Below are 72,089 nucleotides of genomic sequence, written 5' to 3' on the forward strand. Positions count from 1 at the left end.
AAGTCACCAGCTCTTGGCAAAGGTCAAAAGATGAGGATCTCAAACTCAATTCTTCTTCAAGAAACAGTGCCCTGGACCTTTGCATTAACCCTGAGAAAGTTTCAGTTGGTCTTGGAGAAGATGCATCTCTACAAACCCTTCAGTTCCTCCCGTAGAAATTCCTTCCGCTCACTCCCACAGGATTTGCTCTTCAAGCTTTGTTTAGAGAGAACCTTCCCTTTGGAATGCTTGCCAAGTGGCTGGAAGCTCTTTGCTTGAATGGTGTGGCCTGCGCCAGGGAAAGGCCCTGTATTCAGGTTGCTCTAGTTTACCTCTACTGGGATCCAGATACAATCTCATCTGCTTGTCTCATTGTTTCATGAGAACATTTAAACCATTTCCCCACGGTGGCTCCTGCGGATCTTGTGAGTTGCTCAGAAAAGCTGTTGGCGGTTGTGTGGCTTTTCTTGATGTGTCCTTGTTAAACAGCCTGGCTCACCTTGTTCTTGAGGTTAGAACACGAGGAAATGCTGTGCTTGTCTTAGCAGGGTCTCGGGATGCCTTTTCCCTGCAGGCTGGTGCCTGTAACAAAGAAAATAGGCTTTTTCCCTGGAGAAATGGAGATCACAAACAGAGGGAGCATGAACGTTTAGGCCATATTCCCCTCCCCAAGTATGAAAATTTCATGTTGCAGTTCCGATGAAGGGTATGTGAGACATATATTATGAGCTAACTAACATTGTATTGGCCAGGCCCCCATTTTGGCTATTGCTATGGTAACCGTCAGAGTGAGGCTATAGCCTGAGGCCACCTTGCTTCAGCTGCATTGCTTATCTTTTGCTTTCTGCTTTCTGTTTGCTTCCCCATTCCACCTTTGCATACTTTGACCAATGGGGATGGGAAGTAGGCTGTAAACACTCTTTTCTTTCACATCTTTGAGGAGATAATCAGAGGTGCATTATACACAGTTCCTTGAAGAGTTCCCAGCTCTGGTTGTCAGATAAAATAGAGGATTCCCAGTTAAACTTGAGTGTCAAATAAACAACAGATACTTCTTTTTAAAAGTAGAAGTATGTCCCAAACATTGCATGAAACATACTTTTACCAAAAAAAAAAAAAAAAAAAAGCTGTTGTTTCTCTGACATTTAGTTTCATCTAAGGGCTCCTATTTTTATTTTCTGAATCTGGCAACAATATTTCCAGTGGAACTGAGACTTCCGTTGTCTGTAGGGGTGCTCAGGGCAGCACCACACCCTTGGATCAGAGTTACTTCTTTCCTTACTTCATTCCTTCCCAATCTCCCCCTACCCCAACCCTGACCGTCCATCCTCAGAGAAATTACCCATATGCAAGCTTTTGTCTCAGGCTCTATTTTTTGAGAAAGTCAAGGGAAAAAATATCAAGCTCTGTGGATGACAGCTCCTTGGGTTGTAAATATATAGACTCTAGTCCACTGAGAAAAACTGGGTTTATAATTATTTGGTATTTTCTAAGTAATCCACACGTCATTTATAGTTCTTGACTTTTGAAATCTGGATAAGATTGGGGCACCTGGGTGGCTCAGTGGGTTAAGCCTCTGCCTTCAGCTCAGGTCATGATTTCAGGGTCCTGGGATCAAGCCCCACATTGGGCTCTCTGCTTGGCAGGGAGCCTGCTTCCCCCACCCCCCACCCTGCCTGCCCTATGATGTCTGTCTGTCAAATAAATAGATAAAATCTTAAAAAAAAAATTGAAATCTGGATAAGATTGATTAGAACTGCCAATGCTCTGTGAAAGTCCAAAGCTGCTCTCTCACCTTTCTGAGATGCTTATACTCTGTTGTAAACTCTTGATACTGTGAACTAGTTTCACTTGTGGATCATCTCACCAACCGGCCCACCCTGGATTTTCCTGCCTACTGATCATCCAGATGTACAAATCAGCTCTTCCCTCAGTCCCCAACCAAGGATCAAAAGCCAACCCCAAGCAGGGACTAGCCAATGTAACAAACAAAATTATACAAAGAAAAGATAAAAGCGGTAAACTTGATTGCACATTTGGGTGTCAAATTGAACATCATAAAACCTTTTTCTAAAAAGGTTCTTTGCCATCACTGGGAATTGTTTCCTGGGTTTCTTTGTCAGTATAGGGCTTCACGCTGGTCTCCAAGTGCACCTCTCCACCCTCCCTTCCCAGTTCTCCCAAGCCCTTAGCACAATGCTAGGCAAAGGGTGAATGCTTGGTGGGTATCTGTTGACTCTATAGATGAATATCGTGCTTTTTACACACACAATTTAACCCGAAACGTGCATGATGTTTCTTCTTTCCAAACACATACTTAATTATGTATATGGGGAGGGAGAATGGTTAGCAATAATGAAAGCTTCCAAAAGAAAAAAAAATAGAATTAAGAATCACCTTAGGTTGCAAAGGTAGTGAAAAACATAGGAGAAATCTACCCATGTATCAACAGAATATTTCTCATAGCATGTAACATTTACTAAGTCTATTATCTCATTCAAAAATACACATTAGAGTAAATTCTGTGGATTTAGGTTAAATGGACTTTTAGTAGAAAAATAGCTATTGAAGAAAACAGCAGTGATCACATCTAAGTACTGATAACTGGAAAAAGAAAGTATCAAGAGATATATTTTATGGTGGTTGGCCATTTATGAGATTCTGTCATTTAAGAGCCATATGTGAAGTCCAACTACTTGGTTCATAAGACTATTTTTTTAAGGATAAAATTCTCTAGAAGTATATATATATATATTTTAAAAGGTTTTATTTATTTATTTGACAGACAGAAATCACAAGTAGGCAGAGAGGCAGGCAGAGAGAGAGGGGGAAGCAGGCTCCCTGCTGACCAGAGAGCCTGATGTGGGGCTCGATCCCAGGACCCTGAGATCATGACCTGAGCTGAAGGCAGAGGCTTTAACACACTGAGCCACCCAGACCCTCCTAAAAGTATATTTTTAAATCCCTTCTAGTTTTTCCCTGGCCCTGGTATTTTTAAATATTATTTTATTTAACTTCTTCTCTTTTCTTGGGTGAATTCCTTTGTGCCTGGCTCTAAATTGACAGATAAATATTTTTTCCCAGCTTTATTTAGGTATAATTGACAAATAGCAATTCTACATTTTTAAGGTATACAAACACCTTGGTATATGAGTTTGATATATGTGTACATTTTAAGATGATTATCACAATTACATTAACTAACACCTCCATCAGCTCACATTGTTACCACTGGGGGAGCATGGTAAGAATAATTAATATCTACTCTCAGCAAATTCCAAGAATACATACAGTATTATTAACTATAGTCACCTTGATATACTTTCAAATAAATAGATAAAATCTTTAAAAAGATCTCCAGAATTTACCATGAGGCTTATATAAAACATCTTACTGAATAATTTTTTTCCCAATTTATTTATTTTCAGAAAAACAGTATTCATTATTTTTTCACCACACCCAGTGCTCCATGCAAGCTGTGCCCTCTATAATACCCACCACCTGGTACCCCAACCTCCCACCCCCCCGCCACTTCAAACTGAATAATTTTTAATAGTAAATCTATTTAAATGATTAGACAAACTGTGGGTAAAAGTATTAGAAACCACAGGCAATCTGACATAAGCGTAAATTACCTCTAAAATCATGCCAACAGAAACTTGTTTATTGCATCATGATAAATAATAAAATTAACAATAATATTTTAGAATAATATTAAATGTTTCTATGTATGTCAGATCTTGTGCTAAATGATTTACCTGTCTCTGTCTCAATACCCTTGTGCAGAAGGTACTGGCATGACTTACATTTTATACAGAAGGTAAGTATTTGATCTATGTCCTACAATTAATAAGTGAAAAACCAACAACAACAACAAAACAGAAGTCAGATCAAGGTATAGTTGAACTCTGTCCAAATGCCACATTATTTGGGAAATAGGGTCTAAACTAAATGTGTGGGGCAAATGGGAATGGTCAGGGTTAGGTCTCTTGGGAGTAGAATGAGGAATTGTTATAGTTAGTTAGAAGTCTATATAAAATTTATTTCAGTTGTCCTTTTTTCTCCTCACTACATATCGATGAAGTTCTTTTTTATAAAATTTGCACAAAGTGGTCATAAATCTTGCCTCATCATAAGTCATGTTCTGTCACTGCTATGCAAACATGAAGGAAAAACCTGAATCTTTTAACACAATTGATGTCCTGACTCCTGGTTTGAAGTTTAATTTCCTATTTCTGTTCGCCTCTTTGGAATATCTGTGGTTAGTTTGGGGACTAAGCTGATGAACTACGGTTGCTGCTTTGATAATGATTCAATCTCTGTTTAGTTACATCAAAAAAAAAAAAAAAAAAATCCCCGCTCCAAAACAAATCCTGCAGAACAAAGGCAAGTTAGGAGAAACACTATACGTTAGAAAAAGTCTTTGCATGTTATTGCCGAGATAAAGATAAAATAACTCTTTGGCATTGTTCTAATATAGGAGTCGTTTTCTTTAGGGTCTTTGAACTCCAGCTTCTTAAGTATCTTTAATGTTTGTAGGCAGAGATAATGCTTGTAGGTAAGAGACACATGGTAGCAGCATTCTATTTCTGACTTCTCTTATTTATTTATTTATTTTAAAGCCCAAGAGAAAAACCCGAATCTCTGTGTTAGAAGGATTCTGTTACCTCTTCATGCACTGTGGAGATAGCCACCTTCATATCCAATATATAAGGAAATATTTTGCATTCTGCTGCCATCTCTCTGGGAGTGATTATTCTCTTAAGCAAATGACACCTCCTATCAGCTCATTTCATGAACATTAGACTTTCATTTGCATGAATTCAGTTTTTCATATTTTTAAAAAGGTTTTATTGATTTATTTGACAGAGAGAGAGCGAGCACAAGCAGGGGGAGCAGCAGAGGGAGATGGAGAAGCAGGCTCCCCACTGAGCAGGGATTTTTTCCCCCCCCCACCAAACCCCCCTGCCATGTGGGACTTGATCCCAGAACCATGGATCATGACCTGAGTAGAAGACAGACGTTAATCGCCTGAGACACCCAGACGCCCCAATTTTTCATATCTTGGAAGAGAAACCTTACTGTGGATGGTATACATAGTTAATTAAAAATCTATGGTTTTATTTCATTTAGTAAAATCAGCGACCCCTTACAAGTGTATTGTGGGAGGAGCCACTCACAGGGCGACTGTTGACTCTGTCTGGCACTGAAGTCGGTATGTGTGGCACGGTCTTTGTTCATGGCATTTTGCAAGAGATTGGGCCCAACGACTGCAACCAAGAATCAGTTATACCACCAGAAACTGAAAAGATTTCCAGCTGCTGTGAATGGAGTTGGGAGTGACACAAATCTTGTTTAGAGAGCTTACTGTGTGGTGCTGGAGAATTAATCTTTGACTGTAAACCTTCTTCTCTTTCCTTAATCAGATAAACTGTCTGGCCTGAAACACAGGTCTTTTCTTTTCACAGACGGCTCTGTTTTCTCCCCAAAGGAGATTTTGTCCAACATAAGGACATAATTCTGTCCAAGAGGAAAGCATCTTAGACTTATATAATTTTCTTCTTCTTCTCACAATGGTGGGAGATAGATTGTTTTAGGAAAATCTGAGATGAGAAAATAATTTGCATCTTCCTCCTTTGGTCAATTATAACTAATTTAGTTTTTTAAAAAGGTATTTGTCTCACTAGTTTTTCAATAGGAAATACAAAAATAACCTAAAATGAAAACAAAACATCCCTTCACCATATCCTTTATAGATAAGTAAGGTTTCATTGTAATGGTACAGGTATAACTCTTACTATACAATATGATAATATATTTTTTATTTTAGGTGGATGTTTTTTACTTGGCATTTAAAAATTTTTGACTTTCTCACATCACTCTATGTGGCTGAATATTTTTCATTTAAAAAGATATTTTAATATAATGACATAATTTTTACTTTTTTCAGCCAATTGTTCACCAAGTGTTTGACCATTACATCACTTTTTTTCTCCTCTCTTCATTATCTCCCTTCCTTTCTTTCCTCTTTAGTGTTTTTAAACTGCTTTGGGTGCTAGACATATAAATAAGTATTTTTTTTCTTATCACATCAGAAGACAGTTTTATGACCCTCCTGTGTCTTTTCTAATTGCTTTCTTAACAAATGATGCAATTTATTTTATTTCCTTTCAAATAATTTTTGTCTATGAAATATCTGTTTATAATAATATTTATAAAAAGGGAGATATATAAGGAAGAGAATTAGGTACCCACTGATGTTACAGATAGCTTCTGACGTGAACTTCAATGATCCTCACCTGGTGGTCCTATTTTGTGAATTCCCTCCTCCTGAGTAACTCTCCTCTAACTATAAGAATGTGGTAGCATTGAGGGGATATAACTTTTATGATTAAGTAACAGAAGATTGGGACCTCTGTCTTGCTAGCAGACACTCTCCATTACTGGTTTTAAAGAAGTAAGCTGCCATATTGGAGAGGCCCACACAGCAAGGAACTGGGTGGCCTCTGGCAGCAACCAGCAAGGAACCCTCAGTCCAGCACCCCTCAAAGAAATGAGTCCTGACAACAACCATGGAAGCAAGCTTGATTCTTCCCCAGTCAAGAGGCCAAAGGAGACCTTGGAGTGCTGGGTGGTAATATAATTACCACCTGTAAGAGCCTGAAGCAGAGATTCCAACTAGGCTCATAGATTCCTCACTGGGTTCCTGACTCAGCAATGTAAGGACAATGAATTGCTTAAAGCTGCTAAATTTGGAGGTGATTTGTGACTCAGCAATAGATAAACTGATACAATTGATAACAATTCATTGCTTTGAAGTCTTTATTTTAAAGAAAGAAATATATTTCCATATTAAAATTAGGATAATGTGGGGAGCCTGAGTGGCTCACTGGGTTAAGCCTCTGCCTTCGGCTCAGGTCACGATCTCAGGGTCCTGGGATCGAGCCCTGCCTCGGGCTCTCTGCTCAGTGGTGAGCCTGCTTCCCCCCATCTCTCTCTCTGCCTGCCTCTCTGCCTACTTGTGATCTCTGTCAAATAAATAGATAAAATCTTAAAAAAAAATAAAATTAGGGTAATGTAAACATAGTTTTTGCCCCTGATTTTTTTTCATACATTTCCATGATATTAAATAAACCAACAAGGGGTGTCTGGGTGGCTCAGTTGGTTAAGCTTCTGTCTTTGGCTCGGGTCATAATCCCAGGGTCCTGGGATTGAGCCCTGCATCAGGCTCTCTGCTCAGTGGGAGCCTGTTTCTCCCTCTGTCACTTTCGCTGCTTGTGCATACTCTCTCTGTCACCTACGTAAATAAAATCTTTAAAATAAATAAATAAATAAGCCAACAGAACTAGATTTTTAAAGGTGATATATATTCTATGTTATATATAATTAATGAAATTATCCATCATTAGATTTTCAGTTTATTATTGATTTTATGATGCTAAATAATTCTGTGGAAAAAAAAATCCTCTACATAAATATATTGCTTATCCATTACCTTTTTTTAGCTTATGAATCTAAAAGTGAATTACTTGGATAAAAAACATTTTAAATGCTCATGACTGATATTATCAAATCCCATCATTCTGGGAAGAGTGCCTTGATTTTTTATTCCTACCAGAAATGCGTGAGAGAATCATCCCCTTGTTCTAGACCAGCCAACACTGGGATTATAATTATTTTTTTTACTTACCAATTTGACAGTTAAATTTTGCTTGTGTTAATTTCGAAAAATAATTGATCACATCTTCACAGTTTAATTAGCCATTTGGGTCTTTTATTTTTAGTAAAATTCTGGCTAATATTTTGGTGATATTTTACACTGTGGTATTTATCTCTTTCTTTCCTGATTTTAAGAGTTTTTCCATATGAATGATATCAGTTTATTAGGTAGTATGCAAATAGCTTTTTCTCAATAATGTATCTTACTTTTAAAAATCATTGCATTTTAAAATAGCATTTGTTTCAACTTTGATTTTTTTGAAGATTTTATTTACTTATTTGACACAGAGAGAGAGAGATCACAAGTAGGCAGAGAGAGAAGGGGAAGCAGGCTCCCTGCTGAGCAGAGAGCCTGATGCAGGGCTCCATCCCAGGACCCCGAGACCATGACCTGAGCCGAAGGCAAAGGCTCAACCCACTGAGCCACCCAGGTGCCCCTTGCCCTTGATTTTTAAAACAAAAGTTACCAGATATATTCACATTTCTAGAAGCATTTCTCTCTCTCTCTCTCACCCACACACATTCACTGTTGACATTCCACCTAATAAAAATAACAGTCAAACAATCTGTATTAAAACCTGTGTCCTATGTAGAACATATTTTATTTATTTAAGCCCTGTAATACATATTTCCCATTTGATCTTCATGGCAACGCTGTCTAGGTAGGTATAGAAGGTCTTATCATCCCAAGTTTAGTAATGGTTTAAATATAAGTTCAGAAAAGTTACTTAAAGCTACAGAGTTTAATTATGGGTAGAGTTGGACACAAACTGTTTTCTGACTTTACATCCAGTACTTTTCTCTTCATGGTTGTTCTCTGTACTGTGTATCCAGTATTATTCTAGCTATTGATAGCTGTAGACAAAGGAGGAGAGGGGAATTAATGCTTATAATGTGTTAAATGGTTTATGTACATTAACTGGTTTAATCCTTACAACAATACTGTAAGTAATAATTACCTTATTTTTATAAAAGAGGAATAGAAGTCTCAAAGATTTGCTCACCCAAAGTTAACTAATTAATAGAGGATTATTCAGCTCCTTTGCAGGTTGTATTTAAAGACTATGATCTGCTCTTTTGTAATTTGGAGATGGTTTAGTGCAGGGAGCAAGTGAAATTTATTACAGAGCTGTTTTCTCATAATATTTTTCTTTTCCCATCATCTTTGCCATTTCCTTTTTAGGACTTTTATGCATAAATAAGGCTTCATTAGGACTGAATCTTTTACCTAGTTAACATCCAGTCTTTGGTAAGGCTTATGTGAGGCGTTGCCACCACCAGAAAGCTTGTCTTGAACTTTTTTTGTCCTCACTCAGACCATAGGTATATCTCCATCATGGTAATCACCTCATTGTATTTATATTTTCCTATTTGGATATCTGCCTAACCACTTAAAAATAAGAATTTCTGTAGGTCTTGGATGATGCAAATGATTCACGTAGAATTCTTCTTGCTTACCATTGTACCTGGCTCATACTGGGCTCTCCAGTAATGTCAAATGAATAAGAAAAAAGAATGGAAAAAAAAAGAATGGAATGGCAGGGATGCCCCGGACCACAGGAGGAGGCAGCTGACTTGTCAGTGCCTCTGTAGAGCACAGGAATCATAGGTGCTTAGAATACACAAGTCTCAACATCTGCTTGTTTGGGAGTCCCATCTGAAAAGGTCAGAAAAAACTTTTTGTTTTAGCCTCCCTTCCACAGTCAGTATCTCTTTGAAGTTTTGAAAATAAAGTTAAGAAGAGTAAGATAAAACAGCAATTTAAATATGACATTTTAGATTTAATGACCCTTCTGGGGATTCCATAACATTCTAAAAGAAAAAAAAAGTGGGAAATCTGCCCTACAAATGATACACATCTTAAATTTTCCTGTTTTTCTTGGATAAATTTGAAGTAGTCATATACTCCGTGCATGAGCATGGATATATGCATACACACATATGATATTTACCATATAGCTTACTTATGGGGTGTAGCAGCTCAAATACTGAATATAAATGGTAATTTTATCATTTTTCTTCAGTTTCTGCAAGTAGAAATTGGGGGCAGTCATAATTATCATCATGTTCTACAGAAGAGAATTTAAAGAAATTTTTCTTAAAAAATACTAAAAATAAAAATATGAGGTACGAATTCAAAATCCAAGAACAACTAACAACTATGAAATTCATTCACTTCTTGGCCTGTGATCCGTTTTTAAATTAATACAGAGGAGATGAAATGAGCATAGCACAGAGAAATCTTCTCTTTAGTGGGCTTGCTGATGAAAATGGCTTATCTTCGAACTTCAAAATACTCTCCTGAAAAGATGTAAACAATTAAATTAAATCAATAATTAAAGCTGAATAATGACATATTAAAAAAGTTAGGTATGGGGCAGTTAGTACTTGGCTTCGTGTGGGCAATGCAAAGGAGCTGTACTATGTATTTGCATTTGCCCTATTTGAAATTGTATAATTTGGAAGGAGGGAAACATTTCTTGACAAATCAGCTGGGTCACTGCCAATTTTGATCAAAGAGAAGCTTCTGGCAGAATACTCTAAATCCCAAAGATCCTTGGGATTTTTAAACCAGTTATAAATTCTCTGCTGAAGAATTTCGCAAATACATGGAACACGCTGATACTATTAATTAATGAGCAAAGCTTGAAAAAAAAAAGAAAAGATTTCAAAAGAATACACTCCTGAATATAAATATTGATGATTCCACTTTAAGGTCAAAGAATATATATAATAAATATTAATGGATGCCTCTTTTTTTCCAAAGAGATAAAATATCACTCTCAGAAGAGTTAGATTTTTAAGTAATTCTAATTATGGTATTCTTTAATTCTCAACGGAGTCCTATACCCTAAAAAATCTGAAACATCTGTTTGACTAGTAATTCCAACTGTAACAGTGCTGTACCCACTGGCCACACGCATGCTCTAGCGCCATCTAGCTAGATTCCAAGGTAATTCATTACAACTCAGTTTTGCTTCTAGTCTGCAATTATTTCAACTTTTTTTTTCATCTTTTAATTATACTGTATTATTTCGATGTTTTTTGTTTTCTCTTCTTTTAAACATATCCCTCGGGGATCTTTTATCTTATCCTGATTTAAATAGTCTAATGTGGTAAATGGAGTCCCACTCCTAGGAAGGGGGATTTGTTAGTGATAAATTCCTGGCACATCACAGAAACATTTGTTTCTATCATAAACATGAGGCTCTGATGAGGTTTTCATTTTTGGAAGATTGTTCCATGAAGTTACTAAAATTCCAAAGTTAGGTGCTTCTACTCATGCTTGAATTATTTTTTACAGTCAAGACCAGGTTAAGGTAAGATTCTGGCTTCAGTAATACACCTTTCTCCAACAGGTCAACCTTGGCAGGCCTTAAGTGCCAGGCTGAGGAAGCAGGGAGAAAATGCAGTGAGACACTGTGGGTGAAGATGGGAGTGATCCACGGGAGAAGCAGAGGACAGCTTTAAACAGGAGAGTCCTAAACAAAACCCAGAAGCTTGAAAAGGAGGGAGTAGAAAGAGGAGATGGGAGACACAAAATAGAGAAATCAAACCAAGGGACAGACAGGTCAGTCTGGGGTAAAGAAAGTATAAGAATAAAGGAAGTCCAACAAAGAATAAAAAAATAAAGAAAGAATAAAAGAAGAAAGCCGAGAATAGGGATTTGTTTTCACCTTCGCAGTTAACATTCTTATGTGATACTACCTATTTGAAAACCAGGGTCCACAAACTGGAACCAAACCAACATTGTTGATAGCTAACTAACCACTAATATTCACAGTCTTGATCTTCATTTGATAGACAGAAATTTACATGAGTTAATAATACATTTTGAAATAAACAGCTCGTCTTCTTATCCCTTCCATCTTCAGAGTCCATTTACGTCTACAAAAGAAAACATTTTAAGACATTGAGAATGACTTTAGTAAGTACTTTATGTATTACTAACTTTTTCTTATAGTCAGAGATGCTGAGATGTTCACAGTTGCCCAAAATATGTTGTTGACAGATATTCAGAGCTTCCTCCTTGAGCATAAATTAATAGTACTGTATAAAATCATATTTCAAATAGCTTTTCTTACAGTTGACAATGAGTCAGCTCATCATAATAGACACATATGCAAAGGTGTTTGACAGTTCCTTAATGGAAAAGAATATAAGCAGAGCAGAATCTTTACAAGTATACTGAAAAAGGAAACTATGTTAGAAACAATATTTAACCTACATCTTTAGTGCCTTTTAGAGTTACATAATAATGTTTATTAAAACTGAAGTATAATTAACATAGAGTATTCTATTAGTTTCAGGTGTAAAATACAATGATTCAATAATTCCATACATTTCTCAGTGCTCATCAAGATAAGTGTAATTTTTTTTTAAAGATTTTATTTATTTCTTTGACAGAGACATATCAGAAGTAGGCAGAGAGGAAGGCAGAGAGAGGAGGAAGCAGGCTCCCGCAGGACCCTGAGATCATGACCTAAGCTGAAGGCAGAGGCTTTAACTCACTGAGCCACCCAGGCGCCCCAAGATAAGTGTACTTTTAATCCCCTTACTCTCTTTCACCCATCATTCCCTCCACCCCGCAAACACTAATTTGTTCTCTGTATTTAAAAGTCTGTCTTTTGTTTATTTGTAATACTAATGGTTCTGTAAAAATTACTTAACCATTTCTCATTTAATGAATGTGTCCCATGATTCTGCAAATTTTCTCTTTGATGTTTCTCAGTGTTACTTTGTATCTCTATGATTCACAATCTCCCATTTGGTTTGCCTAACTCTCCAGCTTCTGTGCAGGAAGCACTCTATTATGAATGCCGTGTATACTACAAGGAGACTGGTTACTAATCCTTGCTTGATTATGAACTGATAATTAAGGTATGAGCTGGTTTGGGGTTAAGACTTACCTCCCCATAAACATTTTTCAGAAAGAGATCTATATCTATCTATCTATCTATCTATCTAATCATTTGTATTTTAAACAATAGTTGTTTTTTTTTTTTTCCAGTCTGCAAGAGACCCAGAAGTGGGTCAGTTTCTGCAGTAGGTAATGCAATGGCTCACAGATGTCATCAAGGACTCAAATTCTTTCTTCCTTTTTTCAAATTCTTTCTTCCTTTTTTCAAATTCTTTCTTCCTTTTTTTCTTTGATATCTTCAAAGTCACCTTCATCTTTTTTTTTTTTTCACCTTCATCTTTAAGCTGATTTTCGTCATGGTCATAGATTGCGGCTGCAGATTCAAATCAACAATGGTCAGAGGAAGATGTACTCAAGACTTTTAGATCCATTTTTTTTTTTTTTTTAAAGAGGTGAAGAAAGGGCACCTGGGTGGCTCAGTGGGTTAAGCCGCTACCTTCGGCTCAGGTCATGATCTCAGGGTCCTGGGATCAAGTCCCGCATCGGGCTCTCTGCTCAGCAGGGAGCCTGCTTCCTCCTCTCTCTCTCTGCCTGCCTCTCTGCCTACTTGTGATCTGTCAAATAAATAAATAAAATCTTTAAAAAAAAAAAAGAGCTGAAGAAAGCTTTCTCAGCAGCCATCCAAGAGACTTGTTCTAATGTTTTGGTAAGGATTGAGTTACATGTTTATTCCTAATCATGGAAAGGGGTGATTACAATGGTGGGTTAACAGTGGCTCTCAGTTCTGGCTGCATTTAAAAATTGGAAAAACTACTGATACTTGAATCCCACCCTCAGAGATCCTGGGACATTGAGTGTTTTAATGGAAAGATACATTGAAAGGGATTCTTCAAGGAAAGAAACCTTCAAGAGTTAAAGAAATAAAAAAGATACAACAGGAGGTAGAATATGTATTTTTATTTTTATTTTTTCAAAGATTCTATTTATTTATTTATTTGACAGAGAGAGACATAGTGAGAGAGGAAGCTGCAGAGGCAGAGGGAGAAGCAGGCTTCCCGCTGAGCAGGGAGCCTGATGCGGGGCTGATCCCAGGGTTCTGGGATCACAACCTGAGCCAAAGGCAGACACTTAATGACTGAGCAACCCAGGTGCCCCAGAGAACATGTATTTTTAGATGAAACTTCCCCAGCCACCACAGGGATCTACTGTTAAGGCAGGAAAAAGTTCAGTCTCAAGAAATGTTAGCATCATCCTTTACAGAGGTTTGTCAATAAGGCTTGTGCTGTGTGGCTGGAGAACTGCATGAATATATTATGCCCCCTTCAGCTCTTTGGCCTGGGACTGACTGTGTCCTAGACATCTGACCACATCTATGAAGACACAGAATGCCCTGTGTGTTTTCGTGCATGCTGAATGGGTGACTGTAGGCTGACAACCTGCTCTCCCTGCTTCTAGGTCCTTCACTCTGGCACCTGACTGCATCTCTTTGAAGTGCTTGTGGGACAGTGAGGCCTTTGTGGAGGGCAACTCTCTATCTAGAATGATGAATTTTGGCTTATTTATGACAACTGAAAGAAAAAAAAATTAAAATGTAAAATCTGTTGTATTTGGTGTAGTCCTGCTTTATTTAGATTCTTTTCTTAGGACGCCTTACTATATACTGTTTGATGGCTATCCAAAACACGGAAAATTTTCTAGTTTTTTAGTCCAAAGACTCATAATAAGGTAATAGAGAATATTTCAGTGTTTTCTTATTGTAAAAATACTAGCTCAGGAATGGTTTTGTGGGACTCTTTCCTGAATGCCGGATCGAGATCCCTAGCTGTCTAATGCATATATCTAATGCATGTATCATTTACTGAAGTTTTAGAGTAGTGAGCCCTGACTTTTAAAAAATGAGGAGTTCCGGGGCACCTGGGTGGCTCAGTGGGTTCGCACCTCTGCCTTAGGCTCAGGTCGTGATCCCAGGGTTCTGGGATCTAGCCCCGCATCAGGCTCTTTGCTCAGCAGGGAGCCTGCTTCCTCCTCTCTCTCTGCCTGCCTCTCTGCCTACTTGTGATCTCCAACTGTCAAATAAATAAATAAAATCTTTGAAAAAATAAATAAAAAATGAGGAGTTCTGAGATGTTTCAGTTGGAGTCCTAAGGACAGATAGCCTCCCCAGAAAAGCAGAAACATAAGGCCAGATGGCAGTTTTATTTCTAACCCAGAGCTTCCTAATAACCAATTTTTTTTAAATTTCTGGAAAGACAACCCTTATGATTTTCTCATTTTCCTCATGGGTTCAAGTAACACTATGAAAAGTACTTCATTTTAATTCCTCTCCCATCACAGCTATGAACAGGCATCGCATGACACATTTTATAGGCATTATGTCACTTATTGTTCATAATGACCCAACCAAGTTAGGCATTTTGTCCTTGTTGCAGATGAGGGAATTAGAAAGTAACATGTTCAAGGTCACACAGCCAGGAGTGGTAGATCCGGGATTTGAATCCAAGATCTAACTTGAAAACTAGTGCTGAGATGGGTTTAACTTGGAAGCTACCCTTTCATCATGTGATATGAGCACTAAACAAATGGATAGATGATAGAAAGGTAGACAGACGGACGGATGGATGGATAGATAAATGTGTAAATTGTTGGTTTGCTACAATATTGGATTACCTAATATTGGATTTGTCACTTACTGAATATTTTTAAAAACTTAACTTTAAAAATATATATTGAGCTGGGACACCTAGATGGTTTAGTTGATTAAGTGTCCAACTCTTGATTTCAGTTCAGGTCATGATCTTGAGGTCCTGAGATTGAGCTCTGCGTCTAGCTCTGTGCTCAGTGGGGTGTCTGCTTGAGAATTCTCTCTATCAGTCTCCCTCTGTCCCTCCCTCATCACACACTTTCTCTCTCTCTCTTAAATAAATAAATAAATAGATAAATCTTTTAAAAACATGTCTATATATAGGGCTTACGAAGGGATATAATTATTGCCAGCTAATAATAATAGCCGCTACAATAATGACAGTCATTAGAATTAATTGTATACTTATTATGAGTAAGGTGTTCTGCTAGGCATCTTATATAATAATAATGATGGTGATAAAAAGAACAATAGTACTATCGTTACTACTACCAAGTAAGAACAAATAGTAATTAAAATTTATTTTAATCTGAAATGTCCCAGCTTCTTTTCCAAATACTTCACATGGATATCTCAACCCTTCTGACAACCATATAAGGTGGGTTCCATTATTCTTTTCATTTTTCAGATGAGGGAATGGAGGTGTGTAGATGTGAAGTACTTTTCTCAGGATCATCTAGTTCGTGAGAAGCAAAGGTAAAGTTTGAACCTACGTCATTTGATTCTAAAGTCATGTATTATACTACATGATGTGATGAGGTCATTTAAATAAAATAATATATATGATGTAGTCATTGAAATACAATAGTGTTTCTTTAAACTCAGCTATGGTCTCGGGCACGTGTGTGGCTCACAGATTCTGCTTGAGATTCTCTCTCTCCCTTTCCCTCTGCCTAACCTTGCCTCAAATAAATAATTCAGTTTAAAAAAAAACCCAGCTATGATCTCTTTCACTGAATTACATTTAAGAATAGTCATTCTTGTGGTGATAAGACTCTAGGTCAACATTCAATAACAAATATGTATAGTGTTAAAGAGATGAATTGCCTAACTAGGATTCTCTTAAAAGTCTCCAGAACACATTGTTTTCAATATTATGCCCTATGGACAGGCTCACATAAAGTAGTTCTATAAATACTGCTTCTCGGATTTCAGCAGATCTATTTTCAGTTTTAATGAAATTTTGAATTTTTGACAATAAACTTATTAGAGCAGACCATAGAACCAGTCTTTCCTCAGAATCGATTAAAATCTAGGACAATACATTTTATTTTTATGCAAGACTGCCATTCTTAAATTTTAAAATGTGAGTATTTCAGTAAGTGAGTTTTAGACTTTATGGACTTACTGATTTGTCTGTAGAGTTTGTAAATGGATGTACCATGTTTTTCTCACAGTTCACTGCCACTGCTGAAAATGCAGTCGGGGCACCTGGGTGGCTCAGTGGGTTAAGCCTCTCCCTTCAGCTCAGGTCATGGTGTCAGGGTCCTGGGATCGAGCCCCGCATCGGGCTCTCTGCTCAGCAGGGAGCCTGCTTGTCCCTTTCTCTGCTGCCTCTCTGCCTACTTGTGATCTCTTTCTCTGTCAAATAAATAAATAAAATCTTAAAAAAAGAAAGAGAGAAAGAAAGAAAATGCAGTCGGTTTTTATACCTACCAACCTCCCACAGATGAGCAGAAGGGTACTCAGGTGGTTCTCTTTGATGGCAAAGATGATTCTACTTCATTCAACATGGAATTTAGCCTGCTGTGTTCATTGTGTTAGGGTCTGTGGTGATGCAAAGATGGGGCTGAGCGCCTGTTCTTGAGTGGCTCAAGCCAGTGGTAAGGTGGAGCCTTCATAAAGGACTCTTACTTAGGCTGGTGGTTATGCAAACTGTTAACAGTCAAGCAAACCCAAGTGCTTTAACAATATGTGATTGAGAGAGTTTACTTCTGACTGAGGAGGGGTTCTGGGAGGTGTTCTATTTGTTGTTGTTGTTGTTTTTAAAGATTTTATTTATTTGTTTGACAGAGAGAGACACAACGCGAGAAGGAACACAAGCAGGGGGAGCAGGGGTAGGGGCGAGAAGCAGACTCCTTGCTAAGCAGGGAGCCTGATGGGGGACTCGATCCCAGGACCCTGAGATCATTACCTGAGCCAAAGGTAGATGCTTAATGACGGAGCCACCCAGGCCCCCCTCTGGGAGGTGTTTTAAGAAATGGAATTTGAACTGGATTTAAAGGTTATTATGCAAGACCTTAAGGTTGGTGTATGGGAGGGAAGATCATTAGCAGGAGTACAAGCTTTGGAGCCATACATACGGGCCAAGCTAAGAGTAGTAGACCAGACTCTTTTCTCTGTTGACATTGGGTATGTTGCCTCACCTTTTCCCACCTTGGTTTTCTCACCTGCTAAAAGAGGACTAATTATTTGCTTCATAGAGGTTTTCACCCCCTCTCTGGGATGGGGGATGGAGAGAGAGAGCGAATGAGGCATGCACATGCATGTGACTGGGGGGAAGGGCAGAAGGAGAGGGAGAGAGAGAGAATCCTAAGTAGACTCTGTGACCCGTTGATCTCACAACCCGGCGATTATGACCTGAGGCCAGACCGAGTCAGATGCTTAACTGACCACACTACCCAGGCGCCCCTGCTTCATAGAACTTTGTAAGGATTATATGAGAACCTCAAAAATGTGCCTAACGTAGTACCTGAAACGTTATAGGTACTTGGTAAAGTGCATGAACATACACAGACATGTACACACAAACACTCAAGAAATAATGTGCCCACGTGCATACAGGTTGTCACATTTTCAGTATTTTATTGGAGAATTGCTAATTGATAGTCAGAATTAGGGGAGTTTTGTTTCATTTTTAGCTATTTCTTCTCACCCCTTAAGTGATTCTGACATGGTTTGGCAGTCCTCCTTTGGTACTCCTAAGAGGGATCCTAGATTTTCCTGGAAATTAAAGTTGCCCGGGAAAGGAGGGAGTTCTGAGGTGAAGATATGGAAAGGTATACCTCAGGCACAGTGCTTTTTACAAATTTGGAAGTCTATTTCCTATGTAATAAAAAGCAGAAAGCAAAATCTATTTATTTTAAGAATGAGTTACTCTTTCATGTGGGAGACAAATACTGTTATTACTGAGAGAACGGAGCAACCATTGACCTGTGAATGACGGTGGTTACCTAAGAGCATGCAGAGCGGGCAGCGAGTCCACTGGAACGCAGCCCAAGGTGGAGAAGGGAGGCCATAAATGAGAACACTTTCTTCTCTGAGTTCTCATCTACAGAGTGAAGGAGCCTCGCCTTTTACGTTAGATGAGGACATCACAGAGGATGTCTGCCCAGAGATGAAGAGGTTTTGTTCTCTGAGTGGACCGACTGAGAGGCTGGCTGGAGGGGGGGCCCCCACCTCGTCTATTTGAATGACTAGAAATGTGGCACGGTGCCCAGAAATGAGGTCAGAGTCTTTGGATGTGGAGGAGAGGTTTTTCAAGATGTTTTTTTTTTTTTTTTTTTTCCGGTGTGATAGGCTGACTCATGGGAAACAAATCAATTCCACAGGAATTTGTCCCTGAACCTAGGTTTTTTTAGTTGAGGAATCAATTCAAAGAAAAAATTGCTTATTTATTTTGTCTTAACGAACAGTTTACCCTGAGTAATATTGGGTGACCTGTAGGTTAATCATATTCCATTCAAGTATCTCTCTTAAAAACACTACTATTATTCTGTATAATTTTTTTTTAAAGATTTTATTTATTTGACAGAGAGAGAGAGAACATAAGCAGGGGGAGTGACAGGCAGAGAAAGAGGGAGAAGCAGGCTCCCTGCTGAGCAAGGAGTTGGATACTGGCCTCAATCCCAGGACCCTGAGCCCAAAGCAGATGCTTAACCAACTGAGCCACTGAGGTACTCCTATTCTGTATAAATTTCTAAAAAATAAATATACATGAGGACTTCTTCCAAAGAATGCTTTTTGACAAGATGGAAGTTGGGAATAATTATATTAAACATAACCTATCCTAAGAATTGTACTTTTAAGAATTCCTCTTTAGGGGCACCTGGGTGGCTCAGTGGGTTAAGTCTCTGCCTTCAGTTCAGGTCATGATCTCAGGGTCCTGGGATTGAGCCCCACATCGGGCTCCCTGCTCAGTGGGGAGCCTGCATCCCCCTCTTTCTGACTGCCTCTCTGCCTACTTGTGATCTCTCTCTGTGTCAAATAAATAAAATCTTTTAAAAAAGCATTCCTCTTTAAACATAATTATATTAATAATTTTATTCAAATAAATATTATTGTCATTTAGTTAATGCTAGTTATAGTCAATATTATTAATTCACTCCTATTTAATCATAACCACATTAATGAGCCCTCTCATTAAAGAGTGAGTGGGTATTTTAAGTGGCATACACTTCACAGTGTTTACTTGTAGGATGTGTTCAGAAACCAACCATAATATTTAATGGAGAAATTTTTAAATATGCAATTTGTAAATTGGGAATTGTCTGTATTGTTTTTAAAAGTAATTAAACTGAATGTGAGGTATTTTTCAGTAGTTGACATTGTGGGATTTTAAATTTGTTATTATTGAGAGCTTCACATGAATGGTTTAGTGGAAAATAAGATTTTAAAATGTTAACATTAAAAAAGAGGGACTAGAATAATCTTGGTGGAAATTCTTACCAACAGTTTGCTTTTAGATGTGAATCTTGATTTTAGGATGTATTCTTTTAGATAATATAGAATCTAAAAGATGTTCTCAAAAAGCTTTTAAAATGTATTTAAAATGAAAATAAGGAAGCTGTTATAAAATACTCTGATTCCAGGGTCAGTGAAGACATTTTTATTGGTTATAGAATAAGAGTTTGTTTTCTTAATGACACTCTGAATGGTTATATGTTGTGGTTTTTTAGGTGGATCTGCTGTTAAAATGTTTACCAACTTCTCCAAAAAATAAAAGGTATTGTTTCATTTCTTCTAGTTCAAACATGGAAATTTTAGAGAAATCAGATAAGTAACTGCCTATTTCTTGTGAGATACACCAAGAATTGTATTAATTTAAAAATGATATATAAAGTAGAGCAATTCCTGGGACATGAATGAATATGCCAAACATATATTTCTTTTTAGAATGAATGAAATACTGCTTCCATATAGATCTAAGTGGGAGAAGAAGTTTGAACTACTTTAGAATGCTATACAGAAGGTATGTTGAATGATTCTACTTAGACAAATATTCTACAATTTTCTGTGAACATTTTTTTAAAGCTGTCATGAACTATCAAGTATATATTCTATAATTACAATCTGGAATATAGTCTATAGAACATAATAACTTAGTTTATTTGATAATGACCATAAGAAACAATTTTTATTACAGAGACCATTTCAAAATGGCATTTGATCCAACTTCTATATGCCTTACGATGTTTTGAGGGCCATATTTAAATACTTCTATTTATATACTTTATAAATAAACCAGAAAAATTTAAAAAGTCATTAATTCAAAGCATATTTGAGGACTTTGGGGTACACATTGTGAAGAAAAGAGATTTTAAAAAAATGCCTGCTTTTGTGAAAATTACTTTTAAATTGGAGGAAATGGATAATAAACAACATAATAGATATATAAATCATGTAGTTTGGTGCTAAAAATCTATGAAAGCCGGGAAAACGAGGCAGAGTACAGGGGAATGGGTGTAAGCTATTTCAGGAAAACAAAACTTCTTTTTCTTATGTTGGTTGCTTGTTTGATAAAATAAATAATATATAGCAGCTCAAAATCTAGTGGTAAAAATGGTGCTGGTGTGTAAGGCAAAACATGATATATAATGCAAAAGAGAAATAATCTTTAAGTTCTTCCCTATGATTCTATGATTTCAATCTAATTATGAATATTAAATCATACCTATACCACATACTTTTTATATTCCAGGCCCTGTAATTGAACACAGTGAGCGGTTATAACCTCCTTCCAAAACTGGATATCAGATTAGTCCTTATGCTTGCAGTGCACATTTTTGAGGTAAATATGTAATAAATTTCATATATACATAAAGACTTAGATACAGATATTCATTGCATCAATGTTTTCAAAAATAGAAAACTGGAAACAGGCCAAATGCCCATCAATGGAGGAATGGATAGATAAATTATGGCCATATCGGAAATTACGGGATAGTTGAAACATTGAACTAAGATTACGTATGTTGTCACGGAACACTCTTTAAGATAGGTTGTTAAGTTTTGAAGAAAATAAATCTCAAGGCAATGTGTCTAGTAAGATGATAATAGTAAACAAATTCAAACAAGATAAACAATGTATTTTGGATGTATGGTAGATCACTTTATTTCCCAACTCTTCCCTTTGTCTCTGTAATAGAATCGGACATTAACAGCATTTCTATATGAAATGTTGACATTGTCACATAATGAATTGCTGTAGTTATTTGTGTCTGTATATCCTTTGCCCACCGTCTTCCTGGACATAGAATGTATCTTGATTAATGGAATGCTAGAGGGCAGGATGTGAGCAGAAGCTTTAAATGTCCTTGTCTGGTTTTGCCTGATCTCTTGTCTACTGTCTGCCGCGAGAACTTAAATTGATCTAGAGCCTGAAGCAGAGTTGCCCTCGCTGTCCAATAATCCCTTGGCCAATAAAAATAAATGTTCTAAGTCACTGATTTTTGAAGCTGATCATTATGCAGTGTTATTGCTACAACAGCGGATCAATACAATATGTGTGTGTGTGAGTCCTTAGAAAAGATCAGGAACAATAACCACAAGACATTAATCTTTATCTCTAAGAATTTGGATTGGTTGTAAAGAGAAAGTTAATATTACTTTTTATACTGTTGAATTTATTTTAATTTTTTAATTCAAGTTTTGAGTAATTGATATACTTTTTATGTTTCACACATCAAAACAATATTATAAATAGACACTAAGAAGATTAGCTCCCACTGTTTTCTCTATTCACCCCATTTCTGCCACCCATACCTAGTAAGTTTGTCTCTTGTTAATCTATTCAAGTTCTTAATGACAATAAGGCAAAAAAAAGTATTTTCTTATTTTTTCCCCTTTAGTACCTATATTGTTGTTTTTTTTTTTAAAGATTTTATTTATTTATTTGACAGACAGAGATCACAAGTGGGCAGAGAGGCAGGCAGAGAGAGAGAGGAAGGGAAGCAGGCTCCCTGCTGAGCAGAGAGCCTGATGAAGGGCTCGATCCCAGGACCCTGGGATCATGACCTGAGCCGAAGGCAGAGGCTTTAACCCACTGAGCCACCGAGGCACCCCGTATGTTTTGTTCTTGATACTGATTTTTTTCTTGCATTTGTATGTAGTAGGGATCTTGTCATTTCAGTACACACATAATTTACTCCTTTTTTTTCTTTTTATAATTGCATAATATTCCACAGTGGGAGGTAACTTAGTTTACTCAACCAGTCCAATATTTGCTAGGCATGTGGATTATTGCTAGACTTTTTCTACTACAAAACAGTTTCCACAATGAATAATCTGGTACATATCATTCTATAAGTGCAGAAACTTCTGCAAATATAGTTCATCTTTTCTTTTCTAGTTCTTACGCATTAAATGTTTTCTCTTGTATAAATATATAGCTGAATACATTTAATACAATGTTAAATAGCAGTGTTAATAGAGGCCGTCATTTTCTGCTTCTTCCAGTGTTTTTCTCCTTAAGAAAGATGTTGGTGTTTGGTCTGGGCTGATCTATAGTCATGTTGTATAGACTGGGTTCTTTGCAATAGACAGTTAAAGATTGTTTCTCTGTTCACACACTTCTGACACCAAATGTGTGAGGTTTTCACTCCAGGCAATTCACCACTTCTCTGTAGACACCAACTGGGTGTTCCTACAGTTTGATTCAATTCTGACAGTAACTGCCTGGAGCTAAGACAGACCCCTCAGGTTATAGGCTCAGTCCCATGGGGCTGCCTCTAACTTCAGATGCCAGTTGTAGGTAATGGGTTCCTAGATTACTTATGCTTCTGTCCAAGTTGATTACAAAGTGGAGGTTCCCATGACTCCCTTTTCAGGTTCTATAATTTGCTATTACATGTTATAGAACTCAGGGAAATAATTATTATTACTAGTTTATTATAAAGGCTATAAAGGACACAAATGAACAAATGGAGAGGTGTACAAGTTGAGGTCCAAGGGGTTACACGTGTAAGAACTTCTGTCTCTGTGGAATTTGGGTGTGTTGGTGAGGTTTTCACCAACTTGGGAGCTCTCTGAACCCCCTTATTTAGGATTTTTATGAAGTTTCCATTGCATAGTTGTGATTGATTAAATCCATTGGCCGTTGGTGATTAAGTCAATCCTCAGCCCCTTACTCCTCCCTGGATGTTGGAGAGTGGGACCGAAACTTTCAACCCTCTAATCCCATGACTGGTTCCTCTGGTAACCAGCCCTATCTTCTAGGAATCATCTCATTTGCTTTAACTCAGGTATGACTTTGAAAAGAGCTTATTATGAATAACAGACGATGCTCCTTTAACTCTTCCCACTCAGGAAATTACAAGGACTTTAGCAGATTTTATGCCAGAAACTGGAGATCAAAAACAATCCTCTATTTCTTATTATATCATGAAATCTTATTATATCACAATACAATCAAACTAAGTAATTAATGAGAGTTTAATGAAGAGAAACCTTTTATAAAATGTTGGGCAGTATTAGGGATACCCAAAAGGGATGGTGACATTCATGGAACCAATAATAGTGAGGTGGCATGTCACTCTTTAAGACCAAAGGCAAAGTAGGAAACGGAGGTTCTGGGAACAGAGAGCTGTGGGGGAGAGCCTCCCGAAAGAAACTGCAGCCTTCAGTAAGAAGTCACGTTAACCCTGCAATCTTGCCTAACTGATAACCCAAACAGAAACCACAGTTGTGGGATGCCTCTGTGACTCAGTCAGTTGAGGTCACGATCCCAGGGTCCTGGGACCAAGTCCCGCATTGGGCTTCTTGCTTAGCGGGGAGCATCCTTTTCTCTCTGCCTCTGCCTGCCACTCTGCCTGCTTGTGCTCTCGCTCTCCAACAAATAAATAAATAAAACCTAAAAAAAAAAAAAAAAGGAAAGAAAGAAAGAAATCACAATTGTATGGTTACTGTGGACCATACAAGTCACCCTGCCAGGATAGAAAACAGGATGAAGAGGAAAAGTGGATCTAGAAGGCCCAAAGAGGGATGACCCAGTACAAATATTAAGGAAGTATCCACTGAATCCTATTTTATTGAATGCTTTAAATTTAAGAATGGAATTGAATTTGTTAAGTTAAGTTCAGTATCCATGGAGATGACCACAGGATTTCCTTTATAGAGCATCGGTAAAATAATAAGTTCTGTTAAGACAATGTGTTAGATTTATTAATATTAAGCCATCCCTTCAAGCCTAAATCTAAATTTATGCCTACGGTTTTACCTCTTTTTAAACTTCATAAAAATTGAATAACAAAATATGTGTCTGCTTCTTTTGTTTACTCTTTTTGAGATTCATCCATTTGTGTATAGATATGTGTAGATATGTTTTATTTGGTGAGTATTCTATCCATTCTATTGTTGAATATCTTTCTACTGTTGAATATTCCAGCTTAGGCTATTAAAATATTGCTGCTGAACATGCTTATAATTGTCTTTTTAATGTACATGAGTATGTATTTCTATTTACCGAGGATTAAAACTGCTGCGCTGCCAGGAGTGTTATTTTAAGCTTTACTAGACACTGCTAGACAGTTTCCGAAGTAACTGTACCAGTTTATGCTCCCAACAGCAACATACTAGTTCCCTGGTTGCTCCAAATTCTTGCTAACTTCTTAATTTTAGCCATTCTAGTGGGTTTTGAATGGTATCTCAATGTGGTTTTATTTTAATTTCCCTCCTGCCTAACGAGGACAGCTATCTTCTCATGTGTTTATTGGACATTTAAAAAAAATTTTTTTTAAAGATTTTATTTATTTATTTGACAGAGATCACAAGTAGATGGGAAGGCAGGAAGAGAGAGAGAGAGAGAGAGAGAGGAGGAGGAAGCAGGCTCCCTGCCGAGGAGAGAGCCCGATGTGGGGTTCGATCCCAAGACCCACAGGATCATGACCTGAGCCAAAGGCAGAGGCTTTAATCCATTCAGCCACCCAGGTGTCCCGTGTTTATTGGACATTTACATAGTCTCTTTTTTTAAAGTGACTATTCAAATTGTTAGCTAATTTTTCTATTGGACTTTTTTTCTAATTTATTTTTTTGAGTTCTTTATATATTCTGGATATGAGTCCTTTGTCATTTTTTAAAAATTATATTCTCTTACATCTGACTTTGCCTCTTTACATTATCGGGATTCTTTTTGGAAAATATAAAGTCTTAATTTTTATGTGGGCTGGTTAGTTCATGTTTTGCCATATGGCTACTGCCTTTTTTCATATTTATAGCTTTTGCTTTTCCAAAGCTACTGAAGATAAGAATTATTCTGTTTTCTTTTAAAACCACCCTGTTCAAAACCATAGTGACTATCTACATATAGCTACTTAAATTTAAATGTATGTTAATTAATGTTAGATTACATTAAATAAAAAATTCAGTCTCTCCACTGCTCTAATAACAGTTCAAGTGCTCAGTAGCCACAGATGGCTCAATGGCTACCCTTGTCGGATACAGCAAATATAGACTATTTCCGTTGTCACAAGCATTTCTATTGGATTGTGCCATGAAGAAAGTGGGAAGGAGAAGAATTAAGCTAGAACCATATTCCTGTAGGAACTAGAAGTTCTGGGGCACCTGGGTGGTTTAGTCAGTTAATCACCTACCTTCAGCTCATGTCATGATCTCAGGGTCCTGGGATGGAGTCCTGTATCAGGCTTCCTGCTCCGTGAGGAACCTGCTTCTCCCTCTCCATCTGCCTGCCGCTCCCTCTGCTGTGTTCTCTCTCATTCTGTCAAATAAATAAAATCTTTTAAAAGAGGAACTAGATCTCCTTATATTTGATTTTTAACAATGAGAATTAATCGTGTTATTTTTTTATAATTAAAATAAGAGAGCAGAAAAATTAATTTATTTCATAAGTTTCGTTTTGAAAAGAAGCAGGCATGATTGTAGGTATATTGTAATCTGGTGCCTAGACAAATCTCTGGACCATTTGACCTATAAGCTAACAGGAACACAAATTTGGTATTTGACTGACCATGATAGAGCCAAATCCCCAAACAGACTCCTATTGCCACACAGAGAAGTTTAAGAAACCTCCTCCAAGCATTCCCATTAGTTTGGAGGCCACACTATATGGTTCCACTTTAAAAATCTCCTTAATTTAAAAATCTTTACTCCTCTTTTTAACATATTTTCTTTTATTTTCATATTTAGCACATTAAAGAACTTTTTTGTTTTGTTTTTCTAAAACAGCTGATAACCTTTTCTTCCATTGTAAAGTTCATGGTTGTCTAGAGATTATAATATAGTTTTGAGGCAAAAGTTTACCCATGTTTTCCTTGGCTCAATTTTAAATTGATAAAATTTATAAGTAGGATTTTTAAGTAATTTGTGTGATTTTTTCACTGTGGACCCAGATAGGAATGCAATGGTTAATGACTGCCTTCTACTTGATGAACTCCTTCAGAGATTAAAGGGTAACTTGTTAGCCACTTGGAAAATAAACAGGTTGGTTAAAGCCCATGTAGTCCTGAACTATTCTGATTTCCAAAGGTACCTGTCAGACTTTGAACCAGAGAAAAGTGACAAGTTGAAAGGACTCAACAAAGATTCGCTTCCTGAAGGGTCTACTGACAATGATAAAACATTTCATTCACAGATAGCCTGGGTGTGGGTGTTTTACCCTAAAGATAACAATGCAGGGTTCATGATGGTTTTGCAGCATATTTATATTTTGGTGACTTAATTTTTCTTTTCTTTCATTCTTTTTTTTTTTTTTTTTAAGATTTCTTTATTTATTTGAGAGAGGGAGAGGGAGCGCACATGCAGGAACTTATGCATGCAGCAGGGGGAGAGGGGGGGTGGTGTGAAGGGGTGAGGGGAAGAAGTAGGGGAGGGAGAGGGAGAGAGAATCTGAGGCAGACTCAGCGCTCAGTATGGAGCTGTCCCAAGGCTTGATCTTATGACCCTGAGGTCATGACCTGAACCCAAACCAAAAGTCAGTCACTTAACCGACTGTACCACCTAGGGAACTTAATTTTTCTGAACAGAACGCAGTCTACATTTTCTCAAACAAAACAGAAGAATATTGAAATCTGACAAGTTCTCTATAGTACATACTTCCAGAGCATACTGTATGCTCTTCCAGCACTTTTCACAATTTTAATGATTTCATTATTTTGAAATTGTTAGTCTAATATCTGTGTTTCCAGCTATACCATCTGCTACAGAGGAAAGGGCTGTGTTTGTTTTGTCTAAAACCATCTCCACTTTTTTTTTTTTAAGATTTTATTTATTTATTTGTCAGAGAGAGAGAGAGAGAGCACAAGCAGGGGGGGAGCAGCAGGCAGAGGGAGAAGCAGGCTCCTTGTTAAGCAGGGAGCCCGATGCAGGACTCGATCCCAGGACTCTGGGATCATGACCTGAGCTGAAGCCAGATGCTTAACCAACTGAGCCACCCAGGCGTCCTTATCTCCACCTCTTAATACATTATTCAACCGTCTGTGAATACTAAGGCTATGGAAGCTTCGAGTTTAAAACTGCTGGTACACCTGGGTGGCTCAGGTAGTTAAGTGTCAGACTTGTGGTCAGGCTCACTCAGGTCATGATCCCAGGGTCCTGGAATCAAGCCTGCATGGAGGTTCACATGTTGGGCTCCATGGTCAGTGGGGAGTTGGTTTGAGACTCTCCTTCTGCCCCTTCCCCTTCCATGTGCACTCCTTCTCTCTCTCTCTCAAATAAATAATCTTAAAAAACACAAAACTGCAAATTAGCACTCCAATGTTTGTAGGTTTACTTGGACTCTTATTCTAAGATGGTTTTTCAAAAGCTTGTTCAGTAGAATTTCTAATAATTGGTATAATAAGTAGTACCTAGTATAAACCTACTTTCTGGGGCACCTGGGTGGCTCAGTGGGTTAAAGCCTCTGCCTTCAGCTCAGGTCATGATCCCGGGGTCCTGGAATCAAGCCCCGCATCAGGCTCTCTGCTCAGCAGGGAGTCTGCTTCCCTTCCTCTCTCTCTGCCTGCCTCTCTGCCTACTTGTGATCTCTCTCTGTGTCAAATAAATAAATAAAATTAAGAAAAGTAAACAACAAACCTACTTTCACCCATAATACTCTGCTTTCTGTTATCTTTTTCTCTTCTATTCTTTCACTGACATTACTTTGTCTCTTCTACTAGATCGATTATCTTTAGTGCCAGCATGTAGTATTTCCAGGAGGGACTCAATTTTTCCTGATGGATTGATTAACTGCTTGGTTGAATATATAAAAAATCACCAATCCGTTTTTTTTTTTTTAGCATAAATGTCCTTATTGAGTGAGCTTCTATCAAGAAAAAAAAATTCTTAAGCAAAAGTTACACTTTGATTTAAATATATTTACTCCAGTTCTCTTAGGGAGGAAATAGAAATTATGAAATATTTAATGTATTATAAAAATGTGAGCTATTTATAAATAAAATCAGCCCGAATTCAATATTTGTAAAAGTGTTATTTCCATCTAAACACTGTCCTTAAGAAAAAAAAAATTTTTTTAGATCTTATTTATTTATTTTTGCAAGACAGAGAGAGGGAGAGAGAGCGAGCACATGCATTAGTGAGGGGGTGCAGAGAGAGAAGCAGACTCCCCACAAGTGGGGAGTCTAATCTAGGACTTGATCCCAGGACCCTGGGATCAGGTCCTGAGCCCAAGGCAGATGCTTAACTGACTGATCCACCCAGGCACCTTTCGAAAGAAGCTGTTCTTAAAGATAAGCCTAAGTGCACCTTTTGGGACTGCCTCAAATGTTGAGAATTAACGCTGATGAGTGGCTTCTGTACAACCATCTTGTTATGATCTAACAAGATTAATATTCTCATGAGGATGATAACCAGACTCTGAAGGGATTTTGATAGAAGATGTTTTTAAAAATATTTTATTTATTTATTTGACAGACAGAGATTAAAAGTAGGCAGAGAGAGAGGAAAGGAAACAGGCTCCCCGCTGAGCAGAGAGCCCGATGTGGGGCTCGATCCCAGGACCCTGAGATCATGACCTGAGCTGAAGGCAGAGGCTTTAACCCACTGAGCCACCCAGGTGCCCCTGAGAGAAGATTTTTAAAATACATTTTTAGTGATGACAGTGTGTGAAATAAGTGTAAGAACATTTCTGGTGGAATACTTGAAGGAAGTTTGACCTATAGGTTCTATAGTATCTGCTAAAGTCTCATTATAGTTTGGGTATTAAATATTTGTAGACTACCTCAGAATTTATAAAGTTTACTTCCATGTTACATCTCATGTAATCTTTAAAACCAGGAGTTATTTGGAATCTACTTTGTTTTACAGAATGGGAAACTGAAATACAGAAGCATTAAGTGGTTACTCAGGACCTATTAGTCAGTCTTCGGATTTCACAGTCCAGGGTCCTAAGGAAAGGTGATAAGGGAAAATCTGTGTTCTAAAATGGCCCACTGAGTCAGCAAAGGAGTCCCAGCCACTGCCCTGGGGCTCTTCCGGGTTCTTCTCTCTGCCCTGCTTCCTGAGGCGCCCAAAGTACCAAGTATGCAAAAGTAGAAGGGTATAAATTACCCTCCTTGCTTGTGCGCTGGGCTCAGACCTTGGGAGATCATTCTCCTCTGAGCCCACCATTGTTAAATAAACCTCGGATCCTTCAGCATCTGCGAGTGCCACTTGGTTCTTCTGCCAGGATCCAATCCAGGTTCCGCAGGTTCTCTAGGACTCTGTTCTTCGCGTTTGCTTTGGTGTCCTTCCTACGTGAAGAGCATGGGTTAGGATGGTTTGGTTTCCTATATGTATCATTACAGAAACTAAGCACCAGGAAGCAGGGTCTCTATACTTTCTCAGATGATGGAATCAAATGTAGCTTGAATCAGGAGCTGATTCAAGCAGGTGAGAAAGTTCTCAAAGATATTTTAAAATACTTCTTTCAACTTAGCTTCTTTATGTAAGTGTGAATTTTTTAACCACTGAGTTATGGACTTTTTTATTGAGGTGTATCATTGCAGGAGTGAAAAGTAAACATGACTTTTATAAGAGCTGACTGGAAACTCTTCTTTTCCTTAGCCTCTCCTTTACATGCGCATGTGTCTGACATAAAATACACAAGATAACTCTTCAGCATTTTTTTCCTTTTCTCATTCCTAAGATTTTACTCTTGAAATCTTCATCTATTGAGGGCTTGCTGGCATGTTCAGAATGGCGTGTGTGGCTTTGTTTTTTTTTTTTTAAGGTTTATTTATTTATTTGACAGAGAGAGAGAGAGGTCACAAGTAGGCAGAGAGGCAGGCAGAGAGAGAGAGGGAAGCAGGCTCCCCGTTGAGCAGAGAGCCCGATGCGGGACTCGATTCCAGAACCCTGAGATTATGACCGGAGCGGAAGGCAGAGGGTTAACCCACTGAGCCACCGAGGTGCCCCAGAATGGAGTGTTTTTATTTCAAAAGATGAACTTCAAATAAAATCTCTGGTTCAGATTTTGGATTTTATTCTTGTTCCAGCAGGATTTTATCAAGCAACATACTTAATTTTTTTTTTTTTTATTAAGTACATGACTTGGGAAAAGGATTTGAAAGAGGTAGTTCATCTAGCATCATTTAAGAGCTTCCAAATGACCCTAAGGGGAAGCTTGTGGCCTTTGGATTATCAAAAGAAATAAACTTGTCTAAGAAAATCCTTACTTGTTGTTATCTACATTTAAGACATTGACAAGCATTTGATCTTGATGGTCCTAGTAAAATGTGATAGTAAACACATGAACTAATGCTTTTCTTTGTTTCCTTACTCCCTATTGTCGAAACTTAAAGCAGCATTGAGTAAGATTAGAACTTTTTTGATTCTGACCTTCTCAGTGCTATTAAAGATGAAAAAGGTCAGTATTCATTTCATATGTTGATGAATATGAAATGTATATATGCATAATATATTTATTTATTCTTAAGCAGTAGTAGAAGTGGTGAATATTTTAGAATTCTAATTAATTCTCTGGGTCTCTAGAAGAATGTATTCTAGAAGACAAATATATTACCTAGTTGTGACCTGCCTAATTTACTGTATAACTTGGAATCAAATATAAAAAGAAATGAGAAATATTTAATTTGGGTAAAATATGGAATAAAGTAATAAATAGAATCAATACTAATATTCAGGATGTGACTAAGCAGAAGCTATAGAAGTTTCTTCCTATCTTTAAGATTTATATTTATCATCTCATTGCTAATGAATTATTTTATTAATTAAGCGAATAGTACCCCACCATTTGCCAATGCTTGTTCCAGGCTCTTGATATTTTAGTTTAATAAAATAGACAAGCAAAATAGACAACAAATCTTGCCCACCAGTTACCTATATATAATGTAGAAACGTTTTATGCACATTCATGGTGGGTATAAAATGCACGTGCACACTTAATAGATTTTAATAACACAGTAAACAATGCTAATGGTGCATCTAAAAGCTAAAGAACCATTGGAAATACATCATATTAAGTCGCACGTTGGAGACCCATGTGTTCATTATGCAAAAAATACTTCACACAAACACTCAGCATGGAAGTGGTTTATGAAAACTCATTCTTTACTGTTCTTAGTGGTTGTAATAATCATGGAGTTGTAAATCCTAAAAATACAATAATTTGATATGGAGGGAGTGTGGATGGGAAAAGCTCTGTTTAGTGATGTCTAAACAGCAATATCCCATGCGTTTGTGGCAGTAATCCTCAATAACGCAGTCTGGTTTCTTTTCTTGATGAAGTAGACTTGCCAAGCCATAGAGGACCAGTGTGGCTTGTAGTGGCTACAGGCTCCTTTTGGGTCCAGCAAGATGTCCTTGTTGGGACATTTTCATCTATTGACAGGAGCCTGGAAAAAGAGGTGATTCCCTCCCCCCACGACCCTCCAAAGCTTTTCAAACCGTGGCTCAAGAATAGAGTATCTCTGGAAAAATACCAACCTTTTCTTGAGGTATGAGACATAATTTTATTAAACAAATTATATAATTTACATGGATTTGTAAAGCATTCTTGTATATTTCTATTTATTACAAATTATATATATATTTATCCATATTTATTAAATGACTTATTTATGTTATACTTTTCTTTTACATTTAGAAATATATTGAGTATAAATAAAATGTCTTAGGTGAGTTTAAGGACGATTTAAAAATCCTATTTCTACATTGATAACTAAAGAATCAATGATCTATCTGGTTGTTTTTAGGCCCATTGAGATGATTTATCAGAGACAGAGTCATTCCAGAAATCCCCTTCAAAAAGCCAGTAATTCACCTAACTTAAGCATTTTAATAAAAAAAGACCTTCTGTTCCTGTTGCTTTTGTCCCAGAATTGGGTGGTGGTGGGGAGGGCTGGAGGGAGGTTGTGAGGAGAAGCAAACTATAGAGTAAGCTTTTAAAAACAGACAAAATGATATTTTCCTTTAGAATGGGCAAGGCAAGTTTCACTGGAAGAAACACATCTCAGGTAAAGTGAGTTTTACTTTTATGCTTCATCTTCTTAAAACTGACTGCAGAGAGGCTCATTGTGTGCCCTACACTTTTTGTTCTGGGCACCTGAGCAGTGCACAATGTATCACTTATCAGTAGAACAAAAGACTCCTTCATCAGGCGAGGGCCGGGGAACATGACAGCTGTGGGCTCAGAGCCTCTGTAGGCTGTTACTTTGCTGGGAAGGAACAGGAAATAGACTATTCATGTGGACTTTCATGTCTAACCCTATTTAATTTGACTCAAGTAAGATTAGCCTCTTTCAAAACATATCCATCCATGTTAAATGGTAATCCTAGATGTTTGTTTCTTATGAGAGATTTGGGTCAGAAATTGTAGAAAATAAATTGTATTATGTAGATTTTACAGTAGAAACAATAACAGTTTTTATTTATCCGAAGAGTGCTCCTGTGTAGTTTGAACAGCTTACATTTTAGAATAATACCTGTTTATTAAAAAATCGCAGTATAAAAATAATAGGTTTTTATTTTTTTTTTCTGACTGCAAGGCCAAAGAAAATCAGGTAGGTTTTGTGCTATTGATAGTGTCAATAAATATTTTAAAAATTTTCATTTCATTTCATTGTAGTTTAATTCTAAATATTGGTATTCTTATTGAGTCTGTTCCTCTACTATTATGTAAATATATTTATTCTTGTAGCATTCTAAGATTGTACTCATATTCCCACTACACTAAAAGGAAATTCTGTTGGGAAGGTTGCTGAAGAGTAGAACCCTAAACTCTTGAGCAATTACAAAAGAAAAAACTTTCTTTACTAGCGCAAAGATTTCTTAGCCTCTATGTAGGTCACCCCATATGAGAATAATTTAATACAGAATATCTCAGGCATAAGAAGTCAGCTCTGATCATGTTTTCTTTCATTTCATTTTGTGTGTCCCTGACAGAAATATTTGAGTAATCACTAATTAGAATAGACACAATGATATTTATGCCACAATGTACTGTATGTCAAGACGGAAAACAGAATAATGTTATATTTTTGCAATAGGATTAATTGTAGAACCTTATGAATTGAGAACTCTGGAGGAAAGAAAGTCTAATATATTAAAAAATTTAATAAAGTAAAAACATTCTACTAAACAGCTAAATTTATAGCCTCTTAGTGACTTAGTCAAGATACGTCAGATAAAGGTTCTTGTTTCAATAAATAGTTAAGAATTGCTTCTATCAGTTTTTGCCAGTAGGTGCTTATATAAAGCTTGAAAATAATTTTCTTCTTTCCCCGAATTCTCTCTTAATCTCTTATAATATTTATGACACTGGTTTAGATACTAAGAATAGCTATAAATTAAAAAATGATATATTTTGGCAGTTTGTTCATAAACACTGGAATATTTGTATTAGTCACTTAAATCACTGAGTGACTAAAATTAATTTTATCACAGTATAATTACAAACTTAGCATTTTTTACATCTTTAACCTGCTATTTAGTGTTTTCTCATCTGTTTCAGGTTAGAACATTGGTCCAACATTCAATAAGGAATACCTGAAATTTGTATTTGGTTTGTTGATTTTGATTATAATTTTGTACCTGATTGTATGTGCATATTTATCTATATTTATATCATCTATATACTTATATATATCTATATATCTGTCTGTAGAGTTTATTGATCTAGATATATAGAATATATATATATCTACATATCTAAATAAAGATTATATAATCTATAGTTAGATATAAATATATCTACACACACCCTGGTCCATATACAATGGGCCTAACTAATAAAAATTATTTTATAGAACTTCAAGAAGAACAATGAACTCATCTCTTTAAAAAAATTATTTTTTTTACTTTTCATAAAATTCTTGTTACCTTGAAATAGACATGTTGAAATAGTCAAAAAGGAGTTTGAATTGAAAATTGAATTCTGAAGATTTTTTGAAAAAAAATTTTTTTTGAGGTTCAATTTCTGTATTTCTTTTTTTTTTCCCAATTTATTTATTTTCAGAAAAACAGTATTCATTATTTTTCACCACACCCAGTGCTCCATGCAAGCCGTGCCCTCTATAATACCCACCATCTGGTACCCCAACCTCCCACCCCCCCACCACTTCAAACCCCTCAGATTGTTTTTCAGAGTCCATAGTCTCTCATGGTTCACCTCCCCTTCCAATTTACCCAAAAGCACATACCCTCCCCAATGTCCATAACCCTACCCCCCTTCTCCCAACCCCCCTCCCCCCAGCAACCCACAGTTTGTTTCGTGAGATTAAGAGTCACTTATGGTTTGTCTCCCTCCCTATCCCGTCTTGTTTCATGGATTCTTCTCCTACCCACTTAAGCCCCCATGTTGCATCACCACTTCCTCATATCAGGGAGATCATATGATAGTTGTCTTTCTCCGCTTGACTTATTTCGCTAAGCATGATACGCTCTAGTTCCATCCATGTTGTTGCAAATGGCAAGATTTCATTTCTTTTGATGGCTGCATAGTATTCCATTGTGTATATATACCACCTCTTCTTTATCCATTCATCTGTTGATGGACATCTAGGTTCTTTCCATAGTTTGGCTATTGTGGACATTGCTGCTATAAACATTCGGGTGCACGTGCCCCTTTTGATCACTACGTTTGTATCTTTAGGGTAAATTCCCAGTAGTGCAATTGCTGGGTCATAGGGCAGTTCTATTTTCAACATTTTGAGGAACCTCCATGCTGTTTTCCAGAGTGGTTGCACCAGCTTGCATTCCCACCAACGGTGTAGGAGGGTTCCCCTTTCTCCGCATCCTCGCCAGCATCTGTCATTTCCTGACTTGTTGATTTTAGCCATTCTGACTGGTGTGAGGTGATATCTCATTGTGGTTTTGATTTGTATTTCCCTGATGCCGAGTGATATGGAGCACTTTTTCATGTGTCTGTTGGCCATCTGGATGTCTTCTTTGCAGAAACGTCTGTTCATGTCCTCTGCCCATTTCTTGATTGGATTATTTGTTCTTTGGGTGTTGAGTTTGTTAAGTTCTTTATAGATTTTGGACACTAGTCCTTTATCTGATATGTCGTTTGCAAATATCTTCTCCCATTCTGTCGGTTGTCTTTTGATTTTGTTAACTGTTTCCTTTGCTGTGCAAAAGCTTTTGATCTTGATGAAATCCCAATAGTTCATTTTTGCCTTTGCTTTCCTTTTGCCTTTGCTTCCCTAGGAAGATGTTGCTGCGGCTGAGGTCGAAGAGGTTGCTGCCTGTGTTCTCCTCAAGGATTTTGATGGATTCCTTTCTAACATTGAGGTCCTTCATCCATTTTGAGTCTATTTTTGTGTGTGGTGTAAGGAAATGGTCCAGTTTCATTTTTCTGCACGTGGATGTCCAATTTTCCCAACACCATTTATTAAAGAGGCTGTCTTTTTTCCATTGGACATTCTTTCCTGCTTTGTCAAAGATTAGTTGACCATAGAGTTGAGGGTCTATTTCTGGGCTCTCTATTCTGTTCCATTGATCTATGTGTCTGTTTTTGTGCCAGTACCATGCTGTCTTGATGATGACAGCTTTGTAATAGAGCTTGAAGTCCAGAATTGTGATGCCACCAACTTTGGCTTTCTTTTTCAATATCCCTTTTGCTATTTGAGGTCTTTTCTGGTTCCATATAAATTTTAAAATTATTTGTTCCATTTCTTTGAAAAAGATGGATGGTACTTTGATAGGAATTGCATTAAATGTGTAGATTGCTTTAGGTAGCATAGACATTTTCACAATATTTATTCTTCCAATCCAGGAGCATGGAACATTTTTCCATTTCTTTGTGTCTTCCTCAATTTCTTTCATGAGTACTTTATAGTTTTCTGAGTATAGATTCTTAGCCTCTTTGGTTAGGTTTATTACTAGGTATCTTATGGTTTGGGGTGCAATTGTAAATGGGATTGACTCCTTAATTTCTCTTTCTTCTGTCTTGTTGTTGGTGTAGAGAAATGCAACTGATTTCTGTGCATAAAAGCCCTTTCTGGAGAAATAAAAGAACTAAAATCTAACCAAGTTGAAAAAAAATTTTTTTAGTTGAGAACTTATTTATTTACTGCTGCTTTTGAAAGTGTTACTTGAGCATTATTATGTTATGTTCCTTCCATGTATTAGCCAGATTTTATTTTCATCACCTTCTGTTTTAAAATGAACAACTTCATCTCTCTCCCAGAACTATTGTTTTCCCCGACTTACACAGCAGGCTATAGGATTTACAGGAATAATTGTTTGGAGTGGTCTGAATTGTCTTGTTCTACTCCATTCTCAGAATGTCCGACAACGTATGCCCTGATCACGGTATAGTTAGAACCAACATGCCTTTTTTCAGTTTACTTTTTAAAATTTATTGACCAATATTTGAGACATTTTGGGGGCTTTAGTAGTGTTTCTTCTTCTCTTCACAAACATCTTTCTTCACGTTGTTACCACTCTTGTAGTTCATTTTTTATGGTGAAATGTAAATGGCTCCTGTTAAGAGTAAGAGCCCATGAGGCACCTGGGTGGCTCAGTTGGTTAAGTGTCCATATCTTGGTTTCAGCTTAGGTCACCATCTCACGGTTGTGGTATCGAGCCCCACCTCAGCTCCTGGCTCAATGGGGTATCTGCTTGATGATTTTCTCTCTCTCTGTCCCTCTGCCCCTCCCCCTGTGCATGTTCTCTCTCTCTTTCAAATAAATAAACCTTAAAAAAAATAAAAGGGTAAGAGCATGTATTGGTACCTGGTTTGTTTGAATCATTCCATCTGTCCCTATAAATATTTGCTGAAATAGTCCTCAGAGGATGTCCCTGATCATTAGACAAAATATTCCTGTTTTTTTTTTTCTTTTTAAGTTACCAGAGGCTCATTTGTTTTCAGTATCATTCTTCTAGGGAAGACAATTTTTGTGAATTGTATAGCTGTTGGATAAATGCAAATTATTAGTGTGCTAATAAAATAAGCTATGTGAAAATTAGCCTCCTTTTTGCCTTCTCTTCCTCTGCCTTTCCTGGGGTTGTTGGTCTTCTATCGGATTCTACCTCGATATTCCTTGTTTTCTTATTTTTACTGCAAGAATGTGCCTATCTCCCTTCATCTGTGTGCTCTGCAATGTGACCACATCCTGTATCTTCACCTCTCCTCAGCCGAGATCTTGGGGAACTTTCTTGTTTCGGTGTGCGTGAGGTGTATGTGTTTGCTTGAGCAAAGATACTACTGATGGAAATCATGGCCTCTGCCCCCTCCCATGACTCTGGATGCTTGAAAATCATGGTTGGCATACTTTGAACTGTGCAATTTTATGAGCTCCCATGACTTTAACTGCTATCTCTATACCAAAGATGCCAAATCTATTACTTATATGGGGATATTTATCTTCCATTTCTAATTTATATCATATGGGAAGGTACATGTGTGCTTCTGAGGTGAACCTTAGTGTCATTTGTATTCTCTTCTTCACACCCCTTACCCATTCGATGCCTTGTTCCCACTGAATGTATTTCTACTATCACTGTGATCTTGGTTCCCCTCCATTTCTTTCTTCCCTGGACAGTTTGATTCCCTCCTCTTCTAATGGGAATTTCTCTCATCTCACTTCCCAGTTACCCTAATTCTTCATGTATCTATTAGAATTTATTTTTCAATAACTGAACTTCTGTTTTTAAAAAGTTGGTAAATTGTCAGCATCTAAACAAACCAACCACCAAACCTTAACATGGCAAGTAAAGTCTGACACAAAGTGGTCCAAATCCTCTTCAATAGCCTCCCTTCTCTGCTTGCCACATCTTATTACTCCAGAAAAAATTCTGCATAGAGCCTGGCACATAGTAGACACTCCATGAATGATTGTTCATGCTTAAGAAGACAATGTTTAGGTACCAATAGAAATTTAAAAATAAACTAAAAATAAGCACGTAGAAATGTGTGAATTCTACAGTGATGCAAGTGCTGTTTTAATTCACTGGCTCTTAGACTCTAGCATCAGAATTACCTAAGAAGCTTATGAAAACCTAGATCAGTGGGGTGGATCCTCAAGTTTCTGATTCAGTAGATCTGGGATGGGGTCCAAGAGATGGTGATGCTTCTGGTCCAGGGACCATACATGAAGATCTTATGATCTGGTCAGTAACACTAACTTGTCAACTAAACTGTAAGTCATTAGTTTTGTTGTTACTGCTGTTGTTGTTCACCTATGTATTTCATTAAAGGGCCTGCTCTTGTTTATGTACCTATATCAACTTAGCTAAGCAGTGGTGCCCAGACATTTGATCCAATACCAGTCTGAAGCTCTTTTAAAGATGATGTTAACACTGAAGTCAGTAAATTTTGAGTAAAGTTGGATTACTCTCCCTAATGTGGGTGGGCCACATCTAATCAGATGAAACAGAAAGAGAAAAGGACACAGGTCTCTTGAGGAAGAAGAAATGTTGCCAGCCCTTGGCCTTTGGACTACAAATGCAACATACCCTCTTTCCAGAGTCTCCAACCTGACAACTTTACCCTGCAAATTTCAGACATGCCAGCCCCCATAATTGAATGACTCAGTTCCTTAACATAAATTTCTTTCTCCTTCCCTTTCTTTCCCATCTCCCACCATTCCCCCTCTTCCCTCTCTCCATATATATTTCCTAATGTTTCTACTTCTCTAGAGAGCTCTGACTAATACACTCACAATGTCCTTGATCTCTGGAGTCTGCCACAGGATTGGGAATCACTTGGTATCTACTCTGAGTCTTTTGCTAGGCCTTTATAAAGTGGATTGATACCTTAAAAATTATATATTTTTTTTTTTTAGTATTTAGGATAGATATAACTAAGATAAAAAGCACTATTCAAATGTAAATTATATCATATATGGGTCTTAAAGTTTCTAATCTTTGTTTAGACTGATAAATTCTACTGATTTTTTAAATGACTTAGCTGTTTAGCAAAATACTAAGGCACTTCTAATTAAATAAAATATGGAAGAAGCAGTATGCTTTTTCTCTTTATTTCCATTCAAGAGCTCACATTTTTTTTTATTAGCAGGTCAAGATCAGTTAGGAGAGACAAAATGAATGGTCATTATAATGATAAATAAAATAGGGACAGCAATTTTGAATTTAGGATTATCATTCTAGTTCTTAATTTCTTTGAAGGAATGCAGGTGTGTCTTTGTTGGTTTTATAAATACATACTGTTTCAAGGAGAAATCAAGTGCCAGAGAAACAAAATGGAAAAGTAATGAAAAAATATCCCTACCTCAAGCTTCTTGGTTCATTGTAAGAAATTTTTTTCCTTCATTTCCCTTAGTTGTAGGTACTTCAGTAGCTTAATTCCATTTTAGCAGAAAGAAGGCAACAGCAGAGGAACAGCATTTTGTGCAATTTCACACTAAGGAACATGATCATTATATATAGATTTTTCTTTTCTCTAGCTTATACCAACAGGAATGTAAGGATTATACAAAATAATTGCATAAATGCTTACTTCCTGCCAATATAAAATGTCACTGAACACAATGGTAGGGTCTTTCTCCAAATCACTGGTGACTTTTCAGTCTGACCTATGAAGGCAAATCACATAAGCTACTTAAAGTTGGAATAATGATCTTTGGAGATTAAAATGATGAAAGCCTAAGGCTGGCCTAATGCCAGATTCTGATTTCCAGCTCTGTCTTTGGAGCACAGTGTAGCAAATTTTGGAAAATTGTTCCTCTTTTTTGCAATTCACTTCAATTTAGCTACTGTCATATTTAATAGTTGGCCAATTTTTGGCAGGGTAATAAACTCTGAGAACCATGACAGTTTGGCATCATTTTCCCATTTATTAGTAAGGAGGCTATGTAGACTAGAGGGTAGGGTGCAGATTTTGGGTAGACTGAAGACTGAGTCCAAATTCCAGATTGTTCTTCTATTTAGCTCAGTGATCTAGGGCAAATTAATCAGCATCTGGGTACAAATTATGAGTAAACATGTGAGAATCCTCTCAAATATAATGATGCATATAAGAGGCCTAGTACACTACTGGTCCCTGTCATATCACTTGGGAGAGTCATGCATTTCCATGTCAACATCTCCTAGGCATCTCCAATTTAACACGCCCAGTACTGGACTCCGGATCTACAGCCCCTGCAAACTTCCCCAGCGCAGTTGGTGGCAACTCCTTCCTCCAACTTCTCAGCCTCACTATTTTCTTTCCCCGTATAATTCTTCGAGGAGAGTTTTTAGATTTCATTTCCCACTTATGGCTGCTTCGTTGCAAGCTATCATTACCTTCCCCTGGCTGACTGCAATAACTCCTACGTCATCTCTCTGTGTTCATCCTTCACCAACTAGTTTCTTTTCCATAGAGTTGCCGTAGTGATCTTTCAAAAAGGTCATGTCACACCTACTCATGAGCCTCCAATGGTTCTACATTTCCCTCAGGGTAAACCCCATGGCCCCAGAGGGCTCACATGGTTCCCCGTGTTTTGTCCGAAGGAGTATATACTGCATCAGTACTCTGTGACCTTTTATCTGCATACTCTCCCCTAACTTTTTTTTTTTTTTTTTTTTTTTTTAGAGAGAGAGAGAAAGAGAGAGAGAGAAGGGATGGAAGTTGGGCTGACGTGGGGCTCAATCTCACAGCCCTGAGATCATGACCTGAGCCAAAACCAAGCGTTGGATGCTTAACCGAGTGAACCATTCAGGTGCCCCCTCTCTTAACATGGCATTTTTGTTTTTGTTTTTGTTTGTTTTTTGTTTTTTTGCAGGCTCACTCCCTCTCTCCCTCAGCCTGTACTCATAAGTTACCTTCTCAGGAAGGCTTCCCTTGATCATGGCACTCTGAATTCCTCTGATCTTGCTATACTTCTCTATGTTATTTACCACTTTCTAATACATCTAATACATCTGATAAGGTATTATTATTATTTACCATGTTTGTTATTTATTTGTTTACCATGTTTACCAGCTCTCTGATCCTGCTAAAATATAAAGCTCCCAATGGCAGGGATTTTATCTTTTTCATGGACATATACACACAGTACCTGGAACAGTGACACATAGTAAGCTGATGCCTTATCTTTATATATATATCAATTTATGTTGGGTCACCAACAATTTAAAGATACACAGAATACTTTAATTTATATTATTTTCTTTGAATTATAACTTGTCTTCTCCAAAAGTACACTGAGTAAATTATGTAGTCGGGATTCAAATTCATGTTTTCTCATGCTCTTCCTATTTTTCTTCCTTCATTTACTGCATTTCCTTTGGAAAGGCAATGGGAAAGCATATCTGAATTTCTATCAGAGTAGTAAGATTTAATCTGTGCTTTCGGTTGGATCACATAGGGAAGTATGTAATGATACTGGGGAGAAAAGAGGCTTTACAAATATCCAGGAGGCCTGAACTGAATTAAGAAACATATTGTGTGAAAGTCTTTGGTGTAGAATCTACAGGACTTTGAAACTGGGCTACAGAGGCTAGAAACAAAGAGAATTCAAGATGCCTCTAAAAATTTGAGCCTAGGGCGCCTGGGTGGCTCAGTGGGTTAAGCCGCTGCCTTGGCTCAGGTCATGATCTCAGGGTCCTGGGATTGAGTGCCGCATCGGGCTCTCTGCTCAGCAGGAGGCCTGCTTCCCTTCCCCTCTCTCTGCCTGCCTCTCTGCCTACTGTGATCTCTCTGTCAAATAAATAAATAAAATCTTTAAAAAAATTTTTTTTGAGCCTAAATGATTAGACAATGGAACTACCAAAAATGTATTCATTTTTAAGAGGATGAGGAAGCAAGTTTAGTCAATGGGACTAAATCATTTCCTTGCTTAGAAGTTAGTTATTTGTTAGTGAGATACAAGAACCTTTCTGTTCAGTCTAGACTAATATTCCATTTTCAACTTCCTAACGCTGTAGCAGAATTTATGACTGAAGTGCTCTGTTGAAAGTACTTGGGGAAGAATAGATGATAATCTTTTTGGATAAGAAAATACTGTGTTTGATATAGAAATGGGAATTGTGGTAACTAAATACACATTCTATTTTCTGATACGTGGTGTCATTTTGGATATCACTTTATCAACTATTTTTTTATATTGATTTACATTGAGCCTTTATTGTTTGGTTTTTGTTTTACCCTTTTAAGTGATGATTCAAACTATGAGACTTGATTAATTGATATGCTATAATTTAGCTTTAAAAACTTCTTGTTATGGGACCTGAAGAAATAGTACAATGAACTCCATATTCTCACAATTTGGCATTAACGTTTGTCAACTCTTGGCCAAATTTGTTTCATGTATTCATGTATTCATCCACACTTGTCTCTCCTTAATTGGGTAATTTTGAATTATATTCCCTACCTTAAACACTTTGTCCAGAAATATCCAGCATATATTTATTAAAGATAAGATCTTTACCTTTTAAAGAATCACAATGCTTTTTGACATATTAAAAGTAATTTCTTTTTTTTAAGTGAGTAATTTCCTTTTTTAAAAAAGGTTTTCTTTATTTATTTGACACACAGAGATCACAAGTAGGCAGAGAGGCAGACAGAGATTGAGAGAGGAGGAAGCAGACTCCCTGCTAAGCAGAGAGCCCAATGCGGGGCTTGATCCCATGATCCTATGGGATCATGACCTGAGCCGAAGGCAGAGGCTTTAACCCACTGAGCCACCCAGGTGCCCCCAAAAGTGAGTAATTTCTTAATATCAGAAAATATCCAGTTTTGTCATTATCCTTATGAACATTATTTATTCAAACATGATCAAGTACCTCCATTTAAGGCTAATATTTAGCCTCTCATTCTGTGTTTTATTTTGGCAATATCTGTAAGGTGATTTTCAAAATAAAGTGTTTTGCAAATAACTAGTAGTCTCCTCAAGTAATAAAAGGTATATGAAGCTCAATAAAAAGAAGGGACTTTTATATACTTTGTTCACCAGTAGTATATCACCAGCTCTTAGAACATTACTAGTATGTAATTATTGATTGGCTGAATGAATGTTCTATCTATCATTTGTATATTTTGTCTTTTTAGCTCATAATTCTTATGTATGCTAGGTTTTTCTTTTAGGCTCTAATGTTCTTCCATTCCTTTGACTCTTTTGACTTTATTGTGTTAGTGACAATGCTGTAGCATTGATTAACTCCCCTACTAATTTCTCTTCTCATAGAAAAGTTTAAAATCTTTCCTGTATATAAATTTATCAATCTGTATAAATTATGTATATATAAATTTTCTTTCTCTAGGAAGAAAAGACACCCTTTTTTTGACAGCTATTTTCTGGGTAACCAGTAATATATGTATATGTATGTGTTTTATTTATTTACTTATCAATTTACTTATTGTAATCTTTTCCCTTACTCATTAAAATCGTTTTCCTTTATTTAATGTAATTATATTCTTCTTCAGATAAGATTAACCTCCCAGGAAGATTTGCATTATGTACAACCAGCTTTAGCAAAAGAGATTCTCAGAATTAATTGTCCACAGACTTTTTAATCAAGTATGTACCAGAATGAATTCAGTTGCTTGTAACACAATATTCAAATCAAGTGAGTTAACACAATAAGGAAATGGACTGGTTCACAAAATAAATTTGTAATTAGGAAGGCTTTCAATTGGCTTATCCTTAAGTCATCATGGACTCAGGTTTTTCCCTGAATTTCTTCCTGTGGTTTTCTACTTCATACCAATGCTGGTTCCCCTTTAAGTTGTAGGATTACCACAAGTGGCCACGTAGGAGTATTACCTTTCTGTGGCTTTTTAAGTTTTTTTTAAAGATTTATTTATTTGTTTGCGAAAGAGAGGGAGGGAGAGAGAGCTCGGGTGAGTGGGAGGACGGGTGGAGGGAGAGAACCCTCAAGCAGACTCCTGCCAAGCACGGAGTCCAACACAGGGCTCCATCCCACAATCCTGAGATCATGACCTGAGTTGAAACTGAGAGTCGGATGCTCAACTGACTGAGCCACCCAGGCACCCCTTTCTGTGGCTTTCTTAAAAGGAAGGATATTTTTCATAATTCTCTAGGAAATTCTCTTTGTGGGGAGCATGTATACGATGTATTTAGGGAAATTGACTTACAATGGTCAACACAACATCTTTAACAAAGTTTTTTAGTATTAAAGATGTATATATTCATCTTTATATATTTAATATATTTTTATAATATATAGACAAATTAAACACAAGAACTTATATATTCATATTTGATGGGATATACAAAGTCTCTGGTTGTGAAAACAGATCATTTATTAATTTATTTATTATCTTCATGCTATTTTCTAGCACTCCTACCTTTGTGGGGCAAAGGTAAAGGTCTGGATGTACCTATGGTGGGATTATATCTCAGGAGAGGAACTCTGAAATGATGAGACTCCGAGCTCACACAGAGAGGTTGGCATCACAACCCATTCTGGCCTCTGAAGAGAGGGAGAAGGAAACACTTACTCTGCAGAGTATGCAGTTCTTCTCCAGGGAGGTAGAGGAAAAGGTGTCCGGACTCCTTGCAATATAAGCAAATGGCTCCAGGGGTGATCTCTCTAGATCTCTCTGGAGCAATACACTGTTTCTAGCTTTGAGCACATTTGTTCTCAGTCACCCTTTAACCCATGACCTTTGCTCCGAAAGCTCAGATTATCTAGAAATGTGAAAATACAGAGAATCATCTCCCAACATTTATTAGCTCATCAAAACTCTCAAATAGAGATTGTAGAGCTTCATGAAAATTTCAGTCTGGTATGTTAAAAATACGACTTATTTTATTTTATGTTTTAAAGATTTTATTATTGAGAAAGAGAGAGAGAGGGAGAGCAGGGGGAGGGGCAGAGGAAGAGGGGGAAGCAGACTTCCCCTGAGCAGCGAGCTGAGCAGGAAGTGGGCCATGCTTGGGACTTCATCCCAAGATCTAGGAAACATGACCTGAGCTGAAGGCAGACACTTAAGGGACTGAGCCACACAGGTGCCCTGGTAATACTATTGATTTTAATCAGCAGTCAAAACTGAGGAATTCTGGGCTCAGAGAGTATTTTTAGATCAGCATATGACTGAAAACTGAGGGCAGCAACTACCTTAGGTCTCATGTTCTTACTAATTCTGAAGTAAACACATCTGAATTCCATCCCTCCATTGCCCACTTTACCTAAGGTACCCACCCCAGTCTGCCACCCTAGTATGGCCTCCATCTTGTACACCTTTGGATCACGAGAAGTAAGTCTGTACCATACTGCTACTCCCCATTAACAAACTTGAGAATGTAGTCAATTGTTATGGATATTTGTTTCATTTACTAGAATCTACTATAAACCTCTAGTTTGGGTTCTCACCTGCATTCTGTGAAAGGTTGTAAGACTCTTGTTGTAAGCTCTCTTATTCCTTATTACAGATGACCCTTTCCTCTGCACAGTACTATAATTGTGATGTTTACAAGCTGACGTCCTTGACTACATTATGATCTCCTTGAAAGGGTAATGTGGCTATGCATTTTATTCCCTTTTGTATCTCTGATGCTAAATCCCAAGTCTAGGGACAAATCACTCAATCAGTATCCTTAAAAATTATTTTTAATTAAACTATTTATTACTTAGAATAACATTCACCTATTTTAGGTGTACAGTTTAATGAGTCTTACTAATTATTTATAGTCATTTAACCAGCCTACAACTGAGATATTACCCAGGTCCCTCTCCCTAAAATATTTCCTTATGCCCCTTTACAGTTGTTGCCTACTTCTGAACCTTGGCTTATGTACCCATTAATTTGCTCTAGGAAAGAGCAGCTTTGTCTTTTGTAGAATTTCATGTAAACACACACACGCATACACATGGCATTCAGGATTTTGAGTTGTGTTAGACTATTTGATACTATTTGTCAGGTTCCCGGGGTGCATTTTCTCTCCTTTTGAATTTTTTCACTATTCCATGTCTTGGGTATGAACTGTTGGTATCATGGTCTTTCACACTTAGAAGTTGAAGACCTCTATAATCATTGATTAAATCAAATCTGAATTGAATTTGAAGATGTTAGAAGAAGAGCTTTGGGTAGGAAAAAACAAAGTTCTGTGTTCAAATTCATGGGTGTACAATCAACAGGTCTTGACTGACGGAATGTGAGACTTAAAAAGAATTTAAATCTGATTCTGAACTCCTTCACTTAAGTGGTATGAAGGAAAGTCACAGAATTAAATGAGTTATTACAAAGAACAAATTAAAGCAGTCTTTTAAAATAATGTGCTTTTAATAAACCTTCCTAACTTCTTGATCAAACGAGTACTATGATAAGAGTTTCGTGTTGAGAATATCTTAGAATCATAAGACAGGTTGGAAAGGGCTTTGGATCATTTCTAATTCAATTTCTGTATTTCATCAGTAAAATAGTGAATATCAGAATAAGATCTTCTGAATCTAAGATTGATCATATTATGCCATAATTGTCATTTAATCAGATTAAATCCCTCCTCATGGTTTCATTCTGTACTTGACAAATTAACAACCACCCCTTCTTCAGTAAAATTACTTTCTGCTCTCTGGTCCCTTAGAAATCTTGTTTCCTTTTTCTCCATTGAAATCATGCTTATTTCTCAAAGGCTTCCCAGACAACTGTGCATGCTCTACTCATTCTAAAGGTCCATCCTTTCCGTTCTATGAATTTCTGGTTCCAGAGAACTATGTAATAGTCTTTGTATGTATGTTTTTGTGCTTTTGCTCTTTATGCTTTATTAGCATTTTTAAAAGCTAGCATTTATCAAGAACCACGTACAAGCTTTTCACTGTTGTTTGGGGGTTTTTTTTGTTTTTGTTTTTGGTTTTTTTTTTTTTTTTTGGTTAAGTCTCTCAATCCTCAGTATTAGAGGGTAGTATTCTACTTTTGCAATTGAACACAGAGACAGAAAGAGATTAGGTTCTTGAACACTGATCACACAATTAACAAAAGGCAGCGTTTGCGTTTATCCAATAAGAAAATGCACCCAGAGTTCTCTTTGTAAACTGTGTGCTTCCCTGTACGTCGCTATGGTGAGAATTATTTATCCTTCCGTCTCTTCCATTAGGTATGAAATGACTTTAGGGTAGGGTTCTATCTCTTTTTCACTTTGCAATCTCCCTGTGTTTGCTCTGACATTCCCAGTATTATGCATGCTTAGTTTTGAGTGACCAGATGATGATTTTTGCCCTGAAAGGCAATTGTTTCACGAGTTCATGCAAAGCAAAAGCTGAGTTGACATTTACTAGCAAATGCAACGAGCAGCAGGGCAGGCCAAACCATATTGCTTATCAAGGTCCCCCAGAGCACTGGTCACTGAGGCAGGGGCTGTTCTTGCAACTTGCCCCCTGACTGCCACCACGGGCGACTTTGCCCAGCCCGTCCTGGCCGTTGTGTAGCTTGCTCTTTAATATAGATCAGTTACAAGCAGTAAACCTGTCTTACGGTGGTCATCTTTCAAATGACTTGGAGAGAGACTCAATGCAGACGTGATTCAACTTCATTGCCTCACCGACTAAAGAATTTTTCACTTTAATGGGCTGCCAAGCTCTAGAAAGAGAAAGTGCTGGTGGCATGGCCAGCAAGAGGAGGTAGAAAAGCAAACTGCGCTCCTGGAGCTTCAGGAAGATAGCTGGCTTTTAGGTTTCTGTGTTTCAAGTAACTCTCTGATATTGGCAGCTGTGATTAGGTATTTGACCCCCTTTATCGCCTGTTCATGTTAACACAGAGATTCACCGTGTTGTTTCTTGGCAAAAGAAATACTCTAAGATAGAGGAGCCTAATTGCGTATTTTGTCATGCTGATATTAACGACCCAGAGGGAGGCAGAGCACCAAGGCAAATTGAATAGAGAGAATATTTTACAAAGGTGGCAACCCATGGCGCAAGAGTGCCCCAGAAAGATGGGATTTGGGCACAGGCAGCCAGATCTCAGATGTATTTGTTACCGAATGTTCATTCTGTCTGTGGGTAACAGGTGCCTGGGGTATCATTTGAATGGGGACAGATTGCTATTTTTTTTTTTTTTATAATCTGGGGTTACCGTTATCAACAGATACAAGCGTATTAAGTGCATCTTAAAAGAACACACCAAGTAGGTAAGATAATAGTCATTTGATTCTTAATGAAGACTCTTATCTTACTTTCTATTAGTCTGACAGTGTATTCTATTGCATTAGGCCAATTTGACTTACAATATTGTGGAACACAACAGCATTTAAAATCATTCCAGGAAATTCGGTCTGCCTGACATGATTTTGTACTTAGCTGTGGAGGATACGGTGTGAGATTTAAGGCAATTGAAAACAAAGTACCCAGCAGGAGATTTCAAGGCTGTGGGTTCTATTTCGGTTGAGGATGAAATGAAAGAAATCTGTTCCTGTGAGATATCTGTGTGAGATTCCATGATAAGTATAATCTCAACACAAGAGGTGAGGAACTAGAATTAAGGAGGGGGTTAATGTTGCAGCTCTGAGTCCCTTTTGCAACTGATAGCAGAGGAATGGGACGGCTTGCCAAAGCAGTGATGCTCAAAAGGCCGATGGGCTGAATCAACAACAGCAGTAGGAGTATTGTTTGCTGTATAAACACTTTATCACATACAGATGTTGAAAGCAGTGATATTTCGCATCAGGATTTTTAAGGGACTATATATTCCTTACTTTTCTTGGCTAATCTTAAAATGAAATAATTATATGCATGGTACAGGCCTATACACAGGCATGATATAATAATAATAATCACCCCCAAGAATTATTGCAGAGAGTTAACATATGGATGTTATAACTCACTTTCTTTTATATATAAAAAAGTAAAAAAAAAGTAAAAAATAAATAAATAAATATATTTTTTTACTTTATTTTTTTTTATAAAGATTTTATTTATTTATTTATTTGGGAGAGAGACAGTGAGAGAAAGCATGAGAGGTGAGAAGGTCAGAGGGAGAAGCAGACTCTCCATGGAGCTGGGAGCCTGATGGGGCACTCGATTCCAGGACTCTGGGACCATGACCTGAGCCGAAGGCCGTTGCTTAACCAACTGAGCCACCCCCTTTTTAGACTTTCTTATATTTTTTAAAGCAACAAGCTTTTCTTAGGTTTCTAACATTATGTTTGACTAAGAAATGAACTAACAAAAAGTGAATTGGGGAAAATCGGAGGGGGAGACAACCATGAAAGACTGTGGACTCTGAGAAACAAACTGAGGGTTTTGGAGGGGAGTGGGGTGGGGGGGTTGGGTGAGCCTGGTGGTGGGTATTAAGGAGGGCACAAATTGCATGGAGCACTGGGTGTGGTGCATAAACAATGAATTTTGGAACATTGGAAAAATAAAATTAAACAATTAAAAAAGGGGAAAAAAAGAAATAAACTAATATTTGCTAAAAACAAATGAAACCAATAATTTAGTATATGATTTTTGAAGAAGACAAGATTTATGGCCACCTCCATTATATGATAGCTTCTGTAATTTCAAGATACAGGCAAGAAATTCCCCCCTTCCCCACAAAACGCCCTTTAAGGCTCATAGATAAGATTAATGTGTAACCTACTGGCTACGTATTATTATCATAAAAGATGGGGGTTACTGACAGGAAGCCTGAAAGGAGTAAAAGTAACAAGACACAACAAATGGAAATGTTTGTACACATTCTCTGTTGAGAAAATTGTGACGTTGTGTGTAGGTTTAGTTGGGGAGTAGTTAAGTGACTGATTAGTGCTGTCTTTCAGGCTCCACAGAATTAGGGCAGGTGGGATATTTGTCTTTTATTTGCTGAAGTCATAAGTGAAATGGTGTCTTGATTTTAATCCAAAACAGAGAATGCAGTTCTGGTTGACATAAGTTGTTGGAAATATTCTACAAGTGGCTGCACCATTTTATATTCCCACTGGAATGAGGGTTTTTTTCAGTTTCCCCAAATCCTTGCCAACACTTGACCTGCCATCTTTCGGTCTTTGGGTCATCTTTGGGTCACTGCCATCCGCTGTGCATATGAAGTGAGATCTTGTGGTCTTCATAAGTATCTCCCTGCTGACTAATGGTGTTGAGTATCTATTCATGTGTGCATTGGCCATTCCTATATCTTCTTTGGTGAAATATCTATTCAAATATTTTGGCCACTTTTTTATTGGGTTGTTTATCTTAACTTTTGAGTTGTAAGGGTTCTTTATATATTTTAGATAGAAGTTCTTTATAGGATATGTGATGTCAAATATGTTTTTTAGTATGTGGCTTGTCTTTTTTTTAGTTTTTTTTTCCCTAAGATTTTATTATTTATTTGAGAAAGAGAGCACAAAAGCGGGGGGGGGGCAGTGGGAAAATCAGACTCCCCACTGAGCAGGGAGCCCCAATGCAGGGCTCCATCCCAGGACCCTGATATCATGACTGGAGCTGAAGGCAGATGTTTAGCTGACGAGCCACCCAAGCGTCCCTACTTTTTTGATGGTGTAGTTCAAAGCACAAACATTTTGAATTTTAATGAAGTCCAAATTGTTACCGTTTCTTTACCTTATGTATTTGATAAATTAAAAAAATCATTACAGGGGCACCTGGGTGGCTCAGTGGGTTAAAGCCTCTGCTTTCAGCTCAGGTCATGATCTCAGGGTCCTGGGATCCAGCCCAGCATCAGGTTCTCTGCTCAGCAGGGAGCCTGCTTCCTCCTTTCTCTCTCTGCCTGCCTCTCTGCCTACTTGTGATCTCTATCTGTCAAATAAATAAATAAAATCTTAAAAAAATCATTACATAATCCAAAATGACCACAATTTACTTCTATGTTGTTTTCTAAGAGTTTAAAGTTTTACTTCTTACATTTATATCTATGATACATTTTTTTCCTCCAATTTATTTATTTTCAGAAAAACAGTATTCATTATTTTTTCACCACACCCAGTGCTCCATGCAAGCCGTGCCCTCTATAATACCCACCACCTGGTACCCCAACCTCCCACCTCCCCGCCACTTCAAACTCCCCAGATTGTTTTTCAGAGTCCATAGTCTCTCATGGTTCACCTCCCCTTCCAATTTACCCAAAAGCACATACCCTCCCCAATGTCCATAACCCTACCCCCCTTCTCCCAACCCCCCTCCCCCCAGCAACCCACAGTTTATTTCGTGAGATTAAGAGTCACTTATGGTTTGTCTCCCTCCCTATCCCATCTTGTTTCATGGATTCTTCTCCTACCCACTTAAGCCCCCATGTTGCATCACCACTTCCTCATATCAGGGAGATCATATGATAGTTGTCTTTCTCCGCTTGACTTATTTCGCTAAGCATGATACGCTCTAGTTCCATCCATGTTGTTGCAAATGGCAAGATTTCATTTCTTTTGATGGCTGCATAGTATTCCATTGTGTATATATACCACCTCTTCTTTATCCATTCATCTCTTGATGGACATCTAGGTTCTTTCCATAGTTTGGCTATTGTGGACATTGCTGCTATAAACATTCGGGTGCACGTGCCCCTTTGGATCACTATGTTTGTATCTTTAGGGTAAATTCCCAGTAGTGCAATTGCTGGGTCATAGGGCAGTTCTATTTTCAACATTTTGAGGAACCTCCATGCTGTTTTCCAGAGTGGTTGCACCAGCTTGCATTCCCACCAACAGTCTAGGATACATTTTAAGTTATTTTTTTAAAAAAGATTTTATTTATTTATTTGAGAGAGAGAGAGCGTGAGAGGGGAGAAGGTCAGAGAGAGAAGCAGACTCCCTGCAAAGCTGGGAGCCCAATGCAGGACTCAATCTTGGGATTCTGGAATCATGACCTAAGCCAAAGGCAGAGGCTTAACTAACTGAGCCACCCAGGTGCCCTCAAGTTACTTTTCATGGATGGAGTGAGGTAAGGGTTCAGATTCATCCTTCTGCATGAGGATGTCCAGTTGTCTTAGTACCATTTGTGACAAAGACTTTCTTCCTCCATTAAATTGTCTTGGCATCTTTGTTCAGTAATAAATTTTTGCTGGGCACAATTATCATTGAAGATTAACGTGCATATATTTGGTTACTGTATACTGTAGTCAATATCCTCATGGTGCTCACAAAGAAACCTAGAGGTTAATGTTAAATCTATAAGTTAATAATATACAAAAGGTTGTGCCATTGTGTTGTCTTTGCTATTATAGAGACCACAACTAAATTTAAGAACGATATTAATCATGTAATAATGTAATATCACACTGTGATAAGTATTAAAATGATGTTTATTATGAAAAACAGCAGTTTAATTGTAAAACTACCACCAATTGCACTTTTCTTATAGTACTGAAATATTAAATTTTATATTGATTTTATAATTTTGGATCTGGAAAATATTATCATGATATATTAATAACTTCAGTTATGTGGGGTATAAAAAGAAACTACATAACAAAAGCCATTTGCTGTGGTCTGAATGTTTCTGGCTTTCCAAAATTCATATGTTGAAATAAGCTTTAAGGTAGTGTTAGGAAATGGGTCTTATGGATGGTGGTTAGGTCATGCAGATGAAGCCCTTATGCATGGGATTGGTGCCCCAATAAAAGAAAACTGAGATAGCCTCCGTGTCCCCTTCGGTCACATGAGACACAGTAAGAAACCCACAACCCAGAAGAGGCGCTCCTGATGTCAGATTTCGAGGTTCCAGGACTGTAAGAGATATATTTCTATGGTGTATAAGTTACCAAGTCCACGGTATTTTGTTACAGAAGCCCACATGGGCTAAGACATCCTCTAATAGATTAGTGAAGATGAATTTATTCACCAGATTTTACTGAGCAGAGAGAAGAATTGAGTGAAACATTGAGCATCTATGATAGTCTTTTGTAAATGTTTGCACTGTGATTTTCCCTTGAAGGTTAAAGCCAAGACTTCATCTGTATGACTCTGGGCAAGTCACTTAACTCTTTTTGCCTCAGTTTTTTTTTTTTTTCCCCTCTGAATAGGGGATACTATTTTTTATCAATCTCATCATGTTATTGTAAGGATTAAATGAGTTAATATATACAGAATACTAAAAATGGCACTTCATTCACAGTAAGAGTGAACTGCTATTGCTAATTTAAATGTAAACTTTTTGAGGGCAAAGATTTTTGTTACTTTATTTCACTGATATGTTCCAATTTTCCAGAAACATGTCTGACACACAAAGTTAGGGTTTAACTATTTGTAGGATGGACAGTTGAAGATATAGAATGCCAGTTTTCAGTAGGGCAATTGTAGGAATTTGTTAGACTAATGGCTTATGCCACTGAAGTCTTTCTCATGTCCTTTCCCTGTTAAAATTTCCAAGGGTGGGTGATGGAAGGTTGGGTGAGTCTGGTGGTGAGCCTGGTGATGGGTATTAAGAAGGGCACGTATTGCATGGAGCACTGGGTGTGGTGCATAAACAATGAATTTTGGAACACTGAAAAAAAAATTAAATTAAAAAAAATTTCCAAGGGTGAACATTATGTCAGTAGTATGCCACAGTCATAGAATTCTCTTTGTAAGCCATAGATTTGGAACAATATTGCATATATTTATACAGACATCTGAACTAAACTGAGTAAGTGTAGAGCAAGACATGAATGAACTTGGGGGAGAAAAAAAGCCCTATTCACCCAGAATACCCATTTAAAGAATTTCCACAATTTTAGGGGAGAATCTTGCCAGAACTTTCAGATGGTAGTTGGTGTTGTGCAGAGGGTGTAGAAGACAAAAGAAGAGTGAGAATGGAAAGTCTCCTTGGTGTCCACAAAGCTTCCTATAAAATCACTGAGTTTCCAATAACATTAAGGATGGTTTGAGAGGAGAGTCAGTTTCTAGAAACAGATTTAAATGTGAATACCCCTGTAAAAGACCCTTTGGAAACTCTCCCTGCTTGCCACTCTGAGCTAAATATCCAGTCAAGTCTAGATTCTATCAAATGAAGATTCTTACTTTAAAAGGAAAAAGAAATTTGATCATGGCTGGGAGTAGGTAAAGTCAATTGCTGAAATGAATAGGAAAAGGACACAGTTTCAGAAAGAAAGTGAGAGTACAAAGTTTGCTCTTTCAATATGCTTCTTGACAGATGTGCCATCTCTGAGCATCTTTTCTTGAGGTAGTTAAGGAAGCGAATCTCTGACAAAGAAGGGTTCTCATGGGCCTCCCAGTGTGGAAAGCAGCTTCTCTAATTGCATTTTGGTTGCTTTGAAAAGCCGTAGTTCTTGTGGTTTGAGATTTTGTGGTTTTTTTCAGAAAATGTTTGAGGAAAGCTTAATATGTGTATTTCTGGAAGCCAGAGAGGCAGATTTCATCAAAATATGTCCAGGGTATCTTTTATGAAAACTGAAATACAGTGCTTAATCACTCTATAGCAAGTAATTTAATGACTTGAGATGTTTCATTGCAATCTAGGTGAATAGTAATTTATCATAATCTTTTCCTCATGATCTCAATGGACTTGTTTCAATTAAATATGTGTATATTGATTTATGCTTTGATTTGTTTTGGAAGAAGAACCGTTCCTTTTCAGATCAGTTCTGTGACTATGTCCTCTGCTGACAGCAAGTTAACAAAATATATGGCTGAGGTTTTCCAGATTTGCCATACTGGCTACTGAATGAGAGGAAATGAGGACCCTAGATCCAGTTATCATAGAACAAAGCAAAACAAAACAAAAGCCAAAAGAGGAGGATAAAGCAGTAAAGTTGTGAAGCAATTGAAAGTTGGAATCACTGTTTCAACTGGAGAAAAAGAGTTTGTGGGTTCCACATGCTACTGACAAAAATAATGTTAAACGTGCAAAAGTACTTTGAATTTTCACACACACTGTTATATTTGGTCCTTGCAGCACTGTTGTGACTGACACAGGCAGGCTGGGGTGGGCTTGTATGAACCCCATTTTGTAAATTGGGGAAGCTGGGTGTTGTCTAAGGCTGCCGTAACCGATAACCATAAACTCAGGAGCTTCAAGTGACAGAAACGTATTCTCTCACCATTCTGGAAGCTTGAAGTCTGAATTCATGTTGTCAGCAAGCCGTGCTCTTTCTGGAGATTCTAGGGGAGAATCTGTTTCTGGTGACTTCCAGCCTCTGTTGGCTGTCAGCATTCACTGGCTTCTGGCCACAGCCCTCCCACCCCTGCCTCTATGGCCACGTTGCCTCTTCCTCTTCTGTTCCGGGTCTCAAACCCCCTCTATCTTTCTCTTATAAATATAGATTAATGGCCCACCCAGATAATCCAGGATGATCTCTTTATCCCAAGGTTCTTTACTAAATGTTATCTGCCAAAACCTACCATGCCCATGGATTTACAAAGTACACCCATGAAACTGTTTGGCTCCCCTGTATGTTAAAGAGAATTGAAATGGTGTCATTTCAGAAAAATTAAGACCTTGAAATAGTACAAAGATGAACCCACAAAGATGAGGAAGTGCATGTGGAACTGAAGGGTCAAGTGGTCTTAGAGATTTGAGATTCATAAGGTTAACCCAAAACTTCCCAATCGCAGATCTTTCCAAGTGTTCAATAATTTAGTTTCAGTACATTTTGAATTTTCAAGGCAAATGCACGGTTTTCCAAGAGGGTTTGAAGAACGTAATTCTTTTTTTTTCTGAACTTCAGGAAATAGAGGGCTTCAGAACATAGTGTGGGAAACCGCACATCTGCTGCTCAACAAAGAGAAATTTAGCTCAATTCCCGTAAATAACCTGGGAGAATAAGAGTATGAATGGCTAGCATTTGTTTAGGATTTACTGTGAGTTAAGTACCATGTTAAGTGCTTTAGATGAATTAACTCATTTGATCTTTCTAAAACACCTGTGAGGAAGGTACTATTACCTTATTATATTATTCATTATATTATTATATTATTCATATTATAGTATTCATACTTATATTATTCATATTATGTTATTAATATATATCCATATAATATACATATATGAAGGTTCTATTATATTATTGCCTCCCAACTGAGGATACTGAGGCAAAGAGTTGTGTTCAGGCTTACCCAGTCCTGGCTTCTAATCGAGGCAGTCTACCTCACCGAGCCTGCCATAGTAATCCCCACGTCATTCTAATATTAAAATGTTCTAACAGAGCCATTCTGGTGCATGCAGGTAATTAAATATATATGCAGATCAGGTCTCAAGATTCTGGAAAGCAGCAGCCTGGGTTACTTTGGTCTGTGTCTGGTATCAGGGGAGCGAGGCTTGCTGTCCAATCAGTCCATCATCGTTTCTGTCATTCACGGCTCTGACATGAAACGAAGCTTGTGCTCTGAAGGAGGAAAAGAAATATGTTGCTCTGTCCTCAAGACTTATGTCAAAAATGTCTCAGTCCTCAGGTAATTTACTTGGGCTGGTTCTATTCCTATTTACTTCAAAGCTTCAGTAGAAATGAAAGGGATGCAAAATGGTATCTGGTCTTGCAGAGAGACGTCTGGATTCTTCTCCTGAATCTGGCCTTGCTGACAGGAAATGTCCTCAGACACTCACAAGGCTCTGCTGAGGTGGAAGGTATTTATTTTCTTTTCTCCTAAATGAAATTCCAAATGGGTTTTGTTTGTTGATTTGTTTGTTTGTTTTACTGTCCTCCAACAAGTTTTCTATAGCGCATGGAAAGCCTTTCCCCACAGTTAATGAGTACGGCCAACGCTCACCATTTAGTTTGGGAATGAAAGCTGAAATATTTTACAAGGAAGGAGAGATGATTAGGTAGTAGAATAAGACCACCGGCTCATAGACTTAAATCAGTTATTGTTTGTAAAGTACTTTGAATGAATGCCTGCCACATAGAAGTGCTTGTCAGCTAAAGAAATAAAAATACAGCTCAGGGAGAGCTTGTCTTCTCTGGGGCTAGTGCTGGAGGCTTCTGAGAAAATACCAGAGGCATCAGCTGGTGCAGTGGGAGCAAGTGTTTGGAGGTGAGCTGAGCGCAAAGTGTAATATGTAACAATTTCTAACTTTTTTAAGCCTTGGAAATTTGGCACAGTGATGGATGCTTCTGGATGATGGTTGGCTTCTGTTCAGATGGAAGAAGGGATCCAAGGAGCCTCAGGAAGCATAGAGAGAGATTATTAGCATTGTTTTCCGACAAGGAAATTGAGCCTCAAAGAGATGAAGTTTCTTGCTCAGGGTCAGGCAGAGTGCCGAGGCAGAAGCATCCCTCTTCCATCTCATGTCATCGGTTCCATATCAAGATGCCTCCACTGTGCTACTCAAGGCAAATAAGCACGGGCAATAAATATTCTCATCAGAGAAAATATTTGTTTATTTCACTTTTTTGATCTTAACAAATTCGGGTCTTCACGAGAAGTCATTCTTGTTGCAAAATTTAAATTGACAGGTTTTCTTTGCCCAAACGGATGCTTTCCATGATGGACTCTGAGAGATGGTGAAGTGCTTATTAGATGGTGTGAGAACTAAGGGAAGTTATGGGCCATGGGAGGGTGGGGATTTAAACATACTTAAAAACAACAGATGGGAACAGAGAAAGAATTTAAAAGTTTGGTTGTATGTGATCTGGATTTACTCACTCAGCAAGTATTTTTTTTTGAAAGCAGACATTTATATTATACCAGTAGCTCTACCAGGTTTAGGGAATATAAAAATTAGGAAGATGTGTACCTGGTAATGAGCTTACAACCTAGAGTACACACAGTCTAATGGGGCATCTTGTTCTCAGAGGCACTAAATACTGGAAAAGAAAGCAGAAACTATTTATTATTCAGTCACTAAGCTCATGTGTTCAATCAACAGTTATCTTCTACAGACAAAACATACATGTATTACTGTTTTTCTTAAAATAAATAAATTGGGGAAAAAAAATACATGTATGTCTATCAATAGATCAAATAAATGTGTGGATGGATATCTGTATTTTCACCTTCTCTCTTACCTTATGTCAAAGTCTGGCCATGAGGAGGAAGGAAAGGGGACAATTTACACAAGACGTAAAATAAGAGCGCTAATAAAAAGACGGACAAAATAAAGCCAATCAAACCAAATGGTAGGGGCACCTGGTTGGCTCAGTGGGTTAAACCTCTGCGTTCGGCTCAGGTCATGATCCCAGGGTCCTGGGATCGAGCCCCACAGTGGGCTCTCTGCTCAGCAGTGAGCCTGCTTCCCCACCTCTCTCTCTGCCTACTTGTGATTTCTGTCTGTCAAATAAATAAATAAAATCTTAAAAAAACCCCACAAAACCAAATGGTATTTATACTATGATCACGATAACTAGGGACAATGTGTGTAATAACTATCTGGGTCAGAGGTCATGGGTTTTCACATGATGTGTCATTTGCTGACTTACCATAGGCATTTTCCACTTCAGTAACAACCCAATTGTATCTTTCACTTAATAATGATGAGTAGCTCATACAATAATATAGGTACCAGCTTCCATTCAGTATTAGTCTTCACTAAACAATATTCAGGAAACACTCAGCTCACAGAAGCATCTTACTTAAATCTCTCTCTCTCCATCCCTTGACAATACATATTGGATATTTACTATGGACTTTGGTATACGTCTCCTACTTTCAGGGAGCCAGAAATAAAACGTGGCAAAAGGTCCACACCCTGCTTCTTGTCCAAAAATCTCCAAATTTGCAGAGCTAGAGGTATACTCCAATTTCATAGTTGATATGAGAAAGTGTTATGGAATTAATTTTTAAATTGTACATATTATGAGAAGAGTATTCCTAGAGACCTTAAGCCTAAATGTGATTTAGAATAACCTAGTAAATAACAAAATTACAGTAACGGGGGTCACAAAATTACTACCTCATTTTAATCTTTCCACGAGTCTTCTTTACTTTCCTTAACTTTTTCTTAAAAAGATTTTTACCCTCTGCTCAGTTCTCTGAATCTATTTTTGCTTTAGTATAATGGATAGCTTTTAGTTCTATCAACCAGCAGCGCCTACCCCTTATTCTTCAAAATAAGTGGATAAGCAATGAGTGCCTTCAGCCTGCTTTTTTAGAAAAAAAACCTTCAGTATGAATTTGTAGAACAATCTGGATCTTTCCTGTCTGTTATTTTTCACCAGGGGCAAATGGATCTACTTCACCCTTAAACCCCCATCAAGCAAGTTTGCCTTCCCTTTTCCCATCCCCAAGACAAATTAAGAATGCTGAAACCTTTCACTCATAACAAAACAGTGATAAAGCAGGTAACAAGACCTCACATTAATCAGGTCTTTCAAAGAAGAGGCCCCAACCTGTAGGCTTTGTCTAGCCTGCTGGTAGGTGGGTTTTTTTCAGGCTCTTTTTAGGGTCCCAGCATTCTTTAGTCCCACAGCACATTCTCCTTGGAAATGTTTCACTTTTCAGACAGCCTCTGTGTTGATCAAAAAACCCAGAGAGCACTACAGAAATCTGAACTTCTAATGATCTTCTTTTATATTTTCTTACAATGGACAATGGCTCTCTCAATGCTAATGGCATCAGTACACAATGCAAAGGGATGGAGGGTGGAGAAAGAGTGGCCACTATCACAAGACGTGCTGTATCATCTCGGTGGAAAAAAAAAAAAATCCTGTTTTCTGTAGCCAAATTGTTGCTATCTCTTCTTGAAAATATTCAAGGTCCCTGCAAACCAATGCTGAGATGAGAAAAGATAAGAGTAGACGAAAAATTTTCTTCTCAGGAAGAAACATTACCGTCAGTTACGTGTACTACGGAGTCTTCTAGGGCTTTTTTATTTCCTCTCACTACCAACGCAACAACAGAAAACCAACTCACTAATTCTGCTAAATTTCCTCCACGCAGTACTTAACCTTTTCCAGGAGAAATGAAGTACGCTGCCCCTGTGGGAGCACGATTATGTTGAGTCAAGCGCGCCCTCTACTGATCAATAGAAATATTACCCAAATTGGTACTATATTTCAGCCCGTTACTGGAATGAGAAAGGGAAGATATGGGGCAGTTTTAATTTTTAAGTAAGTTTTTTGAAATATCATTACATGAGAAAATTATTTAAAAAACTTTTGTATCATATTTAATAGAAGCAGAATTAAGCGTAAATCCGTTTTTACAATTTGATGTGTATAAATAATTTACAAATTGGCAGGATTTTTTTGAAAAATTAAAATAGCCCATTCTCTGCATTGAAGATTTCTGTGACAAACACTAACATTTTAATAATATAAGGAAATAAGTTAGCACTATAAAGCAAGGATTGGCAAGCTTTTTTGGAAATGAGCCAGGTGGTAAATATTTTGTTTTGCTAGGCATCATGGCTCTTTTTCCACTGCTCAGCTCTGCTATGCAGAGTACTCACAGTCAGTAGTGAATGAATAGGAGTGGCCGTGTTCCAATAAACCTCTGTTTACAAAAAGAAACCTCAGGTTCGATTTGATCTATTAAGCAGTAAATCTGCAGGTTTGTTGAACCATAAAAGAATGTAAACATCTCAAAAGTGTTGCATTATTTTTAAGAAAATGTACAGTGGGGCGGTGGCTGTAATTTCTGCTTGAACATTGCTATCACTTTCAAACATTTGGGAAGTTTTCTTTTTGATTAGTTCCCAGACAAAGCTGACAAATAAAATAATGAAAAAAAAAAAGAAGAAAAATTATGCACTGAAAATAATGAAAATTAGAAGTGGCAGAAATTTTCAGAGGTCATTTAACACAAGTTTCTCATTTACACAGGAGGAGACTAAAGCCCAGAGGAAATCCTGAATGCTGCTCTAATCACCTGTATTGTTCATTGAATCAGCCTTGGATGATTTTGGTTATTTTGGTAAGATAATGTGTGGAATATGTTTTTGAAATGAGAAGGAATTAAACAAATATTATTGTTATTAATATATTGGGAAAAGAGGGTGCCTGGGTGGCTCAGTCGGTTAAATGTCCAACTCTTGATTTCTGCTCAGCTCATGATCTCAGGGTTATGAGGTGGAGCTTTGTGTCAGGCTCTGTCCTTGGCATGGAGCCTGCTTAAAATTCTCCCTCTCCCTTTCCTTCTGCCCCTCTCCCTCCCCTGCTCAAGCTCTCTCTTTCTCTAAAAAAAAAAAAATACACACACACACACACACACACACACAAAATTAGGAAAAGAAAATAAATAACATTTTCATTTTCTCTCCCTTTGAAAACCAAATCTACATAAATGAAAAAACCACAAGTTCATTAACCTCTTCCTTGATTGGAACCGCCCCCAAATTTAAAGGCATGAACCCACATTGATATTTTATGTAAATATTACAATTTCATAGATTTTAGAATTTTTTATTGGCAATCGAGTCTAGCTGTGACTGTAATTTACCTTGGTATTTGAGCAAAATTGTGACTTACATGTGATAACCGAAGATAGATGTGTTTTCACCATTGGATTATTTTCATCAAAGGATGTCATTATGAGAAGAAAGAATTTTTGTGGCAATGCGTGTAACTAAGATTTCCCTGAATCATTGCTGCCTATTGTGACCAAATAGTGAATTTTAAATGTCTTTCAAATTAAAGCTAACAATGAAGACTTGAAAAAAATCAATTCACCAATTATTCATTTATTCAACCTTCCTTCAAAATAGTGACAGGCACTATGCTAAGTGATAGGAATATATTTCTGATAAAAAATCCTACTTGATTATTACTTTCAGTGAGCTCACAGACTATAGAAAAATTATTATTGACAGGGCCTTGAGTTCTGACTCCAAGAACACAAAAATAAACATGACACCAAGTTTGTGCTCAAGGATTTCATATGGGGATAGAGAGTAAATGAGAAATAATGAGGCAAGGGTAAAAATATAATAAATATAAAATGAGACTAATAATTAGCTGGCATAGAGATTATTTTCTTATGGGACAATTTTGTGGTAGAGTGACTATTTGATCCAGGCCTTGAAGCCTGAATAAGGGTTGAACAAGTAGATATGAAGCAAGAGAGGAAAGAATGAATTGACTTTCCTAACAACAGAAACAGCATCATTAAACATAAAAAATGGGTTGTGTTTGAGGTATAATGAATAAACAGTTGGGGTTCTAGCATGTATGCTTTTATGAGAGGAGGGTTATGACAGGGAGGTTGTTTGGACCTAGACCATGGGGAATGTTAAAGATAATGGAAAGAGGTTGAATAGGTAGTGGAGAGCCATTGAATGCATTTTTGGACAGTAAACTTAATTGGATCAACTTCAAGGAAATTTTATTTATAATCATAAGAAGCCTGGCAAATAATGGAAGAAAAGTAACAAAGACCTGAACTTCCAGTGGTGTGTGTGAATAGACAGAAACTCAATCTGATTCCAGTGGTGGGGAGAAGTCTATAAACCTGAATGGGTAATTAACTGAGGAACTTGTTGATTGAAGAAATGAAGGTGTCTTCCAGGACTGGTCACTTATATGTCTAATAGGTTGGTAATGGCATTAACAGATGAGGGAACAAGAAAATATATCTATCTGATGGAGAAAATGCAAAGTTTTCTTTTGGCCTTATGGAGTTTGAAGTAAGAATAGACTATCTACATAAATCGTAGGAATTTGCCAAAGTTTCTGATTCTTAAAAGAGATTTAAATTTAGAAGTCATCTGTACAAAGTGGTAATTAAAGCAGTGGAAAGTGATGCTTTTCCTTTATGGCTTTAAATTTTTAACTTTAATAGCACAAAACTTTTCATTTTAGTTAAACCAGAGCTATGAAATCTTTGGAAACTAGGATATAAACTTACATGCACTAAGTATTTGATAAAAATCTCTTTGGTGCTTAAATTGGGTGGAATTCCTTTAGGATGGTAGCATGTTGGACTTAGCAAAAATTTTTTCTTCCTCAATGGGTAGGAAGGAAGAAAAATTAGCTATTGGTTTGGAAGGACTGCTTAAGATTTTGATATACTGGAATGTTACCTACTTGTCAGTAGGAGGGAATAAAAAAGAAAGAAAGAAGCAAGAACTCCTTTCTCAGGGGGTGGGGCAGGAGGAAGCCATCTTACTCGTTTATTTTTTTAAGATTTTGTTTATTTATTGAACACATAGAGGGAGTGCAAACACAAGCAGGGGGAACAGCATGCAGAGGGAGAGGGAGAGGGAGAGGGAGAAGCACATATCCTACTTAGCAAGGAGCCTGATGTCGGGCTCTATCCCAGGACCCTGGCATCATGACCTAGCCAAAGACAGATGCTTAAGTGACTGAGCCACCCAAGCATCCCAGAACAAGAATTCTTTAAAGAGTCTCTGCAGTCATTATTATTAAAGAAGACAGCATTAAAATTATTTTCAGGAAGTTAAGCTTATGAGCATGTAGAGTTTAGAAGGGGTATACAGTAAAATCCCTTGTTTTCCAGCTTGTATTTTCATTCTGAGATCATTTCTAACCAGAATTATTAATTTAATCCCTCATAATGTTTTATTACAGCATTTGCAGAGCAGGAAAAGATTAATGGCTATGATGAAAGCCTCTCATTTGATCTAAGAACTTAATATTCAGCTAAAAATGAAGAATAAAGCCTTAACCAGAATGGTTAATATTGTGTGGAGTGAAGGCTCAGCAGCTCACTCTGAATGAAGGGAATAAGTCAACATTTTACTGAACAAAATAAAATACAGACCAGGATTTTATGAAATGGACAGGGAATGGAGAAGGGACCAATATCATCCATCCGTAATGTCCAATGCTGCATTTCTTTCCTCTTGTCATATCCCATTCCTAGGTAAATGAAGAGCAGGGCAAATCCAGCCCAGTCTTTACAATGATGCTCAGAAGGGCTCAGATAAGTTAGAAAAAGTTCAGAGAATAGCTACCCATGTCTAATGATTGAAATGAGAAAAGATGGGACAACAACTATGAGAAATTATTGTGGTTATTTTAAAAACAAGATAATTAAACTTCCCATGTGGAACACTCTGAATGATTATATACCCTAGGAAAAAAAGAAAGGTATCCACAACTAATGCTTTGCATTTGCAAATAAATTAAGGGGAATATACAATATATGAAAGCATAAAACAGAGAAGGAAGGGGGTGCCTGGGTGGCTCAGCGTCTTAAGTCTCTGCCTTGGCTCAGGTCATGGTCTCAGGGTCCTGGGATTGAGTCCAGCATCTCATCGGGCTCTCTGCTCAGCCCCCTTCCCCTCTTCCTGCCTCTCTACCTACTTGTGATCTCTCTCTCTGTCAAATAAATAAATAAAATCTTTTAAAAAAATAAAAAAAAAACAGAGATGAAAGGAATATTGAGGAGGATAATTTGAGAGACCTAGAGAAAGAAATTTAATGTAAAAGACATAAATTTGGAATGAATTGAACACAGTGAGATGGTTGAAATTTGAGCCAATGGTAAAGAGCCTAGGAAAATAATTCAGATTATATAAAGAAGAAAAACAAGAGTGAAAGAAATTAGAGAAAATATGATATATGTGAAAGATAATGAACCTCAGGGTGCCTGGTGGCTCAGTGGGTTAAAGTCTCTGCCTTTGGCTTAGGTCATGGTCTCAGGGTCCTGGGATCGAGCCCCGCATCGGGCTCTCTGCTCCGCGGGAAGCCTGCTTCTTCCTCTCTCTGCCTGCCTCTCTGCCTACTTGTGATCTCTGTCTGTTAAATAAATGAATAAAGTCTTAAAAAAAGAAAAGATAATGAACCTCATTCTGGAGTTTAAAAAAACAGAAAATATTCCAAAATGCAATTTTAAAAAGTTCTTAAAATGACATTAATGTTGTAACATCTGAAAATTGAAATGTACACCATGTTCCAGAACAATCAACACTAACCTATTTCAAGGTGAAGTTACTGATCCTCAAGGAAAATTAAATGATTATTCAGGATTCAAGGGAAAAAAATTGCCTAAAAATCAGGACAACAGTCCTTCTTCACAACAGTCAGAAGGCAATGGAAGAATCTATCTGAAGTGTGGGAAGTGGAGGGCAATTGTTTGAAGAAAAATATTTACACCTGATATGTTTCAGTTGTGGTATAAATGTTACAGATGAATGGTTTCAAAAGTGCAAGGGCTCAAGGAACATAGCATCTATGAAGTCTTCTTGGGTAAAGTATATAATAAAGTCCACCAAGAGAATAATCAACTTCTAGGAGTCAGGGTTGGATTTAGAATTTAATGTAACCAGGGGTGACGTTTTGTTAGCTGAGTGTAATGGAAGGAAAGATCAAGGAATTGAAGGTATATGAGATGTATGATACAGGATAAAAAAAGTGGTCAGGTCAGTGGATTGGAACTTGTTGCGAGTTTTTGGAATGAGGATTATTGGAGTGATGGTTCTAGAATGTGAGCTGTAAAGACAGGATGTGATGATCAGAGAATGGGTTGATTGAAACAAACACTAGAGATGATGTAGTTATAGTGGAAGAGGTAGGGTGAAGGATAAACTTATCGGAAACAAGAAGGCCAAGAAATGGGGTGGTCAAAAGCGTTGAATCTACCGGTATAGTGAGTCAGTCACATCGGCAATAGGACTAGTGGTTGAAAGAAGAACATTAAGTGATAGAATTCTCAGTGAATGAAGGATATTCTGTTTGGATGGCAAGTGCTCAGAATTCTCACGTGTTAGGAGATGAGGATAAATTGCCTGGGCAGCAAGGAGCAAGTCTTACACCTAATTGCCCTCTAGGTTTGGTGATATGTGTGGACTGGGACGAAAACCTCCTCTCTGAGAGAGCTGCAGGAATTCAGTGTCTCGGGAGACAGACTGGATTCATGAGCAAGAAGGGGAGATACATGTTAAAAAAGGAGGCTGAGGGGCACCTGGGTGGCTCAGTGGGTTAAGCATCTGCCTTCGGCTCAGGTCATGATCTCAGGGTCCTGGGATCGAGCCCCGCATTGGGCTCTCTGCTCAGCGGGGAGCCTGCTTCCTCCTCTCTCCCTCTCTGCCTGCCTCTCTGCCTACCTGTGATCTCTGTCTGTCAAATAAATTAAAAAAAATTAAAAAGAGACTGAAGAATAGATTGTGCTGATGAATGAACATGACTTTTAGAGGAGGAATATCAAGGTTTGAGGAGAGGTGAATTACTGGGTTCCCATGTAAATGTAGAAAACCATGTGAGATTAAAAGTCTGGATAGGGAAGGTTCCCCAACAAGATTGGACTTCTTGAGGTGAAAGGGAATGAGGGTATAATGTTGATCTCTCAGGGCAGGAAGGGGGTGGTGCATACATATTCTAATAAAAGACTCCTTCTTGGCACTGACCCCGCTATTTAAGTTATTGTAGTAAATGGTAATCCACAAGGGGTTGTAGGTAAGATTGGATAGGAAATGAGGTTTTATCAGAGAACACAGGGTTTTTCTCTGGGCCTCCTTTAAGTCTTATCTAGAGTTACAAGACCAGAAGAAGCACAGCTGTACTTGGGCCATGTAGGAAAATTATTTGTGCAAAGTCAATGGAGCACCACCATCAAAACCCTAACAAAGTTCACACACATATGTGAACAAATGTGTACAAGTATGCACATACATGCCTACATTAAGACCAATCATACTTATGGATAATAGTAACCAATAGATATGGCATTGATATTTTTGATGAACGCTCAAATCTGATTCATATTTTGGTGCACCTTTGTGGGTTCTTTGGATGCCCCATTTTATGAAGTAGTTTTCCGACATAGGTGATGCACTCTTCAACTAACTTTCTGTGACACATCCTCAGAACCTTTTCTTTTGGGGGTCTGCGTACCCTGGCTGACTGTCCTTTTTAAAAGATTTTATTTATTTATTTGACAGAGATCACAAGAAGGCAGAGAGGCAGGCAGAGAGAGTAGGAAGCAGGCTCCCTGTGGAGCAGAGAGCCTGATGCAGGGGCTCGATCCCAGGATCCTGGGATTACGACCTGAGCTGAAGGCAGAGGCTTTAACCCACTGAGCCACCCAGGCACCCCTGACTGTCCTTTTTGAACAGATCTTTTAAGAGGATTCAGCCTGCTTGACATCTCGTGCATCAAAGGAAGATAAGTTGGTTTCTTAGCTTTTCTCTTTCTTTGTCCTAACATCGCAGACAGCTCATGGCATAGATTTTTGCACTTGATCTTCTCAGGCGAAGGTCAAATGACAATCGCTTTGCCTCTTATACAATGGGGAGCAAACTTCTGGCTCTAGCAATGGTCTTCTCAAATCTCTTTCTTCTATACTTATAAAGGTTGGTGAGTGAGAAAGTAACACAGTTCTCCAACTTTTATTATTTCAGCCTCTTTAGTTGTAAACTGTTTCTTACCTTTGGGTGATTGTATGCTTAAAGAGTTTATGACCATCCCTTCTGCAAATTTTGTACCTTTTATTTTGTTTTTGGACCATTTGTAACCTCAGCGAAGTTTAAGGCAAAAAGATTTCCATTTTAACGTGCCATTATTATACAGTTATTCTTCTAAAGACTAGATACCCCTTAGCAAAAGACTTCCACTCTCTCTACCATGTTTTCAGTCTTAATATATGGGACTTAAATGGGATTATAAAATATGTGCAATTTATATATGAAAATAATTTATTTCATTTTATTTGACTATAACAGAAATCAATATAGTGATGTAGCTTTCAGTTGGCCTTTGGTATCAGACAGACAAGATTCTAAATTGGCTCCAAGACTGTGACCCTGTGACCCTATATAGACTATGACCCTTAAGCAAGTAGATTAACTATTCTATAAATGGTGATAATAGTTGTTTTCGTAAAGATTAAGATGTAAAATGTAATATGCTAATCCTATTAAAGAAGTGATGTGGATTTTATAAGCCTCTTCTGGAAAATTTCTCCCAATTCATTTAAATATTACGCTAATGCCAAAACTTGACAAAAAATGACAAGAGGGGCGCCTGGGTGGCTCAGAGGGTTAAGCCTCTGCTTTCGGCTCTGGTCATGATCTCAGGGTCCTGGGATCAAGCCCCACATCGGGCTCTCTGCTTGGCAGGGAGCCTGCTTCCCTCTCTTTCTCTGCCTGCCTCTCTGCCTACTTGTGATCTTGCTCTCTCTGTCAAAAAAAAAAAAAAAAAGATTTTAAAAATGACAAGAAAACTACAGACCAATGGCTTTCGTGAACATAAATGCAAAAATTCTATAGAACTTCAATTAATCAAATCCAAAAATACTTATAAAAAATAATATATCATGGGGGCGCCTGGGTGGCTCAGTGGGTTAAGCCGCTGCCTTCGGCTCAGGTCATGATCTCAGGGTCCTGGGATCGAGTCCCACATCGGGCTCTCTGCTCAGCAGGGAGCCTGCTTCCTCCTCTCTCTCTCTTTCTGCCTGCCTCTCTGCCTACTTGTGATCTCTCTCTGTCAAATAAATAAATAAAATCTTTAAAAAAAATATATCATGAACAAGTGGGGATTATGCAAGAGTGCAGCTTGACTTAATATTTGAAATTCAATCTACATAAGCTACTACATTAACAGATTACAAAAGAAAAACAATATGAATGTCTCATTAGATGCAAAAAAAGCTTTGACCAAATCCAACATCCATTTCTGAAAAGTTCTCAGCAGGGAAGGCAGTTTCCCTAAACTCATATGGGTGTCTATGAAAAACCTGTTGTTAACATGAACCTTAATGATGAAAGACTCAATTCTTTCTCTCAAAGAATGGAAACAAATCAAGGATTTCTTCTTTCACCATTTCTATTCAGTCTTGTACTAGAGGTACTTGCCAGTGCAATAGGAAAGAAAAGCAAATAAATGGTATATAAATAAGAAAGGCAATTGTAAAACTAATTTTATTTCAGATGACATGAAACAAAATTCAATTGTATTTCTACATATGCGCAATGAGCAACCAGAAATAAAAATTTAGAAAGTACCATTAAAATAGCATTGAAATAATTTGGAATACATTTAACAAAAGATGTGTGAAACTTATACCTGGAACACTATGAGGTGCTGAGATAATTTAAAGAAGACCTAAATAACTGGAGAAATATATTGTGTTTAGATTTAGATGACAATATTGTCATCTTTTTAAATTACTTTATATATTCATCACAATCATAATCAAAATCACAGAAAGTCTTTTTCTGGAAATTTAAAACATTATTCTAAAATTTATATAGAGATGCAACTGATGTACATATTACAAGAAAACTGAAAAGGAAAAAAAATTTTTAGGTCTTCTCTACCTGTTTTCAAGACTTACTCTAAACCTTCTGTAGTCAAGAGCGTGTGATATTGTAACCCATATGAAATTAATAGGCAATACAGTAATTGCAGTGGACTTCAGTACCCCACTTTCAACAATGGATAGGTTATCGAGCCAGGAAATCACAAAGGAAACACTGGATTTGAACAATACTTTAAACCAAAATGACCTGAAGACATACAAAGAACATTCCATGCAACAGCGGTTGAATACACAGTTTTCTCATGCACATATAGAACACTCCTCAGGATAGAGCATATGTGAGAGCAAGAAAAACTATCATCAAATTTAAAAGGATGTAAGCATACCAACTATCTTTCCTGACTGTAGTAGAATGAAACTAGAAGTCAATAACTGGAGGAAAACTGGAAAATTCACAAAAATGTGAAAATTAAACAACACACTCCTGAGCATCCAGTGGCTTAACAATGCAATCAAAAGGGAAATAAAAGCATATCTTGAGACAAATGAGAATGGAAAGACAACACAGCAAAACTTATTGACGGCAAATTCAGTGAGGATACAAATTCAGTGGGGAAAAGGATAATCCTTTCCACAAACAGTGCAGAACAATTATACAGCCACATGCAAGAAACTGAAGCTTGACTCTTACCTTACAACAAAAGCAAATTCTCTTGAACTTGTCCAAGAACTTAAATGTAAGAGCTTACACTGTAGAACTTCTAAAGGACCCCATAGGAGATGGCTTAACTGATGTTAGCCTCGGAAAAGACTTCTCAAACTCAGCACCAAAAACACAACCCATAAGAGAAAGATAATCAATATAGTCGGTGTTATCAAAACAAAAATCTTGAACTCTGTTAAGTAAATAAACCTGGGAGACAACATTGCAAAACTTGCATCTGATAAAGGACCTATGTTTAGAACATAAAAAATGTCTTACAACTTCATATGAAGTATACAGTGTAATAGAAAATAGGCTAGACATTTGAACAGATATTCTTTCAAAGAAATTATACAGATGGCACATAAACACATACAAAGACGTTCAAGACCATTAGCCATTATGGAAATATAAATTACACTGCAATGGGGGGTGCCTGGGTGGCTCAGTCGATTAAGCATCTGCCTCTGGCTCAGGTCATGATCCCAGAGTCCTAGGATCAAGTCCCGCACTGGACTCCTTGCTCACTGGGGAGCCTGCTTCTCCCTCTTCCTGCCACTCCCCCAGCTGTGTTCTCTCTCTCTGTCAAATGAGTAAATAAAATCTTAATAAATAAATAAATAAAACTGCAGTGGGATGCCACTGCTCATCAACTTGAATGACTAAAATTTTAAAAGTTTGACCATATCAAATGTTGGGGAAAGATGTAAATTTTCATACACTACTTTTTTCCTTTTGGAAAAAAGGTTAGCATTTTCTTGAAAGTCATACGTACACCTACCATATGATCCCACCATTCCATTCCTAGGTATTTACCCAGTAGAAGTGGAAGTACCTGTTCAGCCTTCAAAAAGGCTTGTATGTGGATATTCATAGTGGCTCTATTTGTGAAAGCTTAAAACTGGAAATGACCATAATTCCCATTAACTGTTTAATGGATAGGAGATAGAATATCCAACAATGAGAAGAAATGAATTACTGACCCATGCAACAATAGGAATGAATTTCAAAATGATGACATTAAGTGAATGAAGCTAAGCCAAAAGAGGATATACTGTAAAATGCCATTTATATAAAATTATAAAAAATGCAGACTAATCTATCATGATAGAAAAGAGCTCAGTTGCCTGGGGATAAAGAGACAGAAGAGGTACAGAGATCCATTATACCAGGAGTGCTCAACACATTTTGGCTATTATGGTAATACTAGTTACTGTTATTATTATGAGTCTCTCCCCATTCTCCCCATCCCTAAATGGAGAAGGAACAAAGGAAGGGGGAGTTTTTAGCTTAAATAAAAAATGACAGAAAATCCTGATGTTTGATTCTAACGATTAGATCAAATTTTTTTTATTACATGGAATAGGGTATTGAAATTCAGGTTGAGTTACAGAAAAACATCCACATTTTTAGGAACCCGGAATATCTTTGAACTAATCTACCCTTTCCATACCCAAGCATTTCTGCCATCCCCTTCCCCAACCCACACACACCATGGCTGTAAATCCTGTTTTGCATTTTCCTGTGTCTGATAAGTTACCATATCATGTGAAAGACCAAAAACCATAGTTTCATGTATCAAAAACTAGATTCTAAATCTGCGAAAAGTCAGAAGTGAGACTAAAAAGATCACACCAGGAGCAACATTTTGGGTGTCCTGTTGCGCTTTGCATCTTGTCTTCCTTACTGGGCCAGTAACCCCCAGGAGCAATCATA

At 37.5% G+C, this 72,089-nt stretch overlaps 2 long non-coding RNA genes across 2 annotated transcripts in view; both read left to right on the forward strand.

Moving 5' to 3' along the window:
• Window positions 1-15,846: 15,846 nt before the first annotated feature.
• LOC122889101 lies at window positions 15,847-21,191 on the forward strand. The gene is made up of 4 exons (XR_006380806.1): window positions 15,847-15,896; window positions 20,099-20,145; window positions 20,316-20,391; window positions 21,121-21,191. It is a non-coding gene; the product is annotated as an uncharacterized LOC122889101 (long non-coding RNA).
• Window positions 21,192-61,341: 40,150 nt separating this feature from the next.
• Window positions 61,342-72,089, forward strand: part of LOC122889102 — a 23,070-nt gene continuing 12,322 nt past the window's right edge. The window contains exon 1 of the long non-coding RNA XR_006380807.1: window positions 61,342-61,426. This is a non-coding gene — a long non-coding RNA (uncharacterized LOC122889102). The remainder of the gene's footprint in view (window positions 61,427-72,089) is intronic.

Source organism: Neovison vison, chromosome 11 (assembly GCF_020171115.1).
Source record: "Neovison vison isolate M4711 chromosome 11, ASM_NN_V1, whole genome shotgun sequence".
In the NCBI taxonomy this organism is placed as follows: Eukaryota; Metazoa; Chordata; class Mammalia; order Carnivora; family Mustelidae; genus Neogale; species Neogale vison.